The sequence below is a fragment of the Nicotiana sylvestris genome, chromosome 1, assembly GCF_000393655.2.
Source record: "Nicotiana sylvestris chromosome 1, ASM39365v2, whole genome shotgun sequence".
In the NCBI taxonomy this organism is placed as follows: Eukaryota; Viridiplantae; Streptophyta; class Magnoliopsida; order Solanales; family Solanaceae; genus Nicotiana; species Nicotiana sylvestris.
In genome coordinates this window covers 127,421,038-127,493,126 of record NC_091057.1, presented here as the reverse complement: position 1 = coordinate 127,493,126, position 72,089 = coordinate 127,421,038, and the positions used below count along the sequence as shown (strand labels likewise).

Genomic DNA, 72,089 nt, shown 5'->3' with positions numbered 1-72,089 from the left:
GTGGTTGTAAGTTTCTCTACCTACCCTCTTTCTTCCCTCGATTGTCGGAATGGTCTGGCGACTGTATATAGGTTGCTACCATCATTGTGTATGATTACTTCCGGGTGATTCTATTCGAACTTTACTGCCTGGTGCAGCGTTGATGCTATAGACCTAGCAGCATGAATCCATGGCCGTCCCAGCAGCAAGTTGTAAGACGCTGGTACATCTATTACCAGGAAATCGACCTCGAACCAGGTTGGTCCCATCTACAGGCATAGACTAATTTCACCAATGGCGAACCTCTAAGAACCATCGAAGGCTTTCACATTGATTTCTCCATCCTATATCTCATGCAGCCCTTTACCCAACTTCTTGAGTGTTACCAGCAGACAAATGTTAAGATTGGATCGTCCGTCAATCAGGACTCTGGTGATGAAATAATCTTTGCATTGCACGGTGATGTCCAGTGCCTTGTTGTGGCCTAGCCCTTCAGGTGGCAGCTCGTCCTCATAAAAGGTGATCTTATGGCTTTCCAACACTTGTACTACTATATTAGCCACTTCCCCGCTAGTGATGTTACTTGGTACGTACGCTTCATTTAACACCTTTAATAGAGCATTCTTGTGCGTCTCAGAATTTTGCAACAAAGAGAGAATGGATATTTGTGCTGACATCTTGTTTGACTAGTCGATGACCGAATATTCCTTGGACTGTATTTTCCTCTAAAGATTGTCTAGACCTGTCTCAATGAGCGGCGGCCGGTTGGTGGCCTACTTGCTTGATTCATCCAGATGTTCAGGGGTATAGACTTTACCAGTTCTTGTCATACCCTGTGATGCGACAGTTTCTTCACCTGACCTTGCCCTTCCTTCTCGCCTTGGCTGTATAGTCCCAGGGTACATCATTTGTATAGAATGGTGGCATGGTAGACATCACCACTGGGACCGGCATGGCTATACTTACTTTGAATGGAACATGTGCCAAGGGTGACAAGACTGCAATCTCAAATGGTGCAGGTGCATTTGCCGGAGACACGAATTCAACCTCAATTAGTATCGGTGCCTTTGTGGATGTCGCTGCTTCAAACTTAAGAGGTATAGACATATTTACATCAACGTCCTTAGATGGTTGGATCTGGACTTTGATTTGGTTGAGAGTAATTGTTGGTTTCTTTGGGTCATCACCTTTTGCGATCAACCCGATTGATCCCTCAGGATCCCAGCCATCTTCTATTTCAATCATGTGGATACCTCCATCCTTATGGTCTGGTAGAGCATTATTGTAGACATTTTGAGCGGGTTCATTTGCCACAATGATCTTATTATCAATCAAAGATTGTATCTTGTCTTTCAAGGAGCGGCATTCATTGATGGTGTACCCTTTCATGCCAGAGTGGTATGCATAGGACTTGTTTGGGTTAACCCACTGAGAAGGACTCTTAGGGGTTGCATCAGGGATGAGGGTGACATAACCAGCAGATTTGAGCTTCTTATATAGCTGGTCTATGGGTTCAGCGATGGCGGTATATTTTTTTGGAGGTCTGCGATCAAAATTAGGTTGAGGTTTAGGGAAGTTTTGGCATGCATGGGGGATTGCTAATGGGATAGTTGAGCATTATAAGTTTGGTAGACATGAGTAGGTTGGGAGTATCTGGGTGAAGTAGGTGATATGTAGGAGGTGGAGGTGACTAATAAGTTGGTGGCGGAGCTTGGTATAGGGGTGAGAGTGCTTAGTAATTTGAAGTTGGCTGGTATGTGAGTGGAGGTGTTGGGTAGGTTTGTTATTTGAGGGGAGATTTGGTACTTTGTGCAACCATCACGACCCATACGTTCCTTTTCTTGGACACACCACCGGACTATAAAGCCTTATTTGTAGCTTGCAAGGCTTCGAAATTCGTAACCATACCACTTTTGATACCTTCTTCAATCCTTTCACCTAATTTGATAATGTCGGAGAACTTATGGTTCTCAATCGTCGTCAGCCACTCATAGTACTGCGGGTCCTGAGCCCGGACAAAGAACTTGTTCATTTGCTCATCTTCTAAGGCAGGTCTGACCTTAGCAGCTTCGGACCTCCAGCGAGTAGCATACTCGCGAACGTCTTTGTGTGCTTCTTCTTCAAGTTCTGGATATAAAACACGTCTGGTGCATTCTTGGTATTAAACTTGAATCTGTCCATAAAGTCATATGTCATGCCTACCCAGCTTGACCAATTCTTAGGATCTTGGCTAATGTACCAAGATAATGCATCTCCTTTCATACTCCTCATGAACAACTTCATGCGGATTCTTTCATCCTTCCTTACTCCAACTAGCTTGTCATAATATATCCTCAGATGGACCCTTGGATTGCTCGTACCATCAAACATTTCAAACTTAGGAGGTTTGTACCCAATGAGGCAGTTCGACATCACGCTGTATACAAAGGTCCTCATAGTTCATACCCTCGATTCCTTTGCTTCCCTCAATGCCCTAAATTCAGCCGGTCACTTTCTTAATTTCATCAGCCAAGTTCCTGATACGTAGATCCTTTTCATCAGACTCAGGTGTACATGAGATAGGTTGGGTGGAGTGTGGCATGTTCTCCACGTAGATAGGGTTGTTATGGTGGCCTGGTGTATGGGTATGAAAATGGTTGTTTGTGGAGTTCTGAGGTTCTAGGATGAGTAGTGGAGTGTTGTTTGGGGTATGACAGGTGTTGCATTGGTTCTTTCGTGGAGCAGCGTGATGATGAGGTGTAGGATGATTCTGCTATTTTGGGATATTTTGAGGAGGTGTAAGGTTTTGAGCGTTGGGGAAGTTGATATCTGGGGTGCTAAGGGAAAATGACAGGTCTGCCAGATTTTGAACCTGATCGAGCTCTTCCTGGAATTTCATCAGTTTCTGTTCAAGTTGTGACACATTCTCGTTAGGAACCCGAATACCCTGGCCATCAGTGGCCTCTACCCGTTCAACTGTGTTCTCCATCCTGATGTTGTTCAAATCTTTCATTTTGCCTTTGTTATTGCCTTTAATGGGACTAAGAGAAGGAGTGGGTGGAGGGTCCCTGGATCTTTTGAAATATGATGATGATGCCAGAGTGCACGAACTAACCTTTGGGCAGGGTAATAATAAAAACAAAACAAAACAAAAGGTAATCAAGTCAGTGAGGGTTATAAAAGTATTGCAATATTTAAACATGTAGTGAGAGAATGTAAAATGCGTCCTAGTTTGGGAATCTCTTTGTGCCCGAAGTAGGCCTAGCGACAAATTGATTTGGAGAACTTAGAATGCTAAATGCCTCATTTTATTGATAAAAAATAGACGAATCCCAAAACAACACTACATAAGCAAGAAATAAAAGTCATTAATGGTTATTGGCCTTATTACATTCATAAAGCAAAAAAGTAAATTCCTATCTTTTTGGTCCCAGAAGGACCTTCCTCAGGTAAATTCTCTCTTTGATCAGATCCTCCAGTTCGCGTAGGTTCACCAGTCAAAATGCCTTTGCTAGGTGTTCTCCTTTATTTCCCTCAGCGTTCTGGCAGTCAGTGACTATCTTCCTCACTTTTCCTTCCAATTCCAGCAGACTATATTCCACGTGTTCCAACTTTTCGCTAACTTTGGCGGTCCTCTCTTTCCACTCATTGATTTGGTCATTTGATGGAAGACTCCTCCATTAGTCTAGCAAGAGTGAATCATATCGAAATTGGGGACCCTGCGCCTCATATTTCTGCAAGGTAAACAAGGTTAGGCCCTTACCCCCACCAGACTCGACTATTTATCATCAATAATTAGTATGAAGCATTTTTAGTTCTCCAAATAAATTTACAGAATGTGATGATGTTCGTTTGGGTTTAGGGAAACCCAGTGGACTTTTGGGCAAGGCTATCTTAAATGATCATTATATAGACAACATAAATGACCCAACTAGGTTTGACCATGATGCATGCACAACTTAAACAGAGTAAGGTTTCTATGGGGTTTTAGACTGGTACCCTTGAGCGGACAATTCAAGGGGGAAGGCACGGAACTATCGACTACACTGCTGATCGACTAGTTTTACTGCAAATATGCCTTTTTGAATTTAGGGGTAATGATATAGGAAGGGCACAATCACTCATCAAGCATTGCTATAGTATTTGTTTGGCACGAGTGTAGTATGATGTTGAGCATGATTATGCAATAATTAAAAGCATTTTGACATGTATTTGCACACTGAGAAAGAGATAAATACAATAATTTTATAATTTAAAGCGGCAGTAAAGGAAGGAAACACGAAAGATATGTCAGTTTTGCTTTTGAAGAAGAAATTAAATGCTTAAAGAAATTAAACAAATAATTGCACATAGGGAGGTACAACTTCATAAAAACAATCTAAAATGGTAAAAGCCTAAAAAAATCCCCAGCAGAGTCGCCATGCTGTCGCGTCCCCCCTTTTTCCTTCGCGAAAATCGGGGTTCATGACATTTTGGTTGGGACAACTCTTTCCTTTTGGGAAAGGGGTTTGCATTTTTTGAAGAGTCGCCACGTAATGATTTAAGGTACATTAGGACATCTATAGGGTTCATTTATAACTACGTTTGATAACCAGAGACAGGGTGAGGGCTTAAAATTATCCCGAGGGGAAGGTGTTAGGCACCCCTCAAGATCCACTAGTGTGGTTCCCGGCCAGACAGTTTTTTGTGAATTTCTACAATTGGCATATGGATAAGTAGGGCTCAAATAATAGGGGATTTAAGTTTAAGAAAAGAAATTAAAGAAAAGAATTACAATTTAAACATACTTGGGAATGTAAAGGGGAAGGGGGTCCTAGGTTTGCTTATAATATGGATCACATCAATGCAATACCCGGTATGACACTCCTCAAAGAGGGGCTACACGTGGTATTAATGCACCGGTCATCATATCCATATCTACCCTTTCCCACCACATGAAGGTAATTAAATCGAGGGTTGGTCTCGATCCTTATTGCATGCTATTACCCGTCCCTTCTTATTAGTCCCGGAGGAATTTAACACTCATATCCTATAAGAGGGGGGTTCTAGGTAGACCCTCAAGTTTAAAGATAAAATACTAAGGCGACAAATAAGAGCCCATAGGACTTCATTTAGGGGAAAAGACAAAAGCAAGTATAAGGCTCAGGTATACCTCCACAAATAATGCACATAAACAGCATGACTTATACACAATTAAGGTCTAAATTTAAAATCCTAAAGCAGGGTATCTAACTGATAACATCAGAACCAGATTTATTACATGACTCAGAAAAGAAGTCCAAATCAGGCTCCCCTATTGATTTTAACAGGTTGATAGTTAAATAAGGACAATTCTGTTTTTGTTCAAGCAATTACCTAAGGCTTGCCTAGGCGTAAAGTAATGTAGTAGTTATTTAGAATTATTAAAAGACAGTTTGGGAATAATTTTTACCCTAAGAGCATGTTGTTCTAGTTGATACGAATGCAGAGATTATTACCAGTTATTTTAAACGGGATGATCAAGTGTGAAACTATTTTTACCTCTTTTATAATCAGCAACTTACTCTAAGTGTGAATGCAGGTACGAATAAGATCCTAAAACATGGTATCTAAGATGTATGTATAAAACTTATGATGCAGAATTCCTAGAACAGGATTTTTAAATGCATATAGCAGGATTGCAGAAATTCCTATGAGCAGATTTCTAAATGCATATGGCAGGATTGCAGAAATTCTTAAGAGCATGATTTCTGAATGCACATGGCAGCGTAGAACATAATAGTAAAGTGTTAATTATTAGTAGATTTTAACACATGATTTTGTTAATGTGCAGATGATGAAACAATAAACATGAGGCTTAAGAGCATGATTTCTAATGCATGCGTGAACCCTAAGCATGGTTTCTATTGCACAATTAGGAACATAAACCTAATAACATGTTTCTACCCCTTAGCAATTACAACATGCATATTTACCCTATCCCTTTTCACTAGTCAACCCCAATACTTGTTTACAACAAGTTATTACAGACCAACATTGAAACGAATTACATAAGTAGTAATGAAAATAAGAAGTTACACTATAGGAAACCTGATTAGGACTTCCTCTCTCAGTTATATAATCAATCACCTCAAGTGCCAATATTGTTCCATGGCCTTTCTCATATCTAGGTGTGTCAGAGTTCCCTAAGACCCTCAAGGGATTCCGGGCAGTGCTCACACCCATGTTTCGTAGCCAAGATAGAGCAAGTGCAGTTTGGAAGGGCCAGCTCTCATGTGTCCAAGTTCAGATATAGCTCAAGGGTCCCAAGGCAAGGCTCACACAAAAAGGGCAGAACCTATTAGTTTAAGAGCATATGTGAGAGTGCTTGACATAGATTTAAATGAGTTATGTTTGAAAATAGTTTTTTGAAAATGATTAGTTTGGAATAAGTTTGCAACAACAACAACAGAGAGCTGCATGGAAAAACAATTTTGAAAGGAGAAAGGGACAGGAGTAGGAGCAGCACACACAGAGCAAGTTCAAATAATAGCACAGTTTCAGAAGTTACAAACAGGGAAGTAGGGGTTGGGGACATAGAAGGCCCAAATCAGAAACATATAGTCATGGCTGAGAAGAGATGTATATAGACCAGCAAATACAAATAACAAGTAGGGACTGATTTGTCTTCAGAACACAAACAACTACCTCAAAAAGTTAACAAGGGAATCATGCTTGACATTAGAATAGTAATAAGACACAGGGACAGGGTTATGATTTTGCACTTTGACATATAAATAGAGAAGAATGAACAGGCGTATCAGACATGCAAGGTCAGCCATATCGATAAAAGGAAACAAGAGAGGAATAAACTAGATGAACACAATCATACTGAAGTGACACGAGTAGGCTGAGGATTACGTAGAAAAAGAATCCACTCGAAGCATGGTAATCAGCAAAGTCAAGTAGTCATGGCTAACACATAGAACCAAAATGAAGAAACCAATCTAACACACAGCAACATGTAAAGAAGATCAGACCAACACACAGAGTTTAAACAGAGTTGAGTTAAAAAGCGGTAAGAACTCAGAATCAGTCAAGATAAACAAAGAAAAGGATCTAACCATAAAGAACTCAATCGAAACAGGTATACGTACAAAAATAAACAAAGATAGTTTCAGAACCCCGGATAAACCAAAAATACTTAGGGTTTTCAACACAATGAATCAGGTAGAAGAGAAACATAAACAAACCGATTAGATATAGTAAAATCATATGACAATACTGAAAATTAGAGGAAGAGTCTTTTAAAAGAGGTTAAGAAAACCCTAATCTTGAAGATAGAGAGTCATTTTGAAAAACAAATCGGGAAAAACCTTTGAGGAAAACAACAAAAGGTTTATAATATACATAGATCTAAGACAGATCTGAAAGAAAAATAGGAAAATCTTTAAATTTAGGGTTTCAAAGAACCCAGAGAAAGTGAGAAAACCTTGAAAAGTTACTGATTTAGCCGAAAAAGTCCTAGATCTTACTCGAATGGCCATGGATGGCCGAAAAATGGCATGGGAAACCATGGGAGGCAAGTGAACCACCTCTGGTTCACTTGAAGGCCTCAAAATTATGACACACGTTCAAGAGGGAGCCATAAGGCTGGTAGGTGGTGAGACCGCCATGGATTCAGGTAAGGAAATGGCCGGAGAAGGTTGTTGAGGTTCATCGGAGAGGAGGGGAGGGGAGAAGGTTCTAAAGAGAACCATATATAGATAGAGAGAGAGATGAAAGTCGGTTGAGTGAAGAATGAGAGGGTTAGGGGGGGTCATTTGGGTTTAATTTAGGAAGGGGGAATGGGGACCGTTGATCTAAATGATCAACAATCAAGATTGGATAGGGTAGGCTGGTCGGGTATGGCTTGGGTTTGAGCCTGGGTCCGGTGGGTTTTTAATTGGGTTGGGGGGCTGGTGTGTTTAGGTTAGATTTGAAAGCCAATTTTGGCTATAAGTTAAATTGCCATTTTCCCCCCCATTTAATTTATAAATAATGGTAGATAATTTATAAAAATAATTTTAAAATGCTAAATTGATTTATAAAACATAATTAGCAATTTAAAAATACAGGATCCAATTTTATGCCCATAAAATCTAATTAAACCTTAAAAGGGCTAATATTGCAATTATGTGCAATTTAGCTTTAAAAATACTAAATAAAATTATAAAAATCACGTTAGCCATATTTTGGCATAAATATAGAAATTAAATGGATGAATTATCAAAATAATAATTTCGAAAATAATTGTTGGGCATTTTATAGGTAAAAAGGGAGAAAATAAATCAATTCAAACCTTTAAAATTATGAAAAAGGTAATAAAACACTTGGACATGCTCATATATGCATATGTATGCTATTTTGAAGGTATTTTGCACATTGAAAGTATATAGGGAAAAATTGGGTATCAACAGCAGGAGAGGTTGCAATGTCCTGAACTACGTCACAATCGGTTCATCTAAGAAGCTATTTTTAACTATACATTTATGTCATACTTTTACAAAATAATGCATGATTATTATTGAAACTGCTTTGTTTAGCAACGCTACCCTAATAATACAGACTGTATCACCAGATAAAAGTCAAACGAGTCAAGAAAATCTAGCGGGGATACGAACTAACCTTCCCTTTTACAAAACTCACGATTTTTCTTTGGATGCAGACACTAGGATTGTGAAATCATTAAACATACTGTACGCCCATGGAACAAACATTCTTCAAGAATACGACTCTCTGAACCATTGCACTTGCCAACATTTGCTATTAGCACACACCAGTGATGTCCTGTATGTCACAGTGCTCCCAGTAATCACAACACCGCAATCTGCTATTAGCTAAGAAAACTCTACTGTCATTTGTTATTTTATTTCTTGCATAAGGCTACCATTCTTCCTTCTGAGACTAAATGTTGTCTCCCTCTGCATCTGCATTGCATAAGGCTACTATTCTGCCTTCCAATTTGCATAAGGCTACCATTCTGCCTTCAGAGATTAAGCTCTACCTTTATCTGCATCTGCATTGCATAAGGCTACTATTCTGCCTTCCAATTTGCATAAGACTACCATTCTACCTTACGAGGTTAAACTCTACCTCCATCTGCATCTGAATCGCATAAGGCTAATATTCTGCATTCCAATTTGCATATGGCTACCATTTTGCCTTCCGAGGTTAAGCTCTACCTTCATCTGCATCTGCATTGCATAAGGTTACTATTTTGCCTTCCAATTTGTATAAGGCTACCATTCTGCCTTCCGAGGTTAAGCTCTACCTCTATCTGAATCTGCATTGCATAAGGATACTATTTTGCCTTCCACTCTGCATAAGGCTACCATTCTGCCTTCCGAAGTTAAGCTCTACCTCCACCTGCATTTGCATATTTGCATAAGGCTACTCTCCTGCCTTTCGAGGCTAAGCTCTGCCTCCATTTTTCTTCAAAACTAAGCGCTATCCCAAGCACTATTTATCTCGCTTCTCTTACGGGCTAAGCTCTGCCCTTCAATTCGCAAGACTGAGCTCAGTCTTGTTTGCATCATACTACTGCATACTTCATGGGCTGAAATATCGCCAACTCATCCAAAGGCGCCATCGTTCGGAGGCACCATCTTCAGAGCCCAAGAACACCATGTCATGGCATGAGGATCTCTATCAATCTTTTGGATATCATTATTCAAAGGCGCCATCATTCGGAGGCAACATCCTCATAGCCCGAGAACATCATTTCATGGCCTGCGAATCCTGCGTCAAACAACCCATGTCCCAGGACATCATGGTCTGAGGACGCCATTCCTAACCGTCCAAAGGCAACATTCATGGTCCAACGGGAATTTGCATCATGTTTAAATTTATGCATAGTATACGCTTGTGTTTCTTCTATTTACAGGTAAGATAGCGAGCAATGGCTATCCCAGCAGTAACAATCCTGCTCCAATTCCCTCAAGCCATATCAAACCTAACCATTCTCGTAAACCGTTCACTCACCCAGCCCTAGATGTTATGTTCGTTCTTGAAATGGCTTCATTGGTATACTCCACTGACAGATCCGTAATTACATACGGCCTAATTCCTATGAAACCAGGGATATATAGGCAGCTTAGAAGCCATGGTGCGGCCAAACCACTTCAAACTGTTTCGCTCGGTCAAAATTGGTCATCATATCCTTACCCGACAACTCTTTCATCCTTCCTGGGTAAAGAGGGGCAGCTATTGATACCCAGTTTTTTCCTCAAACAATATTTAAATTTTCATATATACCTTCAAAATCACTTTTTATAAAGGTATTTTTCCATAATTTCCCATATTATTAACAATTTATTTTCTAATTTATTCAGTATTTTATATCCAATAATTATTCATAAATTACATTACAAGTAATTTCAAAGTATTTCTTAGCTCAATATATCATTTTTAATCCTATTAGGATTTAATTATTTCACAAATTAGCCAACCTGGCATTGTTTGGCTATAATTACAATAATTTTGCAATTATAGCCTAATTATATATTTTATGATATTTTAATTCAATAATCCGTCATTTTATATTTTAAATATTAGTTAATTACCTTAATTTCACCTATCTAGCTTTAATTTCATTTTATCTAATTATTAGCTATTTTTATTTATTATTTATTTATTTTAATGGGTATTTAACAATTAGCCATTCTTATTTAAATTATAACTCAATTAAACTAGCCCCCAAACCCCTTTTTAATTTGGCCCAATCTTCTTAGGCCCAAGTCTTCTATGCTCGACCCAATACCCCCGTCCAATCCTGACTGTTGATCATTTTGATCAACGATCCACAACCCACCTTCCTAAATTAAACCTAAACGACCCCCCTTAAACCCTCTCATTCTCTCATTAACTCTCTGTCGTTACATCTCTCAAATCTCCCATCTCTCTCTCTCTGAAATGCTCCACCTGCTAGGCCTATTTCTTCCCTTCTCCGGCCGTCTCCCTGCTGGAATCCATGGTGGTCTCGCCACCTACCAGCCTTATGGCTCCCTCTTGAACGTGTGTCATCGTTTTGAGGCCTTCAAGTGAACCAGAGGCGGTTCACTCACCTCCCATGGTTTCTCATGGTTTCTCATGCCATTCTCCGGCCTTCCATGGTTATTCGAGTAAGATCTATGACTTTTCCGGCTAAAACCAATAACGTTTTAAGGTTTTCTCATATTCTCTGGGTTCTTCGAAACCCTAACTCTTAAGATTTTCCGATTTTCTTTTAGATCTGTCTTGAATCTGTGTATATTATGAGCTTTTGTTGATTTTCTCAAAGGTTTTTTCCGATTTTTTCTAAAGTAACTCTTCGTCTTCAAGACTAGGGTTTCTTAACCCCTTTTTAAATGACTTCACCTCTGATTTTCAGTATTATCATATGATTATCACTATGTTTAAACGGTTTATTTATGTTTTTCTTTTACCTGATTCATCATGTTGAAAACCCTAATTATTTTGGTTTTATCCAGGGTTCTAGAATTATCTTTGCTTATCTGATTTGTATGTATACCTGCTTCGATTGATCTCTTTATGATTCAACCTTTTTCTTTCTTTATCTTGACCGATTCTAAGTTCTTACTACTTTTTAACTCAACTCTATTAAAAGCCCTAATTTCTTAAAGATTTTCTTCACTTGTTACTGTGAGTCTTAAAGATTTTCTTTACTTGTTTCTATGTGTTGGTCTGATCTTCTTTACCTATTTTTGTGTGTTACATTGGTTTCTTCACTCTGGTTATGTTTGTTAGCCATGACTACTTGACTTTGTTAAATTTCTGTTGGTTACCATGCTTCGAATGGGTTTTTTCTACTGAGTCCTTAGCCTACTCGTGTCACTTCTCTATGATTGTGTCCATCTGGTTTGTTCATCTCTTACTTCTTTTTGTCGATATGGCTGACCTTGCATGTCTGCTACGCCTGTTCATTTTTCTCTATTTATATATTGCAGTACAGAATCATGACTCCCTCTTGATTGATCCTGATTTCCTTAAATTATGGTTTGATTTCAAGATTTTCTTATAAAACCCTAAAAATTTTACTCGGTTGTTTAAGTTGATTGATTCCATTTCCTTATTTGTTGTGGTGCTTCATTCTTGCTGAATCCTTTCCTCAAATTAGTGTATTCTATACTTAGACTCAATCATATGCTCTATACATTTACTACGAGTTTTTCTCAACTGATTTTCTTTTCTTGGCTATCCCGATTGGTATCCGTTTAAGCTGTAATTCCCTGATTAAAGGGGAGTACTTGTCTTAATTGGATTCTAATTGTGATTACTTCCATAATTGTGTTAAACCTTTACTCGTTACCCTATTTTCAAAGCAATAAATACCCTAAGTCCTTCATTAACAAGACACGAGACCCGGATTTCAAAAAAACCCTTCTCTTACTTGAAAACTATGTGTTATTCTACTACTATTAGCCGTCTGCAAGCCAAGGCTAATCATCTGTAAACCTTGGTTCTTTCATTTTGCTTACCTTCATCTTTACTGGTATGTCCTAGTTTAATTTTAAGCCTCAACAACAACATGTTTCTGTTCCTGCTTCAGTTTCTTTTATTTCTGGCCTGCTTTTACTTGTGGTTTTGTTGTGAAGTTTGTATCTATGCATGTTGATATGATTCCCCTCCATTTAAATTCATGTGATTCAAGAATGCCTGGACGATTGTATTCTTTTACCTACTATGCACTTACCACTTTGTGAATCCCAAATCCCCTATCCCTCCTCTTTGTGTTCGTGACTGGTTTGTGATTATGGCAACATCCAACTATCTCTGAGCATGTCCCTACCAGTCCTAATACTCCTACTAGGGTCATGTGTCTGTATTCAATATATATATATATCCCCAAACCCCATTTTTACCCCATGTGTGATTACTGAATTCATTTACTTGCTGTGTGTGGTCTTACCCTAAAGTGTTTGAATTCTGTCTTACTAATCCAACTTATTTCAACAATCTCTGTTACTAATTGCTTTCAAAATGGACCTTTTAGTCCAGTTTTTAAACAAAACTACTTTCAAACATATGTCCTGCACTTTCACTATACTCTTAGACCACTAGGTTCTTCCCCTTTTGTGTGAGCCTTGCCCTAGGGACCCTTGAGCTCCCTCCAAACTTGTACACATAAAAGTTGGCCTTTCCACACTGCACTTACTCTGTCTTGGCTATGAAATCTGGGTGTGAGAACTGCCTGGGACCCCTTGAGGTCCTTAGGGAACTTTGACACACCCGGATATGAGAAGGGCTATGAAACAATCTTGGCAGTTGAGGTGATTTATCACATAACTCAGGGAGGAGGTCCTAATTAGACTCTCTATAGTGTAACTTCTTATTTCTGCTTAGGTAATTCATTTCAACGTTGGTCTGTAATAACCTACTGTAAACAAGTATTGGGGTTGGCTAGTGAAAATGGGAGGGTAGTTATACATGCTATCAACATCAATGGGTAGAAACCATGTCTTAGGTTTACATTTCCTATGTGTGCATTAGAATCCATTTGTAAGATCAACCCATTCAAAGCATGTCATGCATTAGATACAATGTTCTTAGGTTTACTGTTTCAGTATCTCGATTGACATCACTTTACCACTTAGAAATCCTGCTTTAGGCTAAATAACAACATTAATATAAAATGTTGCTCCTGCACATCTTGAAATCATACTGTAACTGTTAGGCCATTTAGAAATCATGCTTTAGGAATTCTGCATGTCCTGAAATTATTCTGCATTTTTCATATGTGCATGTTAGATACCATGTTTTAGGATCTTGTTCACACTCGCTCAGTCACATCTAGTTAAACTATAGATGCATGAAAAGAACAAAAAATAGTCTCACGTTTGACTATCTTGTTTAAATAAAACTGGTCACAATCCCTGCATGTCTTTGCAATATTTAGAACAACATAATTTAGGTAAAATAATTTCCAAACTGTTTTAAGAATTTTGGTAACTGTTGCATATTATTTTACGCCTAGGCAATCCTTAGGAAATTAATTTTTAAATAAAAACCAGAATCGTCTTTATAGTGTTTAATTCTCAACGTGTTAAAATCAGTAGGCAATCCTGATTCAGACTTCTTTTCTGAGTCATGTAATAAATCTGGTTCTGCTGTTATCACTTAGATACCATGCTTAGGATCTGAATTCAAACCTTAATTGTGTATGAGTCATGTTGTTTATGTATATTATGCGTGGAGGCATATCTGAGCCTTTCATTTGTCTTCCATGCTCCCTTTTATTGAAGTCCTACTTGTTTATTGTATGTCGCCTTATTATTTTACCTTTAAACTTAAGGGTCTGCCTAGAACCCCCCCTTTTTTATAGGATAGGAGTCCTAAATTCATCCGGGACTGATAGGAAGGGACGAGTAACAACATGCAATAGCGGTCGAGACCAACCCTCATTTTAATTACCTTCATGGGGCAGGAAAGGGTAGATATGGATATGATGCTCGGTGCATTAATATCACATGTATCCCCTCTTTGAGGAGTGTCATACCGGGTACTGCATTGATGTGATCCATATTATAAACAAACCTAAGACACCCCCTTTACATTCACAACTATGCTTAGACTATAATTCTTTTCAAAAATCTTGCTTTTCATTAATTGTTTTTCAAACACTTGTGTATCTTAACTTAAATACCCTACCATTTGAGCCGTAATTGTTTATTTGCTAAATGCACAAATTCACAAAAATTATTTGGTCGGGAACCACACTAGTGGATCCTGAGGGGCGCCTAACACCTTCCCTTTAGGAAATTTCAAGCCCTTACCCTATCTCTAGTTACCAAATATAGTTATAAATGAACCCTATAGGTTCCCTAACGCACCTTAAATCATTAGGTGGTGACTCTTCAAAAATGCAAACCCCTTTACCAAAAGGAACGAGTTGTCCTAACCAGAATGTCATAAACCCCAGACTCTGCAAGGAAAAAGGGGGGAGCGACAACAACTTATCATTCAATCATTAGAATAATCAATTTGTGACTTTAGAGCCTCGACCATATTGACAAAATGCTATTCACACTGAAGCGTATTTGTGTTCTACTTTAGGAACCTATCTTTTGCCAAGTCTTGCAATTCATGCGCACTCACAACAAAGAAAATCCCCACTCACATATATATACATGGGATGCAATTAAAACACTCTAACACTCGGAACAAAAGCTACATGCTACATGTATCAGTCCATATGCTTGCCTTTATTTTAACTTTGTCGCTATCTCAGGAATGATTGATCGTAGATCACTAAGGACTCTTCACGAGTAATAATGTACGCTTCGAGATGGGTTGGATAACTATTTAGGAAAGTAGTAGTTATACCCTCCTTGAACTCTACATATATTATGCTCTTTTACTACATAGCCTTTATTTACCTTGGGTTAGCGACCTAGAACCACCTCAAAGTATTTCTTCAAGGTTTGATAAGACTCCTCTCTTTTTCTCTTCTTTTTTTCCTCTTTTTTCTTTTATTTTGGAGCTTGCATTTCATTGTATACACAACTTTGAGGTTATTTCTTCTTTTTTTAAAATTTATATATATACACACAGTAGCAAACCTTGCCAATTTTCACTTTATAACAACACCCCAACTTAGGCTTTAAGCCTAAATCTCATACGTTCAAGGAGGGATGGGTTCAAAAGAAGGAATTACTTCACAGAAAGGGTAAAGGTTTGTAATGTGGTGGCCAATGAAAGGCTAAAGGCTCAAAGGGGGTAACTAGGGTAATTAATGTACCAAGGAGGTCAATTTGGGAAAAACTGGCTAGTAATCACAAGGAGAAGCTAAGATCATTTCAACATCCAATCATTAACCTGAGAGTCGCATTAAGAAACCAACTGGGCAAGTTCTAGACATCACAAGTTAGACATGTGCATTTTTCATACAACTCCTCACTCACTCACAACGCATGAATTGTTCAACTTAACACAGTTTCAGCCCTTAAGTGACACAAAGCAACTCAACACTTTCATCTCAACATATGTAGGATTTTGAATACGTATAAAGTCAAAGAGCGAGCCTCAAATTCACAAGAATGACTAACTACCATATTTTTTTTATTCAAAAGGAGGAAGGGAATAATATATTTACAACACTTGGCACATGCTTGGAGCTACATAGTCAACACCAATTAAGTTAAAACATTTCATGCTACTATTGTGGTTATACTATTACACCTTTGGAAAAGAACCCGGAAAAAAAACCGAAAGGGAATTCATTGCTAAACTACAATTATTGTATATACAAACATGGGTACAACAAAATGTTTCTACAAAACATGGGTACAAGATTATGACCATAACTACCCCACCCCCAACCAAAGATCATGCATTATCCACAATGCATATATAAATCAAAAGAAAACTCAGGGACTCCCTAGGATGCACTAGCTGCTCGAGGAAGTTGAAGGATATGGGACATCTATAGGAGCAGTTGTTGGTCGTGAAACTGCATCTGGTGGGGCATCGTACTGAGCAGTATTCGACATGGCTGGAGCAAGAGCTTTAGAGGTCTCAACATGTTGTGCCTCTAGGGTTTTCATCAATGTAGTGAAATCAATATCTAAGCCTGGGACGGAAGTGTCAGCACCCTGCTCTCCATCAATCATGAGGAAGGATGTAAAATCAAACTCTAAACTTTGCATCTTTTACAGCTTGATGTGCCGGAGAATTTCGGCACATTTAATACAAATTGCTTAGATTTTAGCTTGCTTTAAAAGCAATAATCTTTTATACTTATGTAATTTTAGTGTATTTGCGGTGTATGAGGTTCAAGGACCTAAGAGCATGGAAATGAAATTAAAAAGCCATAAAAGGACAAGAAAAGAGCAAAATGCGATCTCGGATGTGGAAATGCGCACCGCAAATCCAACATGCGGACCGTATAATGCTCAAAGGAATCGCAAACCCCAACAGTTTGTTGGCCAAAGTCCAGTGCAAGAAATGTTGTCTAGTATACGATTGCATAACAGGTTTGCGGTCTATATAATGGACCGCAAACTCGTTGAGAGAACTACTGATGGTGGAAAATGTGATAAGAAATGCGTTCTCATATCAATAATGCAGACCGCAGAACTTGAATGCAATGAAGGCCTGGAAACTAGGGTTTGAAGATGCAATGGACATGAAGAGAAGGCGGACCACATGTCTGTTATGCAACAGATAAGCGGTCGCATAATTGACCTGGAAGGGTATTTTTGTCCGATTTTGGTCCCAAGTTTTGACCCACTATAAATAGATTTTTTGGGGTTTTGTGGGAGAATCTGTTCTGTTTTTTGAGTTATATTCCTTGTCTTTAATATTCCTCTCTTTTGGAAGCTTTTGAAGGAAGAATCTTGCACTTTATAATCTTTATGGAATTGAATATTCTCATCTTTTTGTATTTTAGTATGTGTAGCTAACTTTAAATACTAAGGTTGTGGACCCTAAATGGGTGTTATGTTAATGGGTGTTTAATATTGAATATACATATAATGGTTGGTTGATATATATTTATTTATCATTCTTCATTTATTGTTGGTGGTTGCAAACATTAACAAGTGCCATTAAATTCATTCTTTACTTGGAAAGTGAGTTAGAATTTGGTAGAAGTAAATATCAAAGACTCAAAGCTTTAAACCTTGTTTAATAGAATCACTTAGGAATAAGTAGGTTTTATTTGGCATCTATTGATTGGTCTTAATTGCAACTATTTTATATTTGGAAAAATCATAAAGAGGAAATACTACCTAACTATTGGAAAATATTGGGTAGTCGTTTAGAAATCATTTGCATATCTAAAGAACCTTCCATTAGAAATATATTATATTAACACCGATAGCATTACTCTTCATTGAAGGGGACACAACCTTGGTTTCCTTAATCAAACTATTTACATTCTCAACGTTACAATTAGTTTTTCTCCAAATCACAATTACATCATACTCTTGTTAAAATAACCCTAATAGAATTACGACTTACCTCAAGTAACACACTACTCGAGTAACCTTTTCATGCATATTCCCTGTGGGATGCGACCCCAACCTTGTTGGGTTATTATATTTGACATTGACCGCCTTACACTATTTAATTGTTGTGTAATTTAAGCGTATTAAATTTTGGCGTCGTTGACGGAGAATACAATTTTGAAATTACTAATTAGTGTGTGCTTTACTTTATGTATTATTCTATTCCATCACACTTTGCTTGTTTTGCTTGGTGTTGATAGGAGAACATGTCTGAATATGGAGAAGAAATGGAAGAAAATCCTTTTGCGGACATAGATGAGTACATTGAGGATACAAATGCTATTGTACCTCCGGTTGGTGGTGCTGCAACTTTCAAGGTGGAGAATGGTTTAATCCTTATGCTCAAAGTGGAGGGATTATTCCGGAATTCCACTGATGATGATCCAACACAACATCTTAGAAACTTCTTGGGTGTGTGTGCGATATATAAGAAGAACAACGTCTATAATGATGCCCTAAGGTTGAGGGTGTTCAAGTACTCACTAGTTGGGGACGCAAGGAAATGTCTTCAAAATATGTCACCAAACTCCATTCATTCTTGGCCTGAATTTGTCCAAGCATTCTTAGCCAAGTGGATCCCGCAAAGTAAGAAGTCTGAGCTCTAGGATAAAATTTTCTATTTCAAGCAACTACCAGGAGAACACCTACATGAGTCATGGGATCGATTCAAGTTATATTGCTGAGGTCTTCCAATCATAGTTTTCTGGATTCTATCTTGTTGGAAAAATTCTACATGGGTTTAGATCCTATGAACCAATCTGTATCCAAGAATGTAGCCGATAGATCTTTTATGGACAAATCATTCGCAAGGGTCACACAAATACTTGACAAAAAGGCAAAACATAATCAAGCTTGGCACTCAGAGGACACCACAGGTGGAATTGCATATGGTTATCCTACCTTGACCACCATGATCAAGGAGAATCAAGTGAGAGATCAAGTGATCGCAGGGCTTGCCACCAATGTCAATGTGTTGTTAAAATGTTCACTGAAAGCCAAACGAAGAAGGTAAATGTGGTGGAAGATGTTCAACCTTCATCACATGAAGATTATGAGGAAGCCAACTATGTCATCAACTCCCAAGGAGGCTATCAAATACAACAATACCAAGGTCAAGGACAACAAAATCAATAGAGGCCTAACCCGCAAGGGCAAGGCAACCAATAGTGGCGAAATGAACAAGGTGGCTCAAATCAAGAAAATTGGAATAAAAACAACAACAACAACTTCTCAAATCAGAGTTCAAACCCTTGCGTTCCTCCAAAGGGTCTATATTCTAATCAAGGTTCCTCAAGTGATTTCAAGCTGGAAAGTATGCTTGAACGGGTATTGCAAAATCAAGAGAAGCCTAACACTTCTATGAGGAATATGACCGAGATTTTTTGCTCTCATACCGCATCCATTAAAAAATTGGAGATGTAAATGAGAGACCTCTCTAGGGAACAAAATCCGAAGCAAAAAGGGACACATCCCAAGTGACACAATTGTGAATCCAAAGGGTAGTGAGAGTGGTCCAATTTCTCATGTCATGGCAATTACTACTTTGAGTGGGAAGGTACTAGAAGGAGGGAGTGAACAAATGGTTGAAGTTGAAGAGTCTGAACATGAAATTGAGGTTGAAGAGCCAAGTGTTGTTGAAGTTGAAAAGGTTCCGGAAGAGTTGAAAGTGCAAGAAGAAAATCGGAAAGGGGTAAAGGAAAAGGTAAAAGAGACACCAAAAACTCTACCACCTATTACTAGACCTCCTCATCCATTCCCTAAAAGATTTTCTAGAAAGTTTGATGATAGCAAACTCAAAAAGTTCTATGACATTTTCAAGCAATTAATGGTAAATATCCCATTTGTAGAAGCATTTCAAGAGATGCCGGGTTTTGCTAAATACTTGAAAGACTTGATTACCAAGAAGAGAACCACCAAGAATGAAGTGGTGAATGTGACTCACCGTGTTAGTTCCATCATTGCAATATCCACCGTTCAAAAGAAAGAAGAACCGAGAGCTTTCACTATTCCTTATACTATTGGGGCACATGATTTTGCAAGAGCCCTTTGTGATAATGGGGCTAGCATTAACTTAATTACTCTTGCCATTTACAAGAAAGTAGGGTTAGGTATGCCAAGGCCCACAAGTACGAGATTGCAAATGGTCGATCATTCCATAAAGAGTCCGGTGGGAATTATTTATGATGTGCTTGTTAAAGTGGGAAAGTTTCATTTACCTGCCGATTTTGTAATCCTTGATTGTGCGGTTGACAAAAAGATCCCTATCATTTTGGGGAGACCATTCCTAGCCACAAGAAGAGCACTAATGGATTCAGAACGGAATAAGATCAAATTCCATGTGAATGATGACGAGGTCACATTCCAAGCAAGAAAGGGTATGAAACTACCACATGAATATGAAAGCATATTGGTGATTGATGTTGTTGATGAAGTGGAAGATGATGTTGAAATAAATATGGAAGAAAAATGCCTCGGTGAGGCATTGATGGCTATTTTGGTGAACTTTGATGGTAAATATATGGAAGGGTATATGGAATCGGTAAATGCATTGGAGGGGATTGGGTCCTAAACTTATGATCCGGCAAATCTCTCTCTCGACTTGGAGAATAGAGCCACTCCTCTTGCAAAACCTTCTATTATTGAGCCACCGCAACTAGAGCTCAAAACACTTCCACTACACTTGAGGTATAAATTTTTTGGCTCAAATGATACTTTACAGGTAATCATTTCTTCTTTGTTGAATGATGTGTAGGTAGAACAATTTTTGGATGTCTTCAAGGTGTATAGGCAAGCTATTGGATGGACAATTGTGGACATCTGAGGGATTCCCATCGGAATTTGCGAACACAAGATCCAATTGGAGAATGAGACTAAACCAAGTGTGGAGAACCAAAGAAGGCTGAACCCGTCCATGTAAGAGGTGGTAAAAAAAGAAATCATCATGTGGTTGGATGTCGGGGTAGTCTACCCCATTTCTGATAGTTTTTGGGTGAGCCCGATGCAATGTGTGCTGAAAAAGGGAGGCATGACCGTGATTGAAAATGATAAGCACGAGCTCATCCCAACAAGAACGGTGACCAGATGGAGAATGTGTATGGATTATCGGAAACTCAATAGTGTCGCGTACAAAGACCATGTCCCTATGCCTTTTATTGATCAAATGCTTGATCGACTAGCAGGAAGGTCATTCTATTGCTTTCTTGATGGATATTCTGGTTAAAACCAAATTAATATAGCATTGGAGGACCAAGAAAAGATAACATTCACTTGCCCTTATAAAACTTTTGCCTTTAGCCGGATGCCGTTTTGGTTTGTGCAACGCTCTGACAACCTTTCAAAGATGAATTGTGTCCATCTTCTCCGACATGGTGGAGGATTTTCTAGAGGTTTCCATGGATGAATTTTCGATGGTAGGTAACTCTTTTGAGCATTGTCTCAACAATCTTAGACAAGTGCTTAAGAGATGTGAGGAGACCAACCTTGTGCTCAACTGGGGGAAATGTCATTTCATAGTGGATGAAGGCATTGTATTGGGGCATAAAATTTCAAAACATGGCATAGAGGTTGACCGGGTGAAGATCGAGATCATTTCTAATCCTCCTCCACCTACTTCAGTTAAAGTTGTACGAAGTTTCTTAGGGTATGCCAAATTTTATAGGCGTTTCATCAAGTATTTTTCCAAGATTGCAAATCCTATGTGCAAACTCCTTGAGAAAGATGCAAAAATTGTTATTGACGAGAAATGCCTCAAAGCCTTTGAGGAATTGAAACAAAAGTTCACCACAACACCCATTATTGTCACATCAGATTGGTCTCTTCCATTCGAACTCATGTGTGATGCCAGTGGTGTAGCTATTGGAGCATAGCTTGGCCAACGTCACAACAAGGTTCTTCATTCGGTCTATTATGAAAGCAAGACACTCAATGGAGCGCAAATGAATTATACGGTGACTGAGCAGGAACTTTTTGCCATTGTCTATGCCTTTGAGAAATTTTGTGCTTACTTGTTGGGATCCAAGGTGATAGTGTACACATATCATGCTGCTCTTCGCTATCTTATGGCAAATAAGGATGTAATGCCTAGGTTGATTCGGTGGGTCTTGTTGTTGCAAGAGTTTGACTTCGAAGTCAAAGATAGAAAAGGGACGGAAAATCAAGTGGCAGATAATTTATCAAGGCTTGAAGAGGCAGGGAGACCAAAAGGAGATCTTGAACTCAACGATGCTTTCCCGGATGAACACATATTAGCATTATCTATAACTTTTGCTCCTTGGTATGCCGATATTGCTAACTACTTGGTTAGTGACCTTATTCCGGATGGACTGGAATCCTATCAAAAGAAGAAATTTTTGAGAGATTGTTGGCAATACTATTGGGAAGAACCATTCTTGTTCCGTGTTTGTGCTGACAACATCATCAGAAGGTGTGTTCCAGAAGAAGAGATTATGTCAATTCTAAAGCCATGCCACGACTCACCGGTTGAGGGTCGCCATGGGGGAATAGAACGGCGGATAAGGTACTTGAATGTTGTTATTATTGGCCATCAATTTATCATGATGCCAATCAAATGGTCAAGGCTTGTGACCAATGCCAAAGGCAATGATCAAGCTCCAAGAGGCATGAAATACCAATGCACTTTGTGATGGAGATACAAGTTTTCGACATGTGGGGAATTGATTTTATGGGTCCCTTTGTAAGCTCTTGTAGGATGAAATATATCTTGGTGGTTGTGGACTATGTGTCCAAATGGGTTAAAGCAATTGCCTTACCAAACAACGATGCAAGGAGTGTGACCACATTCTTAAAGAAAAACATATTCACTCGGTTTGGCACTCCTAGAGCCATTCTTAGTTATGGTGGGCCTCATTTCTGTAACAAGGCTTTCACGGGGCTACTAGAGAAATATGGTGTCAAGCATAATGTGGCTAAACCTTATCTTCCCCAATCAAGTGTCCAAGTTGAAGTTTCCAACCAGGAGATAAAGAGCATTCTAGCAAAGACTGTTAATGCAAACAGGACCGATTGGTCAAGGAAGCTAGATGACGCATTGTGGGCGTACCGCACGACGTACAAAACTCCTATTGGCACTTCTCCTTATCGGTTAGTCTTCGGAAAAGCTTGTCATCTACCTGTAGAACTAGAGCACAAAGCCATGTGGGCTCTAAAGATGTTGAACTTGGACTAGGCTGAAGCTGCAAATTTGAGGTTAACACAACTCAATGAAATGGAGGAATTCCGTTTCCATGCATATGAAAGTGCAGCTGTGTATAAAGAAAGGATGAAGTTCGTCCACGACAAAAAGATCTTGAAAAGGGAGATCAAGTCAGGTGACTTGGTTTTGCTATTCAACTCAAGGCTCAATTTGTTTTCGGGCAAGCTCAAATCGAAATGGTCCGATCCGTTTAAGGTGGTCAATATTTCTCCTTTTGGAGTTGTGGAACTAGAATCGGAGGATGGGCTCCGAACCTTCAAAGTAAATGGCTAGCGAGTCAAGCACTACTTGGGCACAGATGGTGAAAATCACTTGGTGGAGCAGTTGGCTCTCAAAGATTGTTCATTCCCGACCAATGAGTGAACCCAAAGAAATGCCAACTTTGTCGTATCGCGACAGTAAATCAAGCACTTCATGGGAGGTAACCCATGTGTGGTAACACCCTTTTTGTCCTTTAAAATTTTAATTTTTGTTAGATAGATTTAATTGAGAAATTTAAAGTGTGTGTTAGAGTGCAGAGGATTCAAAAGATCATAACACTGGGCAAAATTGCATGTGAAAGGGAAGAAAAGTCACTATGGGAAGTTTGCTACACATATGCGGTCACATTTCAACTATGCGGACCGTATTGTGGTCACAAACCCAGACAGTGTGTTGGGAAAAAATTGGTGGTAATAATTCGGCAAGGAGGTGCAGTATGCAGACCGTATTTCCATTATGCGATCGCATAGTGTACCGCATTTTGGCCCTCAAGAAAATCAAAATTTAATCCACCGCATAAAACTTATGCCATCGCATAACATGTTATGTGGTGACATACCCATCGCAAATCTCCCGGGTAAGTACCCTCTCATCTCTTGAGCATTCAAACACTTTCAAAACAAAAGAAAATAAATTTTGTTCTTTTATCAGAAAGAAAACTAAACGAAACGAAAAAAAAAAAGAAAGGAGAAGGCAAAATGGCTAGTGACTCAAAAACGTAAGACAACCTGTGAAATCATCTCCCAAGTGTGCTCATTAATCCGTCACTGCTATGTTTTTCTTTTCCCGATTTCATCCTTGCAAACTCTAGTTTAAATTTGTTTTATTTCTTCTATTTTTAGTTTCCTATCATTTTTGTTTTTACTCTTTGTAGTTGGGTGTCTGTTCATAATTTTCTCCATTTTTGGATAGTAATTAGGTTTGGGGTGTTTAGTAGTGAAACTAGGTCCGCCATTGTTTAGGGTTGAGGTCAAAAGTTGAGAACAACGACTTCTGCGGGACCGCATAATCAATTTGCGGTCCATATTGTTGCCGCAAAAATGAACCCTGGGTGGCTGAAGAAGATGACCAAATGCGGCGACTTCGTGATCGCATAAATGATATGCAGACCGCAAAGTCACCATATACTAAGACGGTTTCAAAGGTTGTGAAGCATGTTGTTTGCGGCCATTTTGCGATCGCAAATCCATCTTTGTGGTGGACTTTGCGATCGCATAATGTTTTTATGTTTTCCAACCATTTAAGTATGTGATGGTTATGCAAACCGCGTAATGGATATGCTATCGCATAACCCATCGCATACCTAGATCATCTCAAGAAGCAAAAAGTTTGTGAAATGTTTGCGGTCCGCATAGTGGTTATGCGACCGCATAACCTGTTGCATACTTGAACTTTTTTGTATATATCTTTTTTCTGTTCAATTGGTGCCTACTATGTTTCTCACAATTCATTTCTGTGCAGATATGGCTCCCAAGAAACATACATCTTCTTCCAAGAAAAGGGCCTCCACCAGTCTTCAAGCAGAACAAACTAAACGTTCACGGCCGGACCCTAGTGTTACACTTCCCTTCCAGTCTGATAAGGATGAGACTTTTCCCTCAGTTGACCTACAAGCTGAGGCAAGAAGGAAACGAGGAGATGATTTCAAGCTCAGGTTTGAGGTGAAAGGGTCCAGGGAGCTATACAGAGAAGGGCTAACAAAACATAAAATCCTGGTTGAAAAGCAACTCAGTCTGAATGGGCTATAGGAGCAGTACCCCCACATATAGGAGAACATCAAAGCAAAAAAATGGGAGTGCTTCACTGACTTGCTGGATGACTACAATGAATCACTTGTCCATGAGTTTTATGCCTTATATGGAGCCTCTAGGACTGCTCACCACAAGTGCAACAGGATTTTTCGTGACACTATATTGGTTAGGGGGAAGCAAGTGTTCTGCAGCAGTGAGACCATCAATGAATTCTACTTCCCTGACTGGAGCCCGGGCATAGCTGAGTATGCCACCAAATGGGCAAACTGGGATAATGAGCGTAGTTAGATAGCGTCAGTAATACCCAAGGGAACCCCTGCTTGGATTAACCCTTTGCACAAAATATTCAAGGAGGATCTCACACGAGAGGGCAGATTCTGGCTTAGCTTTGTCACCTCTCGATTGATACCGTCCAGAAATGAGACTGACATAAGCATTGGGAAAGATCTTCTCATTGCATGAATTATGGTGGGAATCAAAATTGATGTGGGTGATGTTATCTTCCGCGAGATAGGGATCTGAGCAAATCAAACAGCCACGTCACTTCCATTCCCATGCTTGATCACAACTCTCTGTAAGGCTGTGAAAGTCCCTACCATGCCACGCACTGATAAGACAGGGAAGGCGCTAAAGGATAATGATATCACGCGCATTAGTAATGTAGTAGATAATGCTCCTCCAGAGGTTCAGATTCAGATTCCTGCTAATGTAGATCCCTCAGATTCCCAGACTCCTATGTCTCCTCAGGCTACAGTTGCATCCACTTCCACTCCATAGCCCACCTCTGAGTCAACCATTGCTCAGCCTTCTGCCACACTGCCAGCAGTTTCAAGGCTTGGTCTCTTAGCTCAACATGTCAATGCTAAGGTAGACCAGCTTCTGAAGAACCTCCCCACCCTTATCAAGCAGGCATTGACGCCTATTCAGTTCTCAGTGACGGCCCTCCAAAAGCAACAAACATCTTATGAGGATCGCCTGACGCAGCTTGAGGTGCGGGTTGAGAGGATAGAGCGGGGTGAGGTTAGTGAGTTGCCAAAGCTCCAGGAGGATGTTGCCACCATGAAGACTGAAGTACACAAAATGCAAGCTCTGGAGTTCGATCTATCATCCTTCCTGCCAAAGGAAGGTGAGTAGGGAGCAGACACAATAATAGTTGGATTGGATCTTGACTTCTACACACTGATGACCGATACTGCACCTCAGACTTTCGGGGCTTCCAAGGCTCCAGCTCCCCCTACACGTGTTGAAATTCCTTCTGAGGAGGTTTCCGGACACTCTACAGAGTCTGGAGATGGGGAGGCAGATGAGGGAGAGACTGAGGAGGATTCATGGTCCGAGGAGGATGAAGGCCCTCAGGAGAAGGGTAATCAGATTGATGTCCCTACAGTTGAGGATGAAGAACAAGCAACAATTCAAAAGGCAATAGCATATTCGCTAGCAGAGATGGTTACCCTAGCAGATCCATCGACCACTCAGCCATCAGCGGGCAAGGCTAGCAGCTCACAGGCCCCAGCTCCAGTGTTGGGCCAGCCAGAGATCGCTCCTTCATTAGTGGAGGTCACTCCTCAGACCGAGATCTCATCGGTCCCAGCTACAATATCAGAGGGTGACCCCACCATCATTCAACCAGCTTTTGACTCCAATAGCGCTTAGTGCGCCTCAGGGAGCCCCTAAACTCTGTTTTACATTCTTATGCATTGGGGACAATGCATGCTTTTTAGTTGGGGGTGGATAGCCTTGTAAGAAATTTTGTGAATCCAACTGTTGTACATGTTTTTGTGTTATATAAGCGAACTTCTATATATATTTGTGTTGTGATTCTGTATATATTTGTGTTCTGTGGTTTTAGTACATAGATTATCTTTGTATATAAAAAAACCAAAACAAGTAGATAGTTGTATGTTCATCTTTAATAATTAGCAATGAATTTTCATTGTTTTTTTCGCTGGGTTCTTTTCCAAGGGTGTAATAGTAGAACCAGGGTAGTAGAATGAATCATTTTGACCGGTTTGGTGTAATTGTCTAGTTTCAAGTATGTGTGCCTGTAAATAGCCCATACCCTTTCATTAATATAAAAAATGATATCAACTGTGTGAACTTGAGGCTCGCTCTTTGACTCTATGCTTACCTAGAGCTATACATGTAAATATTATGGAAGCTACAAGTTTCCAAGTGTTGACTCGAGGGCTAAAACTATGTTGAGCCAAACAGTTCATGTGCCATGTGTGAGAGCCTTCGTATAGAACTTGCTCGTTTGGTCTTTCGATGCTAATGATAATTACATTTGGTTGGAGAAATGACCTTAGGAATTCTTTGTGATTTTGGAAAACTAGTTATCCTTTCAAGCTACCCAGTGTATAAATATTATCACTAGTTACCCCATTTGAGCCTTTAACCTTTTCTTTGGCCACCTCGCTACAAACCTTTCCCCTTTTGTAAAATAATACCTCTTTTGAACATGTCCCTCCTTGAACATTGAGAATGAGGCTAAAAGCCTAAGTTGGGGGTGTGGTGTCAAGCCGGAAATTGGCAAGGTTGTACTGTAAGTGTGGGAAAGTATACCTCGAGATAGGAAACTATTCAAGCTCCAAAATCAAAGTAAAAAAAAAAAGAAAAATAAGAAGATAAAAGAGAGAGAGATGTATGTATATATATAAATATGGAGTCTTGATGAAAATTAGAGAGATATGGAAGGCGTTTCAATGTGGGAAATTAGGAGCTAAGGAGGGTTATTTGGTTTGAAAAGAAGCAAAGAGCAACAAGAAAGAAAAATGTGAGTAATGTTCAAGGAGGGTGTAGTCACTAGTACCCAAATGCTTATCCGGCCCTTCCCTAAACCTACATTACAATCTTAAAAAGTCCTTATGGGATCTCAAACCAAACATTCTTGGAATAAAGCGATAAATTAAAATAAGGGCAAGCCTATGGTATGGTATGTTGTAACACTTGAATCTCTTTTTGGGAGTAAGTGTATTTGTGAATTCGTCCCTTTTGTTGTAATTGTAAATATTGTGAATTTGGGACTTCCTTTCTAGTGAGGGCACATGAATTGTGTGGTTGAATAGAAGTTGTGTTTTTAAGTCAAATGCAAGTGCACTCAGCTGAGGGTAACATTTTGTCAAATTGGTCGAGGCTCAAAGTTTCACAAGTTGATTATTTTCCTTGTAAATAATGATGGTTCATGAAGGTTAAATAAACGAAAGTGCATGCTTGTAGTACTGACAACTAACACTGTCCGCGGTAAGTATTGTTTCATATCATTTAGATGGAGTCTAGAATAGGATAGTGTCATTTTAGTGCTTGAGAAGCAAGAGTTTAAGTTGGGGGTGTTGATGTGCCAGAGAATTTAGGCACGTTTAATACAAATTGCTTAGATTTTAACTTGTTTTAAATGCAATAATCTTTTATACTTATGTAATTTTAGTGTTTTTGCAGTGTATGAGGTTTAAGGACCTAAGAGCATGGAAATGAAATTAAAAAGCCACAAAAGGACAAGAAAAGAGCAAAATGCGATTGCGAATGTGGAAATGAGGATCGCAAATCCAACATGCGGACCGCATAATACTCAAAGGAATTGCAAACCCCAACAATTTTTTGGACAAAGTCCAGTGCAAGAAATGCGGTCCAGTATGAGATCGCATAACAGGTTTGCGGTCCGCATAATGGACCGCAAACTCGTTGAGAGAACTGTTGATGGTGGAAAATGCGATGAGAAATGCGATCGCATATCTACAATGCGGACTGAAAAACTTGAAAGTGAAGAAGGCCTAGAAACTAGGGTTTGAAGATGTGATGGCCATGAAGAAAATGCGGACCACATGGCTGTTATGCGACAGATATGCGGTCGCATAATTGACCTGGAAGGGTATTTTTCTCCGATTTTGGTCCCGAGTTTTGGCCCACTATAAATAGATTTATTGAGGTTTTGTGGGGCATATGTTTTGGTTTTTGAGCAATATTCCAAATCTTTAATATTCCTCTCTTTTGGAAGCTTTTGAAGGAAGAATCTTGCACTTTGTAAGCTTTATGGCATTAAATATTCTCATCCTTTTGTATTTTAGTATGTGTAGCTAACTTTAAATACTAAGATTGTGGACCCTGAATGAGTGTTATGTTAATGGGTGTTTAACATTGAATATATGTATAATGGTTGGTTCATATATATTTATTTCTCATTCTTCATTTATTGTTGGTGGTTGCAAACATTAACAAGTTCCATTAAATTCTTTCGTTACTTGGAAAAGTGAGTTAGAATTTGGTAGAAGTAGATATCAAAGACTCAAGGCTTTAAACCTTATTTAATAGAATCGCTAAGGAATAAGTGGGTTTTATTTGGCATCTATTGATTGTTCTTAATTGCAACTCTTTTATATTTGGAAAAATCATAAAGAGAAAATACTACCCAACTATTGAAAAATATTGGGTAGTCATTTAGAAATTGTTTGCATATCTAAAGAACCTTCCATTAGAAATATATCATATTAACACCGATAGCATTAAACTTCATTGAAGGGGACACAACCTTGGTTTCCTTAATCAAACTATTTACATTATCAACATTACAATTAGTTATTTATCCAAATCACAATTACATCATACTCTTGTTACAATTACACGAATTTAATTATGACTTAAGTCAAGTAACACACTACTCGCATAACCTTTCCACGCCTATTCCCTGCGGGATTCGACCCCATCCTTGTTGGTTTATTATATTTGACGCCGACTGCCTTACACTATTTAATTAAAGTGTAATTTTAGCGTATCACAGCTCAGCCTTGAGGTCACTCACATCTTTCCGGAGCTGTGGTATACCTCCAACTTCACCCCGCTAAACCTTCTCAAGACGTGCTTCAATTCTCTTGAGGCGGTCCTCATAAGTCAGATGTTGTTGCTGACAAATAGCAACGGAGGATTGGATAGGGGACAGTGCCGTCCGTATGAGGTTGGGAAGTTCCTTGATAAGCCGGTCTACCATAGCATTGGCATGCTAAGCAAGTAGACCCATCTTGGACAGAGCTGGTAAAGGAACCTGGGGCTGTGCAGTAGAGGGTGGTGGAGTAGCTGTGGAGGAGCTGGGGCTTGAGAGGTGTCTGGCAATGGTGGACCCTCTGATAATGCTATATCTACTAGAGGATGAATGGGAGTCTTAGCCTGAGCTACAGTTTCCTTTGCTACTGCATCACTGATTCGTATGATGCCGATGTTTTTTTATAGCATTCTCCATTTTTTTATGCCTAGGCAGAGGAGACACTTTTGCAGCTTGGAAAATAGCAGTGATCGGGTAGGGGAAAGGCGGTGATGTCTGTTTCCGATTGGCTCTAATTCCTATCTCTTAGAAAATTATCTCCCCCACATCAATCTTTATCACTGTCATAATGCACATAATGAGAAGTTCTTTGTCAATGTTTATGTCGGCTTCATTTTTGGATGGCATCAGACGGGATGTAACAAAGCTAAGCTAGTACTGACCCTCCCTTGTGAGATCCTCCTTGAAAATTTTGTGTTTTGGGTCAATCCAGGACAGTGTCCCCTTTTCTATTACTGTGGAAACCCATGCATGCTCATTGTGCTTATTGGCTACCTTGGCATCATATTAAGCTGTTCCTGGCCACCAATCCTCAAAATACTGTTCATTTATCGTTTCACGACCACAACCAACTTCAACCCCTCATACTTGGACATACTTGGAAAAGATCCGGTTGAGCTTCTGTGAAGCACTCCTCGAGGCACCATATGAAGTATAAAACTCCCTCACAAATTGTCTAATTGTATTTATCCGGGACCTTAGTAAATAACTCCCACTTCCTCTGTTTGATATTTTCAAGTATGTAAGGGTAGTGCTCCAATAGCCCATTTAAGCTCAATTGCTTCTCCTCTAGAATGTTCCTCTTTGAAAGCCCTACTTTGTATAAATCTATGGAGCCCTTGACCCCAAACCGGAGGTTAAGGACCTCCCCTAGTTCCTACGTGCCTCAGCCTGTAGATTAACATGAGGTCTGAGGTCACTTTGTGACTCCTCCTCTTCAGACAGGGAGGAGTGCTCAGTAGTAATACGGAGTGCCTGAGATGGCTACCTTTTTGCTTGTTGTGCTTGTTGGCTAGGATTAGCAGCCGTTTCTGTCGACTACCGAGTGATGTTTGTGTTGGATTAAACCTCTTTGGTGTCATGCTTGTTAATGAAACATTATAGGAGTTAGTTAAAGAGCTTAGGAAAAGACATCCAATATAAAAGAAGAAAAAACAAAATGAAAAATAATTTAAAAAAAATGTTACGCGATGGGTTATGCGGTCGCATATGAAGTATGTGAACCGTAGAACCATCGCATATGTGCAGAAGCAAAAAAGTATTAATAGCTATGCGATCACAAAATCATCGCATAAGTGATTATGCCATTGCAAAGAGGCCGCTGAATATACATTGGAAATCTTGAAGGACTACCTTAGTATGCGGCACCTACGCGGACCGCATAACAGGTATGCGATTGCAGAAGCACTCGCATAACATGTCTATCTTAGAGCGAGATTGAGGGGTACTATGTGATGATTATGTGGACCGCAAAGCGATTATGCGTCCCGCAGAAGTCATCTTCCTCAGGAAAATTTATACCATCCCCCAATTCATTTCCATTTATTCAAAAACCAAAACCCACTGCGATTAGTTTAACAAGATGGAGAGAGAGGGGTAATCAGACATCCCCTTCTTTGGTTCGTGGCCAAAGACACACAACAAGCCCTCGATTCACTCCTTACCAAATAAAATCAAAAGTCTGCTTTCTACTATCATACCATTCACCTCTTTAACCCAGAATCAATTCATAATGATGACCCAATTTGGCCAGTCACAAGCACAAAGAGTTCATGGCAGTGTAATTAAAGACAAATGAGAGTGAAGAACAGAGAAAGAAAAATTAGAGTGAAGAAAAAAAACAGGGAACCAGAAGTTATAACTGAAGCTTGACTATTCTACAATGGAAATGAGGAAGCTGGTGAATGGGTTTGAATCCGATCTTTCATCCTTAGCAGAATTGATCGTTATGCTTTGCTTCCCCTTTTTTTTCTCTCTTTTTTTACTTGTTTTTTTATTTTGTTCAAATGTGGGTGTGTGCAGAGAGTTGGGTACTTTTATACCTGGCAAGTATGTGGTATGTTAGTTCATCGCATAACATCCTATGCGATCACATAGGTGTTATGTGGTGGGCTGATGACTGGGTCGCTTATGTGCAATGTGCGATGCAAGATGTGATCGCACACTTGACATGTGGTCCGCATAAATGAGAAAAGACTACAAAGTTGACAATGAAATTAACCAAACACTCTTCTTGGGTCTGCAATGACTATGCGGTTTGCATAGTTATTATGCGACCGCATATGCGACTGCATAGCTATCACTTAATTTGGCCCTTTTTTATTTCAGTTTCTTCAGCATTAAGACCCTGTTCATGATATTTTACCTGCACTCTAGCACACATGTCAACTTGCTCAATCTAATATACATAAATAATATTAAGAAAATACAAAATAGTGTTACCACACATGGGTTTCCTCCCAAGAAGCGCTTGATTTAACGTCGCGGCACGACGCAGTTTACTCATTTTGGATTATTCCTTGGTGGCAGCTGCTGGAGGACTATCCCTTAGAGCAAATTGTTCTATCAAAAATGCCTTTCTCTTGCAGTACCAAGGTAATGCTTGACGCATTGTCCATTCACCTTGAAAGTTCGAGTCTCATCCTCCGACTCCTGTTCAATAGCACCATAAGAAGACACACTGACAACTTTGAACGGTCTAGACCATTTGGATTTGAGTTTACTCGAAAATAACTTAAGTCTTGAATTGAAGAGTAAGACCAAGTCACCAGAATTGAACTCTCGCTTCAAGATCTTCTTGTCATGGACAAACTTCATCCTCTCTTTGTACATGGACGCACTCTCATAGGCATAGAGATGGAATTCTTCCATCAAATGGAGTTGTGTCATCCTTAGGTTAGCAGCCTCAGCCCAACCAAGATTTATCTTCTTTAAAGCCCACATAGCTTTGTGCTCAAGTTCTACTAGCAAGTGACAAGCCTTTCCAAAAACCAACATGTATGGTGAAGTGCTAATGGGGGTCTTGAATGTTGTGTGATAGGACCACAATGCATCATCTAGCTTCTTTGACCAGTCGGTCCTGTTTGCATTAACAGTTTTCGCTAGGATATTCTTGATTTCTCTATTAGAAACTTCAACTTGACCACTCGACTGAGGATAATAAGGTGTGGCCACCTTGGGCTTTACACCATATTTTTCAAGAAGCCTAGCGAAAGCTTTGTTACAGAAATGAGGACCACCGTCTCTCAGGATGGCCCTTGGCGTACCAAACCGTATGAAGATGTTTTTCCTCAAAAATGCAGTAACAGCCTTGCTTTATTGTTCGGTAAGGTGATTGCTTCAACACATTTAGAGACAGAGTCCACAGCCACCAAGATGTAGGTCATGCCATGCGAGCTCACGAAGGGGCCCATAAAGTCTATTCCCCATACATCAATGATCTCAACCTCAAGTACAAAGTTCATTGGCAACTCATGTCTCTTAGATATTGACCTTTATATTTGACATTGGTCACATGCCTTGACCATTTGGTTTGCATCTTGGTAGATTTTTGGTCAATAATAGCCACATTCAAACACTTTTGTTGCAGTCTGATTCCTTCCATGATGACCCCCAACCGACGAATCACGGCATGCCTTAAGAATTGGCATTACCTCATCTTCTAGAACACATCGCCGGATGATGTTGTCGGCATAATTACAGAACAAGAAGGGTTCTTCCCAATAGTAATGCCTACACTCCCGCAAAAATGTTTTCTTTTGATAAGCTTCCAAGCCTTCGGGAACATGGTCACTAACCAAGAAGTTAGCGATGTTGGCATACCAAGGAGCAAAAGTGTTAGATAATGCCATTATGTGTTCATCTGGGAAAGCATCGTTGATTTCAAGATCTTCCTTTTGTCTCCCTGCATCTTTAAGCCTTGATAGGTGATCTGCCACTTGATTTTCGTCCCTTTTCGATCTTTGACTTCAAAGTCAAACTTTTGCAACAACAGGACCCATTGAATCAACCTAGGTTTTGCATCCTTATTTTCCATAAGATAGCGAAGAGAAGCATGGTTTGTGTACACTATCACCTTGGATCCCAACAAATAAGCCCGAAATTTCTCAAAGGCATAGACAATGGAAAGAAGTTCTTGCTCAATCACCGTATAATTCATTTGAGTGCAATTGAGTGTCTTGCTTGCATAATAGAGAGGGTGAAGAACCTTGTGATGACGTTGGCCAAGCACTGCCCCAATAAATACACCACTGGCATAACATATGAGTTCGAATGGAAGAGACCAATCGGGTGTGACGATAATAGGTGTCGTGGTGAAGCTTTTATTTGAATTCCTCAAAGGCTTTGAGGCACTTCTCGTCAAATACAAATTTTGCATCTTTCTCAAGGAGTTTGCACATGGGATTTGCAATTTTAGAAAAGTCCTTGATGAAATGCCTATAGAAGCCGGCATGCCCCAAAAAACTTCGGACACCTTTACCTGAAGTAGGAGGAGGAATCTTGGAAATGATCTCGATCTTTGCCTGGTCAACCTTTATGCCTTCTTTGGAAATTTTGTGGCCCAAAACAATGCCCTTGTCCACCATGAAGTGTTATTTCTCCCAATTTATCACAAGGTTCGTTTCTTCACATCTCTTAAGCATTTGTCTAAGGTTGTATAGACAATGCTCAAAAGAATCACCTACGACCGAGAAATTGTCCATGAATACCTCTAAGAAATCCTCCACCATATCAGAGAATATTAACATCATACACCTTTGGAAAGTAGCCGGAGCATTGAATATCCCAAATGTCATTTGGATAAATACAAACGTCCCATATGGACAAGTGAATGTTGTTTTTTCCTGATCTTCCAATGCAATATTGATTTGGTTGTAGCCGGAGTATCCATCCAAGAAGTAGTAGAATGACCTTCCCGCATGCCTATCAAGCATTTGATCAATAAAAGGCATAGGGAAATGGTCCTTGCATGTAGCACTATTTAGCTTTGGATAATCCATACACACCCTCCATCCGGTAACCATTCTTGTTGGGATGACCTCATTTTTATCATTTTCAATCACGGTCATGCCTCCCTTTTTCCGCACACATTGTACCTGACTCAACCAAGTACTATCGGCAATAGGGTAGACTGCCTCGACATCCAACCGCTTAATGATCTCCTTCTTTACCACATCCCACATGGAAGGGTTCAAACTTTATTAATGCTCCACACATGGTTTACTCTCATTCTCCAATTGGATCTTGTGTTCACAAATTCCGGCGGGAATCCCTCGGATGTCCGCAATTGTCCACCCAATAGCTTGCCTATGCTCCTTCAAGGAATTCAACAATTGTTCTACCTGCACATCATTCAACAAAGAAGAAACGATTACCGGTAGAGTATCATTTGAGCAAGAAATTTATACCTCAAGTGTGGTGGAAGTGGTTTGAGCTCTAGTTGTAGTGGCTCAATAATTGAAGGCTTTGCGGGAGGAGTGGCTTTATTCTCGAAGTCGAGAGAGAGCCTCTTTGGCGCATAAGTGTAGGACCCAAGCCCTTCCAATGCATTCATTGATTCCATATACCCCTCCCTATCTTCACCTTCGAAGTTTACCAATATAGTCGTCAATGCTTCACCGAGGAATTGTTCTTCCATCTTCATTTCAACTGCATCTTCCACTTCATCAACAACATCAATCACCAAGATGCTTTCATATTCATGTGGTAATTTCATACCCTTTCTCGCTTGGAATGTAACCTCTTCATCATTAATACAGAATTTGATCTCATTCCGTTCCGAATCCATTAGTGCTCTTCCTGTAGCAAGGAATGGACTACCCAAGATGATAGGGATATCTTTGTCAATAGCACAATCAAAGATTACGAAGTCGACGGGTAGATGGTTCTCTCCCACTTTCACAAGCACGTCATCGACAATTCCCACCGGTCTCTTTATAGAATGATCGGCTATTTGCAACCTCATACTTTTAGTCCATGGCATACCTAACCCCGCTTGCTTGTAAATAACAAGAGGCATTAAGTTGATGCTAGCCCCATTTTCACAAAGAGCTCTTGAAAAATCATGTTCCCCAATAGTGCATGGAATGGTGAAAGCTCCTGGGTCTTCTTTCTTTTGAACGGTGGTTGTCGCAATGATAGAACTAACCCGGTGAGTTACATTCACCACTTCATTCTTGGTGTTTCTCTTCTTGGTAATCAAGTCTTTCAAATACTTAGCAAAACCCGACATATCTTGAAATGCTTCCACAAGTGGAATATTTACCGATAACTACTTGAGAATGTCATAAAACTTTTCGAGTTTGCTATCATCAACCTTCCTAGCAAGTCTTTAAGGAAAAAGAGGAGGTGGTCTAGGAATAGGTGGTAGAGTTTTCGGTGTATCTTTTAACTTTTCCTTTACCTCTTCCCGGTTCACTTCTTGAACTTTCAACTCTTCCGGAACCTTTTTAGATTCAACAACAATTGACTCCTCAACTTGTGCCTCAACCTCTTGTTCGGACTCTTCCACTTCAACCACTTGTTCATTCTCTCTTTGAAATACCTTCCCACTCCGAGTAGTAATTGCTATGCAATTAGAAGTTGGACCACTCCCACTACCCTTTAGGTTTGGAATTATGTCACTTGGAAGTGTCCCTTTTTGCTTCGTATTTTGTTCCCTAGAAAAATCTCTCATTTGCATCTCCAATTTTTGAATGGATGCTATATGAGAACCAACATGCTCGGTCATATTCCTCATAGAAGTGTCGTACCTCTTTTGGTTTTGCAATATCCGTTCAAGCATGCTTTCAAACTTGGAATCACTTGAGGAGCCTTGATTTGAATATTAACACTTTGGTGTAACATATGGTTTGAACTCTGATTTCAGAAGTTGTTGTTGTTGTTGTTGTTGTTATTCCAATTTCCTTGATTTGAGCTACCTTGGTCATTTGGCCACTGCTGGTTGCCTTGCCCTTGCGGGTTAGGCCTCCATTGATTTTGTTGTTCTTGACCTTGGTATTGTTGCCTTTGATAGCCTCCTTGAGAGTTGTTGACATAGTTGGCTTCCTAATAATCTTCAGTTGATGATGGTTGAACATCTTCCACCACATTTACCTTCTTCGTTTGGCTTTCAGTGAACATTTTTGTCAACACATTGACAATGGTGGCAAGCCCTGCAATTACTTTATCTCTTTCTTGGTTCTCCTTAATCATGTTGGTCAAGGAGGGAGTACCATATGCAATTCCACATGTGGTGTTCTCTGAGTGCCAAGCTGGGTTATGTTTTGCCATTTTGTCAAGGATTTGAGTGATCTGTGCAAATGTCTTATCTATAAAAGATCAACCAGTTGCGTTCTTAGCGATAGATTGGTTCATAGCATCTAAACCCAAGTAGAATTTCTCCAACAAGATAGACTCCGAAAAACCATGATTAGGCAACCTCACCAAATATAACTTGAATCGCTCTCATGCCTTATATAGGTGTTCAACCGGTAGTTGCTTGAAAAAGAAAATTTTATCCCGGATCTCAGATTTCTTGCTTTGCGGGAACCATTTAGCTAAGAATGCTTAGACAGGTTCAAACCAAGAATGAATGGAATTTTGTGGCACATTTTGAAGCCATTTCCTTGCGTCCCTTGCTAGTGAGTACTTGAACACCCTCAACCTTAGGGCATCATCTGAGGCGTTGTTCTTCTTGTGCATAGCACACACACCTAAAAAGGTTCTAAGATGTTTTGTCGGATTATCATTAGTGGAATTACTGAAAAACCCATCCGCTTTTAGCATTAGGATTAAACCATATTCCACCCTGAAAGTTGTAGCACCAACAACTGGAGGTACAATAGTATTTGCATCCGCAATGTACTCATCTATGTCCACAAAAGGATTTTCTTCCATTTCTTCCTCATATTCGGCCATGTCTTCCTACCAACACCAAGCAAAACAAGCAAAGTGTGATAGAATAGAATAAGACACAAAGTAAAGCACACACTAATTAGTAATTTCAAAAATGTATTCCTCAGCAACGGCACCATAATTTGATACGCTCAAATTACAATTTAATTAAGTAGTGTAAGGCAGTCAGTGTGAAATATAATAACCCAACAAGGTTGGGATCGAATCCCCATGGAATATGGTGTGAAAAGCTTACTTTAGTAGTGTGGAACTTGACTTAAATCGCAATTCTATTTCGTTAACGTAACAAGGGAATGATATGATTGTGAATTTAAGAGATAACTAATCGTAATGTTGAGAATGTAAATGATTTGATTAAGGAAACTAAGGTTGTGAACCCTAGATGGGTGTAATGTTAATGGGTGTTTAACATTGAATATATATATAGTGGTTGGTTGATATTTATTCAATTCGTGTTCTTTGTTTATGGATGGTGGTTGCAAACATTAATTTATTCTATTTTACTCTTTCTTTACTTGGAAAAGTGGATTAGGGTTTGGTAGAATTGAATATCAAGAACTCAAGACTTTAAATCTTGTTTAATAGAATCACTTAGGAATAAGTGGGTTTTACTTTGCATAAATTGGTTGTTCTTAAATTGCAACTCTTTTATATTTGGAAAAATCAAAAAAGAAAAATACTACTCAACTATTGGAAAATATTGGGTAGTCATTTAGAGATCATTTGCATATCAAAGGACCTTCCATTAGAAATATATCATATTAACACTGATAGCATTACATTCCATTGATGGTGATGCAACCTTGGTTTCCTTAATCAAATCATTTACATTCTCAACATTGCGATTAGTTATCTCTTAAATTCACAATCATACCATTCTCTTGTCATATTAACGAAATAGAATTACGATTTAACTCAAGTTCCACACTACTAAAGTAAGCTTTTCACACCATATTCCCTGTGGGATTCGACCCCAACCTTGTTGGGTTATTATATATGACACTGACCGCCCTACACTACTTAATTAAAGTGTAATTTGAGCGTATCAGATCCTAGGTGGGACAATTGCACTTGCGTACCCTTCATTTTGAAGCACCGGAGGAGCAACTCGCGAAGGAGGTGGGGGAGGGTCTGGAATATTTTCATTGGTATGGCGGCCTCTCCTTTGAGCTTGAGGTACAAGAGGCACCTTATCTTCACCATTATCATCAACCTCCTCCCTTAGGAGAACATTTCCAAGAGGATCATTGTTAGCTTCCATTTTATACCTGTATTGATTAACTCACACAAATTAGTAAAATAGAAGGAAAGAAAAACAAAACACATAACTAGTCAAATAGATAGCCGAAAACTGTTTAATTCCCCGGCAACAGCGCCAAAAAGTGATCTATTATAACCCTACACCATTATAGAGTGGCAAGAGCGGTTGATGCAGCTTTTAACCAAAAAGGTCGAGATTGAATCCACATGGAGACAATATTGGAGTTGAGTATCTACCTAATCTAGGTGTGCGGAATTGCTCTGAATTACGCTTCTAATCATTCTTTGTTTGTTCACTATTCTACTTTTAATACTACAAATGCAGGAAAATAAACTAAGTATGATGTTTTTATGAGTGTTTTGTTAATGGATAAAAAAGCATTAGGGAAGTTACCTACACCTAGGTGAGTATCTAATGGGATTTAAAAATTATGGCAAAATTGTTATAATTGGGATCAAGATATAGCTATTGCACGTAACTACTCACTCTATACCTCTCGGTAGTTTGAGTGACTTTGCCCTAATTGACTTTTTCAAGCTCAATTGGGTGTTCAAACAAAGCGAGCAAAATTGGCTCAAGTCGGTTATTACTATCTCTAGGTTTAACTCTTTAATTGGGGCTATCAATCTCTTGAATGCACCCCAATTCCTTGCTGGCCTAAATTTCCTAGACTTGGTCTCTCTTTATCAAGAAGAGAATAAGTCAAAAAGGCACAAATAAATATTTGCAACAACCAATTCAATATTTAAAGCATAAATCAGGTCAAATATCAATCACCCATAAACATTAAAGCCCTAAAATAGAAGACCCATTAAATACCCACACTAGGGTTGAACCACAACCCTAGCTAATAGGTTTAGCTACTCCTTATCAAAGAAGAAATCATAAATTGAGATAAAATATAACCCATAAAAAGTAATTACAAGATAATAATCTAAGATTAATTGTTAAACAAGCTCTAAGATTACTCAAAAAAGTAAAAACAACGGTTCACGTGCTCAGCTGAACAAAAGATTACCTAAAAATCTGAAAAAGAAATATTGATACACAGCTAAATTTTCTTAAAAAATGCCCCTACGGAGGTACCGTTGATAGCGGAAAATGGACCGCTGCAGTGGTGAGACTACCGTTGCCACATAAAATCAAGTGCGGACCGCGCTCTTCAACTTTCAGCTCAACTTCTATGTCTCTGATTCTAACTATCGTTGAGAGCGGTAAACGCACTGCCACCGCGGTAAAGCTACCGTTGCCGCATAAAATCACTGCGGTCAGCGGTGACTAGCTAATACCAACATTATAGCTCTCTAAACCTTGCCACCACAGACCGTGAGATCAAGACAGCCTCAGTGGTGGACCCTCCGCGTCCACGGTTGATTATCCGCTGTCAGCGCTTATTTGGCCCAACTTTGACTTGTGAAGGTTTCACTCCTTTTTGAGTTGGTTATGACATCCTTGTCTCTTTTTTACCAGACACTGCAAATAAGCACAGCAAGTTAGCTTTCAGGAAGACTTGTACACACTTTTAATCAAAAACTTAAGCAAAAAGGGGCATAAAATATGCTAGAATCCCTAGTTATCAACTCCCCCAAACTTAAGATTTTGCTTGTCCTCAAGAAAACAAAGTAATTCTCACCTCCCCAAAATAAAAGAAAGGAAAATTTTATATGTCCTAAAGTAACCTCATGAAGAATCAATTGGGACTAACAATTACCCTCTACTCAAATGTGTTATTAACAACACATAACCTTTTTAGCTCCATGGTTATAGAGCGACACAAAAGCATCAAGGGTTGACTCAACTCATCAAGGAAACTCTTTCTATTTCATTGGTCATTGTTGAACCCAAACTCATACTCCTCAACTCTCCATAAGCAAACCTTACTTTTAGATTGTAGCACTCAGAATGAAGATTGTGGAAAACACACTTTTCTCTCTCAAAGGAAGGTCACAAGTCCGGCTCTAAGTACCATAAGCTTGCCCCTTATGTGAGTCACCACTAATATAAGCTCATTTAACTCAAGATCATATAGGGCTTTTGCGGGAATATAATGAAGGCTTTTTGGTTCAGGGGTTTTATCTTTCCTTAAGCACTTCATTTGCTTCATTTTGACACACATTTTCTTGACTCTTTGAGTCGTTTACTTCTTCCTTAGGGAATAGAGAGACACAATGTCACTCTTTCTTGTTCATTTTAAATTTTTTTCTCTTTTATAATCTTTCCTCGCCTTTCATCTTTTGCTTTTATTGAATCCCTTCATTTCCTTTCGCATTGTTCATTTTCTTTTTGTCTTTTGGCTTTCCTTTCTTTTTCTTTTTACCTTCCCTTTTATTAATTTTGTACCTTTTATCACTTTTTCATTCCTCGTCTCTCCCCCCAAACTTATGCTTTTGCCTTGTGCTAAGGAAGGATTAGGTGCCAAGAGAGGATCATTTTAAAACGGATAAAGGCTTGTATCATGGTTATTGAAGGAATAAAGGCTATGGCTCAATGGGGTTGACTAGGGATATCATCATTGGTAGGCTATAGATGTTTTCAACTCTTAATAAGGTTCAAGTAGATCCTATAATCACTTCTCAAGTCGAGCTACACTTAGGATTTCTCCTAGACAAACATTCAGGGCAAGTTCTAGACCTATTGGCAAAGGACTTGGACTTACGAATCAATACCTCACCACACAAGCTATAGGATTGTTAAACAAACAGAGTCGGGGCACACAAAAACCTTAGCTAAGATTTGAGCAACACAAATGGTTTCAAGAAGCCACTCGATGAATGTTTAGCCAACACAAGAGTCTCAAGGTCACAACTATCACCATCCTATACACACCAATTTGTTTTTAACCATAAGGTCAAAGGTAAATGTGTTAGGCCCAAGTGAAGCTTTGCCTGAGGCACTATTGTTTACTAGCTACTATTCACACAAAAATAAAAAGAAAACAAACTCAAACCCTTAAGAAGGTTGTCATGCCATCCATCATCGGGAAGAGCCACCTGGTTCACACAAACTTCACCTTTGGAAAGAACCGCAGAATTAAAAAAACCAAAGGCTTATTGATCACAAAAACTTGTAAATAAGAAGTTACGAACCAAAAAGGAAACTAAGGAATAAAATAAGAAGCTATGCTATTAAGGAAAATTGCAAAAAAAGTTATGAAATAAAATATAGAGAGTAAACTGAATATGTACAATAAGGGATTTTAGACGAATATACATAGCGGGGAATGAATATATACATAAGAGAATAACTTTATATACAGACCAAGATTGAAAAATAACAAAAAGTGAAATAAATGATAAAGTTATATATATACAAAAAGTGAAAAATAAGCATAAAGAAAGAAAGAAAAAATATTGTCATAATTACAAACCATCAATCAAATTAGGACCACCCCCTCAAATGAAAGCTAACATTGTCCTCAATGTTATATAACCAAAAACAAGATCAAAGAGAAGGGTAGAGAGTAAAGAAAACCTTGTATTGGTCCTCGATCTGCATGGAGTCCTGTGGCTGAGTCCCGGGATCATCTGGCTCGGAGGCCTGTGGTTGGCCAGAGGTACCTCCCTCAGGGTCCTCCAGCTCTATATCTACATCATCGACCCGGGCATCACTCTCCTCCTCCTGGGATCCCTCTCAACCTCCTGCTCCAGTATCTGTTCTGCCTGAACTGGTGGAAGTTAGTCCTGTAGTAATAACATCAGTGGTAGGCCGCCAACTGACTTCATCTTCTCCACCTCTCCCCTCAACTACTTCACAGACTCCTTCGAGGCCCCGAGTCTTCTTCAGCTTCATTGTCTTTTTTCTCATCTCCATAAATGTGTTTCCTTGAGCTGCAAGCACCTCCATGATAATCTTTTGGTTCTCCAGGAGCTTCTTCTGGTTGTCCAGAAGCTTCTTGAGAGTATCCTCTACTGAAGCTGGAAATTGAGGCTGTTGGAGAACTGACTGGGCCGCCACTGAACTAGATAGCACAGATAGCTTAGAAGTTGCTGCCTACATCCAGTTGTTGATGCTGGAGAGTATTTGATTCAACTGGTGAGTAGTCAATGGGTATGAGGAGGAGGATGATACTAAAGACAACATAGAGGCATATGGTACTAAGAGAAGATCCTACATTGTAGTGGGAGGCTGTGAAGTAGTGACTACTATTACCGGCTATTTAGACTGGCCAGTAGAAATAACAGCTTTGCCCTTAATTCCCTTGGATTTGGGGTTGCTCGGACCCTAGAGGCTATACCATGAAAAGGGTTTCTTGGGTTTTACCATCATATCAAAATTTCTTTTCTCCACCTCCAGATCTTCCAAGTATATTGTGAGGAAGTTTCGGAAGGGGTAAGATCTATCGCCCTCATTGACCACTCTGGTGATCACCCTAGACAGGATATTCCCGATATTGATCGAGAATCCCACTATGATAGCCGCCACTAAAATTGCCCTGGAAACCGGCATTGTGTTTTCATGAGTACTGGGGTCCAACCTACTACACACAACGGTCTCCCATCCTTTTGCCTCAAAGTTTAGGGTGTTCTTCATGATATGAACACCTACTGTCAACCACGCTGGAGTAGTATCTGGCAGAGCCAGCAGTCATCCCAACCATGGTCGGGTCGCCTCATCCATTTCCACCTTTTCTAAGTACAATGCCTCATTCTCATCATTGAATCCCAGGTAACCATTAATTGTTTTCCCATCAAACTTCACTTTTAGGTTCCGCACCTTAGTCACTTTTTGCACTTTTTATATGGGAGGTGTTTGCGTAGAACTCTTTGACTAGGTGCTCATTAGCATCCGGCACCTTTCTATTGAAGTACTCACATCCCACTCTGTTAGTGAAGTGCTACTTCACATTGGGGTTGTCCGGCGGAACGTCTCGCTCTATGAACTAGTTCTCCACAATGAGTGATTTCTGAGTCCACCATTCCCTGAACTTATGATATGCCAGCTCACTGACAAACCTTTGTTGCAACAGCTTTGGGTTTTTGGTCATTTCCACACCTCCGATCTGGGGAGCACCCTTGGCATCAACATCTATGGGTTCCGGTCCATGTGAAGAGACTAAAGAAGAATTAAAAGTTGAGGACTCACTACTCTCGGCTAAGCCATCAGACGACTCGGAAGAAGCGGAAGAAGTAGGAGCATCAGGAGAGGCTGGGGGTATAGGCAGGTCCCGCTGTCTGAACTCACTCTGAAAATCATCAGGACTGTGAGTTGGGACCGAAGCTCCCTCTAACACCTCCCTGGAAGGGATATACTCACTCCCTTCCGAATGTTCTGCGGATTTATCCGCAACTTTCATCTCCTTCCGAAGGCTCCTTATGGATTGTTGAACGACAAGGGGTAGTTTTCTTCCATTCCCCTTGTCCCGGGAAGGTTTTGCCCTCCCTTTACTTTTATTACCACCATCTATCGATTAAACCATAGTCTGCAGACACATTCAGTAGAAGATATTAGTATTGTGCAAGAAGAAGTAGTGAAGAAAAATAGAAGAATCAGTTGTAGTGCTTGAACAAAATTGCACACCGCGTAAAAAGGACCGCGGTCGCGAAGGCTACATCGCGAACCGCAAAAAAAGTATCGCGGCCGCGGAGGAATGGGGATAAGACTACCTATCCTCTGAACTTAAGCACCGCTGAACGCGGCAAAAGGAGTGCGGCTGCGGTATTTGCACCACTATCTGCGGAAAACCAACTGCGGTCGCGGACCCTTATTTAGGCCTCTCTGAACTTGAACACCACGAAACACAGTAAAACCATCGCGATCGCAGAGATTGGAGTGTTGTCTATGGTAATTCTCATCGCTGATCGCGGGCATCAACATTTCCATCTCATACTCATCATCGCTGACCGCGAAACAACAACCGCGGCCACGGAAGACTAAAACGGGCTCAACAAACCTAGGGTTTCTAGTTTTCTTGCATTTTATCAATATCATCAACATTATCAATCCCCCTAGGTATTCATTAACCAATTCTAAATATTTCAAGCCTAATCTAATTAATAGTACGCAACCCTAAGTCAAAACTAAAAGAAAAAGAAGAAGAAGTAAAACTATCAATTAAAAGACAATAAGTACAAAATTAAAGACTAAAGAAAGAGTGAAATTACCAGTTGTGGAATGTACGGTGAAAATAACTCCTAATATTTGTGTTTGTACAGGCTCGGGCATGGGTGAACAATGATTTTAGTGCTTGAGAATCAAATGGGCGAAAAGTCTAAAAAGTCATGTGACCTTCTATTTATAGAAGACAAACCGAGCCCACTAAAACATACCTAGCGCGACCGCGGTAAATCATCGCGGTCCGCTCTTGTGAGGAACTGAAAGGCTACTTTACTGAAACCACCACAGACCGCAAGAATGCACCGCGGTCGCAGTTAAAACTTCAGAGAACCCCCATTTTGGACTTTTTAACACCACTGACAGCCATCAAATCTCTCATCTGCGATAAGGCCATCGTGTCCCACGATAAAAGCACCGCGGATGAGGTGGAAACTTTAGAGAGTGCCAAAGTTTTCCATCTTAGTCTTGCACTGCATCAACATTCCTATACACATCTTACACCTAGTTAGTTCAAAAACAAATCCTACACTAAGAAGAAAATCAAAAAGAAGTAAAACACATAGGTTGCCTCCCAAGAAGTGCCTGATTTAACGTCGCGGCACGACGCAAGTTACCATCAATTACTTAAGATGGATCATTGCCACCACGTGGCTATCATCAAACTTGCCAAGATAGTGTTTCACTCTGTGCCCATTAACCCTGAAGATTTCACCATTTTTGTTTTTCAAATCAAGAGCACCAAACGGAGTCACAAGCACCACCTCAAAAGGTCCACTCCATTTTAACTTAAGCTTTCCCAAAAACAGACGTAACCGGGAGTTGAATAGTAGAACCAAGTCACCTTCCTTGAATTCCATTCCATGAGCGTACTTGTCATGTAGGTACTTCATTTTGTCCTTATACAGGGATGAGCTGGAATACGTTTGAAACTGGAACTCATCAAGCTCGTTGAGTTGCTCCACCCGGAGATTTGCTGCAACATCCCATTCAAGATTCAACTTTCTCAAGCCCGCATGGCCTTATGCTCTAACTCAACCAGGAGATGACAAGCTTTTTCAAACACTAACCGATATAGAGACATACCAATTGTAGTCTTGTAAGCAGTCATATAAGCCCACAAAGCATCATCCAATTTCTTTGACCAGTCTGTCCTATTTGCATTGACAATCTTTGACAATATTGTATATGGTAAAACCGGAGGGTCCAATTTTCCGTTGTTGTGATGCCTCGTAAGCATATTTCATAGGTTCGAGACTATGGTTGAGGTTCACCCTCGAGGGTAATCAATGCCCGACCTCGGGGCAGTACAGAGCAATGGCTATGATGGAAAAGTGGGGAGATCCCTAGGTGCATCACTAGAGCTGACAAAGTTTAGTGTGCTAAGTTCAGGCCTGAATCATGACATCAATTAGCCGTCCCATCTCTATATCTTTATAATAAATGTATTTGTACTATATTGGGATTTTCCCCTCTTATATAAAGGGGATCCTTGTCATTTTGTAGGGGGGTCTATTGCTCAATACTAAATACACAAGAACATGTTCTCAGCTCTCTAACATATTCCCTTGATCACGTTACTTCATCTATTGCTTATATTTGTAGTGTTCTATTTATTGTTCATAATTTACTGCATATTATTGATCATAAAGAGCCATCATTGATTGTATTATAACTGTTAGTTTCCACCTACTACCCTTGGTGGGACATTAGGCTCGACCTTGAGGCCCTGAATAAGCAAGCTCGAGGCCCCCGATCAACAGTCATTCGGTATGATTAACATCTTGTTTCAAGATCTTATCTTGATTCCAAATATCTCACTCAGCATCCATTACTCTAACAACTAGCATAAAAATAGATCGCGTATTGTTAGAACCACAAACTCAAATTTAATTGTAATTACCATTTTTACGGTAAACAGTTTGGCGCCCACTGTGGGGATAAATATAATAGTAATTATTTTCTTGCAGGTTTAACTATATAACGCAAGTTACCTTTCCCACATTTTCTTGTCCAAGATCTTTGATTTCAGGTCAAGATGCCTAAACCAGTAAAAGTACCTGAAAATAACAGCCCCAAAAACCATGGAGACGGCGGTATGGTTATTCTAGGTATGGGTGTGCCACTGCAAAACCCCGAGAGTACACCGGAACCAATTCCCAAGGGTACAATCTCGTGCAATGCTCAATATGTTAACGTCGGTCTTCACATTAATAAGGGAGCGCGCCGAGAGATTCAACGAGAAACTGTGAAAAATCCAACCTAGGCAGAAAGAGAGATTCCTCGGCATGCCTTTCATATGATTATTGGGGGGACCGACATTCCCTAAGGACCCGTGCCAAACGGGTAAAAGTATCTGCTGCAATAAAAGGACTAATCCGAGACTGCATGACCGAAGACACCCTTGAATTCACCGAGGAGGAACTTGAGACCTTGACAGAACCACACAACGACGCACTGGTAATTTCATTTCTTTTAAGTAACATTCATATCAAATGTGTGCTCGTGGATCCAAGCAGCGCAACCAACATAATCAGATCAAAGGTAGTAGAATAGCTTGGAATGCTCGATCAGATCGTACCCACCTCCTAAGTCCTCCATGGCTTCAACATGGCCGGCAAAGTAAAGAGAGAGGAGATCGCCCTCGCGGTTGACATGTCTGGTTCAGTTCAGAACACCAAGTTCCCCGTCATCGGCAGTGACATGAGGTACAACGCATTACTTGGCAAGCCGTGGATACAAAGAATAAGGGCAGTACCGTCAACTCTACACTAGATGATGAAGTTTCCGACAAAGGATGGTATAACAACCGTATATGGAGAACAGTATGCAGTAAATTAAATGTTCACGGTTTACCAGGAGGCGCTGAATCCTATACACTCTACCTCGGATGAGTCTGGGAGTGTACAAACCCCCGAAGATGATGAAGAAGACTTCCTTGTTCCTCAAACTTTCGTTGCCCCCGAATAGTCGAATGTAACAAAATCGGCAACTGAAGAACTGGAGCTAGTTGTTCTGGCAGGGCATCTCCCAGATCGAAAGATATAACAGGCATCCTGTCGGAAATAACCACCCACCGATTGAGTGTCGACCCCAAGTTTAAACTGGTGAAGCAAAAAAGAAGACCCCAGTCCGAAGCAAAACATGACTTCATCAAGGACAAGGTAACGAAACTTCTTAAAATAGGGTCCATTAGAGAGGTAAAGTACCCCGAATGGCTGGACAAAGTTGTGGTAATGCCCAAAAAGGGAAATAAGTTAAGAATGTATGTAGATTATAAAGACTTAAATAAGGTGTGCCCCAAGGATACGTTCCCATTTCCTAACATAAATTGTTTGATCGATGCCACGGCTGGACACGAGACCCTAACCTTTCTCGACACATACTCGGGATATAATCAAATTCGGATAAACCCCGAAGATAGGGAAAAGACTTCGTTCATCACGAAGTAAGGTACCTATTGTTACAATGTAATGCCCTTCGGGCTGAAAACGCAGGGGTTACGTACTAGCGTCTAGTCAATAAAATGTTCGAGCATCACATAGGAAAATCCATGGAAGTTTATATTGATGACATTCTAGTTAAGTCCCTGTGAGCATAGGACCATTTGACTCATTTGCAAGAAACATTCGACATCCTCTGAAGCTACAACATGAAGCTTAACCCCGAGAAGTGTGCCTTCGGAGTGGGTTCGGGCAAATTGTTAGGCTTCATGGTATTGAACAGGGGGATTAAGATCAACCCCAGCAAAATCAAGGCCATCGAAGAAATCACGATGATAAATAATGTAAAGGTCGTGCAACGGCTGACAGGGCAGATAGCGGCTCTGGGAAAATTCATATCAAGATCATCAGACATGAGTCATCATTTCTTCTCTTTGCTATAAAGAAAAACGACTTCGAATGGACTCCAGAATGTCAACGCGCCTTAGAGGAATTGAAGCGATATATGACTAGTCTGCCTTTGCTCCACATGCTAAAAAAAGATACAACAACCCAGTGTAATCCCACAAGTGGGGTCTGGGGAGGGTAATGTTAAAAAAAAGATGAAATGTTTTATCTATACCTGGCCGTATCCGAGATAACGGTAAGCGGTGTGCTAGTTCGAGAAGAGAAAGGTATGTAATTCCCTGTTTATTAGTGAGCAGGACCTTAGGGGATGTCGAAACCAGGTATCCGCACCTAGAAAAATTATCTCTTGCGTTAATAAGCGCATCGCAAAAATTGAAACCCTATTTTCAATGCTACCGTATTTTTGTTTTAACAACGTACCCTCTCCGAAACATATTGCATAAGCCCGAACTATCGGCCAATTGGCCAAATGGGCCATCAAACTCGGGGGGTATGATATTGAGTATCATCCTCAAACAACTATCAAGTCCCAAATTCTGGCGTACTTCGCGGCCTACTTCTCGCCCTCCCTCGTGCCTGAGGTAAAAAGGGAACTTTTACTAAAAATAGGCACATCTTTCAGGGTGTGGACCCTGTTCACTGACAGTGCCTCGAACGTGAGAGGATCCGGGCTCGGTATATTCCTGAAACTGCCTACAGGTGGCATAATCAGGCAATCTATAAAATTTGCAAGATTGACTAATAACAAAGCTGAGTATGAGGCTATGATTGCAGTTCTATAATTGGCCAAAGGCATGGGAGCTGAAATCGTTGAGGCAAAACGCGATTCGCTCTTGGTAGTAAATCAGGTAAATAGGAGCTTTGAGGTCCGAGAAAACAGGATGCAAAGATACTTGGACAAAATCCAAGTCACGTTACGTCACTTCAAAGAATAGACCATGGTCCTCCTACCAGTAAAAGTAGAAGAATAGCGAGGCTGATGCCCTCAAAAATCTAGGATCATCTTTTGAAGAGGATGACCTACTCCTTGGGGCTGTTGTTCAGTTATCCAAATCAGTGGTCGAGGAAGGTCATGCCGAGATTAATTCCACCAGCCTAACATGGGACTGGAGAAATAAATATATTGACTATTTAAAAGACGGGAAACTACCCACAGATCCAAAGGAATCGAGGGCCCTGTAAACCAAAGCAGCCCAGTTCTCGCTCAACGAAAATGGGACTCTATACAGAAGAACCTTCGATGGTCCAATAGTAGTATGTCTGGAGCCGGGAGACACAGATTATGTACTCCAAGAAATTCATGAGGGTACCTGCGAAAACCACTTCGGCACCGATTCCTTAGTCTGAAATGTGATCAGGGCAGGCTACTACTGGGACAACATGGAAAAAGACACCAAGAAATTCGTCTGAAAGTGCGACAAATGCCAAAGATTTGCCCCTATGATTCACTAACCCGATGAACAACTACATTCAGTCTTATCGCCATGGTTGTTCATGAAACGGGTGATGGACATCGTCGGACCTCTACCAACAGCACCAGGTAAAGCTAAATTTATTTTATTTATGACTGACAATTTCTCAAAATGGGTGGAAGCGTAGGCCTTCAAAAATATAACAGAAAAGGAAGTCATTAACTTCATCTGGAACTACATCATGTGCCGATTCGGGATTCCTTCCGAGATAACATGCGATAATGGGAAGCAATCCATCGGAAGCAACGTGACACAGTTCCTCGAGGATCACAAAATCAAAAGAATCCATTCAACGCCCTACCACCCATGTGCAAACGGCCAGGCCGAGTCCACAAACAAAATCATCATTCAAAACTTAAAGAAGAAGTTGGAAAGCGCTAAGGTAAAATGGAGAGAAATATTGCCCGAAGTACTATGGGCATACCGAACAACTCCAAAATCGAGCACGGGGTAACACCTTTCTCTCTAGTATATGGTGTCGAGGCTTTGATACCAGTGGAGGTCGGGGAGCCAAGCGCCAGATTCCGACACACCACTGAGAGGCCTACCGCCCTTGAATTATTGGATAAAAAGCGAGAAGCCTCGCTGGTCCGAATGGACATCCAAAAGCAAAGGATCTAAAGGTATTATAACAGGAGAACAATCCTCCAACATCTCGAAGTCGGGGACTTGGTCCTAAGAAAAGTCACCCTAAATACCCGAAACCCCAACAAAGGAAAGCTAGGCCAAAATTGGGAAGGACCGTACTGCGTCCTCGGAGTAATCGGTAAAGGGTCCTACAAGCTCGGTACCATGGAAGGCGAGCAGCTTCCAAACAATTGGAACATTTCAATGCTGAAACGATACTACTGCTGAGGTGTCCAATGAAAAATTCTAAAACACCCTCGATCTCGAGGACCTCGGGCTCTTAAAAGCATGTGTTGCGCAATTTTCCTTTGTCCAGATTTTGTCCTTACAAGGGTTTTACCGGCGACATTTTTAACGAGGCAACATCTATATGTCACATAAGGAACACCCAACAAGTATTCAAGGTTTCATTTGCAATCAACCTCGAATACTGGAGGGCATCCCCCCGGAAGGTCAGCTACTCAGAGAAGCTAAGATACGCCAAATGGGGTCTCAAGAGAAAAATAATGTACTGGGCCAAACGGTCAAACGAACCATGTCTGTATAGAACAACGGAGCCCATAACAGTAAAAGACATGTATACTTGTACCAATTAATCAAAGGATACTTTCCAAAAGCATTTTGCGTTATAAAGAAACTCGGTATTTTTGCAAAAATGGCTCCTCTGTCAAAAACTTCCCGAACACTCGGGGACCGACGTCAACAACTCGAAACAATACGAGCCCCGGGTTGGAGCTTCAAACTCGTAAGCCCTCAATAAGGCAACAACAATATCACAAAATAGCTCCAGAGCCAAAAACATCCCGAACACTCGGGGACTGGCATCGAAAACGCAAGGCCACATGACCTCCGGGTCGGAAACTCTGAAATTGTAAGAACTCAATGAGGCAATACCGAGTTTACAAGTAATGTCTCTTGAGCCGAGAAATCATTGATGACTTAGGGACTGCCGACAATCGCCATGTCCATCGACTTATCAAAGCTTAAGGCCATAAGACTACATACGGGAAGCTTCGATCTCGCAAGACCTATATAAGGCAAGAACAATATCTGTAAGACCTCAAGCAAGGCATGAACCATACTTGTACCAAGTATCCAAAACTGTAAGACCTCAAAGGCATGTAAAACTTGTAAGTCCTTACTAAAGGCATAAACCCCATCTCAAAGTTAAGGCTATATATCGAACTTGTAAGACCCCTAAAAAGGCATACCCTCAATATAAATGTCAAAACTACTTCACTCGGGACTAAAAGTCTCCAGCCAAACACAAATGACTACAGTTACAAGGTTGTACAATCCAAACTAACGCAACTCGGGGACGCCCGATCGTCACTATAAAATCACAGGCCTTCAATTACTTCGAATATACTTTGAAAAGTACCAGTTAAATAAGCTACCCTCGACATAGGTAAAAGAGCTTCGACAATGTCAGCTCCTAAATACAGGCTTCGAGATACTCAGCCACCTAGCCAAACCTCCCGAGGTGCTCGATCATCGCCATATAACAACTCACAATCGAGGTTTTTACTGAACCATCGAAGAGTCAGGTAAAAATTATTTCAAAGATCCTTATCGAGGGAAAAATAAAGCCTATATAAAATGTCGCATCGACCCAAAGCGTAAGAGCCACTGTCGCTAGCTCACATAAAAGGTCGCATCAACCAAAAGCATAAGAGCCACTGTAGTCAGCTCACACAAAAGGTCGCACTAACCCAACGCATAAGAGCCTGAGGGCCAACTTGAAATTCAAAAACTTGAGGGTTGATTGAGCTCGAGTTGAAACCCGATTCGAAAACTGAACACAAAATCGCTAACCAAATATGCCTAAGAGAAAAAGCGTTAGAGCCACTATTGCCAGCCCTTACAAGAGGCCGTACCGACCCCACGTGTAAAAGCCTAAGGGACAGCCTTAAAATTTTGAAAACTTGAGGGTCAAATGAGCTAGAGTCAAAACCCAATTCGGAGACCGAACCCAAAACAGTTAACCAAATATGCCTAAGAGCAAACGCATAAGAGCCATTGTCACTGGCGCTAAAATCGAAGGTCACATCAACCTAGTATATAAAAGCTAAGTCTAACTCGAGAACACTCGGGGACTGATTTTCAACCGTTACAAGTCGCTCAGCAATAGCAAAAACCCGAGGGTCTAACCCAAGGTCTAAAATCTCGGATCGATTAACAAAAACATCATACAAGGCAAAGGAGAAAATAAGTGATTAAAACGAAAAGCCTTTCTACTCACAGAGGTATGTTTACAAAGCCTTTAAAAATTCCTACAAGAAAGAAGACAAATAGAAGCCTAATCTATCATTGAGCCTACATATTTGATGGCTCCGCCAAAGGTTGTGCCCCAACGGTTCTGGCTATAGCCCCGGGACCTTCAACGGACTTTTCCCTCCGGGGATTCCACCTTCATTCTCATCATGTCCTAAGCTACTACCCGATGCACCTCCAGAAGAAAACAAGGCAGCAGCTTTGTTTTCTAGGGTTTTCACCCTCTCAAGCTCGGCAGACACATCGATATCCCCCGCGTGTATATCCTCGAGAGTAAGCCTCCGAGATTCTAACCGAGCATGCTCCACGACTCGAGTCAATTTCAATTCGGCCTCCTCAGACACACTCTTGGTTTGAGCATTTATTACAACTACACCCTCTTTGTGCACAAATATAAGTGCCTCAGCTTCGGTTTTGATCCCGGATAGTGCAGCAACTAACTCAAAGTGGAGACATCTATATTTTTCACTATCCGCCCTCGTATCATGAAGTTGGTGCCCGACTAAGGCCATTTTTTCCTTGAGGGTATCCTTCTCGTAGGTTATCTCTCTCACGTGCCATTTGAGTTCGAGGACTTCGGAGTCTCTAGCTTGGAGCTCCTCCCTCAACAGAGCACCTTCCTTCTCAAACTACACAAATCAGATCCAAGATGTCAATACACTGGGATCTGGCAAATGTTCAGACAATGGCAAACAGAAACTAGATAACCTGTTCAACAAGATGAGCCTTCTCATGCTCATGACGAGTCACCTCAGCCTAAAGCCGAGCGAAAGTCTGATTATAAAGCATAGTGGATTTAAGCCATGAAAAATACAAGTTAGAAAGACAAAGATCAGGACGACGGGCAGGAATTGCAAAAACTACCTGCTCACAAATCCTACTCACCTCGATGAAGACGACCAAAGCATCAAATTTGAGAACTCCCTTAGGAGCGGCTAAAGGCCTTTCAAACACATGTCTATCTCCGATAGGCACCCCCATATTGGAAGGTTCTTTATTTGGGGCATCTTACGTTCCCTTAGGAGGTAAGTTCGTCCCCTGAAGAGAATCACTCACGAAAACAATACCAGCAGGGTCTATCGAGGCCACCCCTTGTCCTCACAAGGCTCCACAACTGGGTTCCTCCGAACCACCTACCGAATGCATCCCAACTCAAGGGATATTTTGGCCATTGGTCAACTTGGGGACATCACCTGATACTCCCTTAGTGGCCTCTTCATCCTAAAGTTGGACTGCAATGAATGCAATAGGTAAGCACAGGGAGTGAGGATGCTATCAGTAGCAATTCAGATTAAAAGGTACGACTGCAATAGGGGTGAAGACTCACCATGGTCCTTGGCTTCCCATCTAGCTTGGGACAGATCACACCACACACTCTCAGTGTATGGGCAAATCGAGTCCTGCCATCCGACCCATCTTGAGAGGTCTGTGACCCCACCAGGGTAAATTATTAAGGCTGCATTAGCAGACGAAATTAAGCGCATGGAAAGATGTACCTAAAAAGAAGCAAGGAAATGCTAGATAATGTATCTACTTACGCTCTATGTTCCACCTCTCGGGGAATGACATCTTTTCCATTAAGATCAGGTCCAAAGTCCTAACACGGACAAAGCGGCTCATCCACCCTCCATTCCTAACTTCTTCGATGCAAGCAAAAAGGGCCCTTGAAGATCGGTAGTGGAGCTTAATCAGACACCCACAGAAGAGATGAGGGTTGTACATCCTAATCAGGTGATCTAGGGTGAAGGGCATCTACTCGATCATGTTCACATAGTACCTGATCATGTAGACAATGCGCCAAAATAAAGGGTGAATTTGTCCGAGGGTCACTTGATACCATTGGTAGAAGCCAAGAATCTGGGGTCTATCGGAGCTAAAGATGGCCCCACCGACCCAAGGGTAAATGGGTAAGTATACACCCTGAGAAAACAAACATTGTATGTTGTTATATCCTCCTCCCGAGAAGGGATCTCCACAAGTACTGCATCCTCCCAGTTGCAATCAATCCTCACCCTTTCGACATTTGTTAATGAGCTAATATACTGAGACACAGGATCATGACTCCCCGTCTTTGAAGAAGGTCTCTCGACCTTGAAATCGAAATTCATTGCAAAAGATTCTAGAACGCACTCCTCAACACGAGGGGCCACTACCGCTTTGCCTTTAGATGGAAGCGAAGAGGAGGAGGTCACATTTTCCTGAGAAGTAGAGGCTGATGTTTTTGCCATTCCTAAAAGAATTCAGAGGAGAAAGGGAAATTATGTTTCGAAGAAAGAACAAAAGTGAAGGTAGAATGAACCTTTTCGGGGGCTTGGTGGTGTAGTGAGTTATAAAGAACGAGAGGAGAAGTATTTATAGAGGCCCCACACACGCGTGGAAGGAGACCAAGGGACAGCCAACCGCTATAATCAATACGAAGGCTTTCAAAGGTTATGGGTACGCCATCTTTTGGCACCTTATGACTGCCGTCATTATAGAAGTACTAGAGGGTAGGAATTCAAGGTTGTTTCTTATCACTTTTACTCAAAGAAACCCGGGGACTATTTATATATGGTAAAATCGAAGGGTCCAATTTTTCGTCATTGTGAGACCTCGGGGCAATACAAACCAACGGCTATGATGGAAAAGTGGGGAGTTCCCAAGGCGCATCACTAGAGCTGACAAAGTTTAGTGAGCTAAGTTCAGGCCCGAATCATGACATCAACTAGCCGTCCCATCTCCATATCTTTGTAATAAATATATTGGTACTATGTTGGGATTTTCCCCTCTTATATAAAGGGGATCCTTGTCATTTTATAGGGGGGGTCTGTTGCTCAATATTAAATACACAAGAACATGCTCTTTGTTCTCTAACATATTTCCTTGATCTCATTACTTTAGCTATTGCTTATATTTGTAGTGTTCTATTTATTGTTCATCATTTACTGCCTATCATTAATCATAAAGAGACATCATTGATTGTATTATAATTGTTAATCTCCACCGACTACCCTCGGTAGGACATTAGGCTCTACCCCGAGGCCCCGAATAAGCAAGCTCGAGGCCTCCGATCGACAGTCATTCGGTTTGATTAACATTTTGTTTCAAGCTCTTATCTTGACTCCAAATATTTCACTCAGCATCCATTGCTATAACAACTAGCATAAAAATATATTGCATATTTTTAGAACCACAAACTCAAATTTAATTGTAATTGCCATTTTCACGGTATGCAAATAATGCTCTTAATCTCCCTGTTGGAGACCTCAACTTGCCCACTAGCCTGAGGATGGTACGGGGTTGAAACCTTGTGATTGAGACCATACTTTGCAAGTAAAGTGTCAAATGCCTTATTGCATAAATGAGGACCCCTATCACTGATGATTGCTATAGGAGTGCCAAACCGAGTAAATATATTCTTCTTGAGAAAAGCAACCACACTTTGGGCCTCATTGTTGGGTAAAACCACGGTCTCAACCCACTTGGAATCATAACCAACGACCACTAGAATGTATGTGTTGCCACTGAACTCACAAAAGTCCCCATGAAGTCTATGCCCCAAACATCAAAAATGTCGACCACCAGAATAGTAGTAAGAGGCATTTCATCCTTCTTTGAAATATCTGCAGTTCTTTGACACTCATAATATCTCTTTACAAGCTCGCTCGCATCCTTGTACAATGTATGCGAGTAAAAGCCACAGCTAAGCACCATTGAAGCTATCCCCGCCCCACCATGGTGACCATCGTAGGGGGAGGAATGACAAGCACCCAAAATATTCAACTGCTCCCCTTTTGGGACACAATGACGTATTACCCCATAATTACACATTTTAAACAAATAAGGCTCATCCCAGTAGTAGTCCGAGCTATCTATTTTAATCTTCTTCCTTTGGTTAGAATAGAGCTCACACGAAACAATATCGGTCACAAGAAAATTGGCAACATCTGCAAACCAAGGCATGCTATTCACAGACATGGAGAGGAATTGCTCATTAGGGAATGAATCATTAATTTCGAGGCCATCACGGGGCCCCCTCCTCTTCCACATGGAACAAGTGGTTTTCTACTTGGTTTTCACTTCCTTTCCGATCAACAATCTCAAGGTCAAACTCTTGAAGCAATATAACCCATCTCATCAACCTAGCCTTTGAATCCTTCTTCGTCAACAAGTAGCGGAGTGCTGCATGGTAAGTATGAACTATCACCTTGGCACCCATGAGATAAGGCTAAAACTTCTCCATGGAAAACACAATTTCTAACAACTCTTTTTCCATCACCGTGTAATTCATTTGAGCATCATTCATTGTTTTGTGTGCATAATACACCGGGTGAAACATCTTGTTAACTTTTTGACCTAAGACCGCTCCTATCTCAACATCACTTGCATCACACATGAGCTCAAAAGGTAAGTTCCAATTGAGTGCGATAATAATGGGAGTGGTAGTCAATTTGTACTAGAGAAGTTCAAAAGCTTTCATGCATTCATCATTAAACATGAACTTGGCATCCTTTTCCAACAACTTGCACAAAGGATTCACTACCTTAGAAAAGTCTTTGATAAATCTTCGGTAGAACCCCGCATGCCCAAAAAAACTCCTAACTCCCTTGGCAGAGGTGGGAGGAGGGAGTCTTGGAATCACATCAATATTTGATTTATCCACTTCTATACCATCTTTGGAGATCTTATGTCTAAGGACAATGCCTTCATCAACCATAAAGTGACATTTCTCCTAGTTAAGCATTAGATTTGTCTGTTCACAATGGGACAACGCCTTGTTTAGATTCTTCAAACACTAATAAAAGGAGTCACCCACAATACTGAAATCATCCATGAGCACTTCCAAAAAGTCCTCTGCCATGTTAGTAAATATAGCCATCATACACCGCTGAAAGATAGCTAGTGCATTGCACAAACCAAAAGGCATCCTAGAAAATGCAAAGGTGTCATACGGACATATGAAGGTGGTTTTATCCTGATATTTCGAAGCAATCAAAATCTGGTTGTAACCTGAGTACCCATCCAAGAAACAATAGAAGGCACGCCCAGCAAGTCTATATAGCATTTGGTCAAGAAAGGGCAATGGAAAATGATCTTTTCTGGTCACTTTATTCAGCTTGTGGTAGTCCATACACACCCTCCATCTAGTGACAGTTCGGGTGGGAATCAACTCATTTATCTCATTGGTAACCATAGTCATACCACCCTTTTTTGGCATACATTGCACCGGTGAAGTCCAAGAACTATCTGAGATGGGGTACACAACCCCTGCATCAAGCCACTTGATTACCTCTTTTTTTACAACTTCTTGTATAGCTTCATTCAAACTCCTTTGGTGTTCCACGGAGGGCTTGGCATCATCTTCAAGTATAATCTTATGCATGCAAAAACCTGGGCTTATTCCCCGAATATCAGCTAGATTCCATCCAATTGACTTCTTCCTTGTTTGGAGCACCTCCAGTGTTGCATCTACCTGCACGTTAGTAAGACAAACCAAAAGAATAACAGGTAAAGTTGAACTAGGGCCTAAAAATTCATACCTGAGGTGTGAGGGCAAAGGCTTCAACTCTAGAATAGGAGGTTCCTCAATTGAGGGCTTTGTTGGGGGAGACTTTCTGTTCTCTAGATCTAAAGAGAGCTTACGGGGCTCATAAGAATAAGACCCCATTCCGTGCAAAGCATTGACACACTACACCCGACCTTCATCCTCATTCACATCAAGGTTTAACAATACCGCTTCTAAAGGATCCTCCACTTGATCATGACATTAGTATCATCAACTATCACCTCTATGACAAGATCCACAAAAGAGCAAACTTCAATACTATTTGGTTGCTTCATTGATTTACACACATGAAAGACCACTTTTTCATTACCCACTTGGAAGGTGAGATCCCCTACTTCCATATCAACCAATGCTTTCCTAGTTGCTAAGAAGGGTCTTCCCAATATTATCGGCACCTCAAAATCGACCTCACAATCCAGAATCACAAAGTTAATAGGCAAAATAAACTTGTCCAGGCGAGAGTTCAAAGATTGCAAATTGGGCATCAGAATCGACGTTCTTTTTCATCATTTGTTCAAATATCATCTCGATCCTTCCCATCTCATTGCTTGACGAGCTAGGACCTTGGTATGGAAATGGAGGTGGGTTGTTTGATTGTTGATACATTGGACGTCTTTGAAAGCCTTGCCCTCGATTTCCTTGATTTTCATTATTCAAACCTCCTTGGTTGTTGTTTCCACCCCAATTGTTGTTGTTGCCACTCTAGTTGCCCCGGTTGTTCTGATTTCCCTAATTCTGATTATTGTTCCCCCAGTTGCTATTTCCCTGTTGGTTTTGATTTCCCCAGTTGTTATTCCCTTGTTTGTTTTGATTTCCCCAGTTTCCTTGTGGTCTCTACTGTTGTTGTTGTTGGTTAGGCTCTTTTGTCCTTGGTAATTGTTCATGTACTTGACTTTTTCACTTTGCTCATCATACCCATCATCTTGACTGAAACCACTATTACCCTGTTCATATCGATCGGGACTATCTTGACCTTGTTGACCTCTTTGTCGCCTCTTCTTGATTAACATGTTGATACCTTCCATAGCATTTACTTGTCTTGGTGGTTGAACTTGTTGCAATTGAGCCTTTGCCAACTGGTTCATTGTTGTAGTTAACTCTGTTATTGCCTGGCCATGGTCATGGAGGTGCAGGTGAATGATAGTAGGATCACCCTGTGGCACATTAGCTCGGCTTTGCCACGCTGAAGAAGTATCATCAATCTCATCCAAGATCTCACACGCCTCAGTATAAGGTGTGTTAATAAAATTTCCCCCTGTAGATGGTTCACTACACACTTATTGATTATGTTAATGACACGGTAGAGTATCTATTGGATTATTGCTTCAGTCATGTCATTGTTCGGATATTCTTTCACAATTGTCCGATATCTCTCCCATATCTCATGAAGTGGTTCATTAGATTCCTGTTTGAAAGCCAAAATCTCATCTTTCAAATTTTCCATATGCCCCGGCGAGAAAAACTTAGCTATAAACTTGTCCGCCAACTCATCCCACGTAGTAATGGAATGGTTGGGAAACCTCTCAAGTCAGTCTAATGCTTTCCCTCTAAGTGAGAAAGGGGATAATCTCAATCTCAATGCATCCTCCGACACATTATTCTGTTTGCTACCCCAGCAGGTATCCACAAATCCTTTAAGATATTTATATGCACTCTGATAGGGAGCGCCCGTGAAGTACCCTCGCTACTCCAATAAAGTCAACATCATGTTTGTAATTTGGAAATTGCCCGTCCGGATCCTAGTGAGATAATTGCACTTGCGTACCCTTCATTTTGAAGCACCCGAGGAGCAACTCGCGGAGGAGGTGGGGGAGGGTCTAGAATATTTTTATTGGCCTAGTGGACTCTTCTTTGAGCTTGAGGTACAAGAGGCACCTCATCTTCACCATTGTCATCTACCTCCTCCCCCGGGAGAATATTTCCAAGAGGATCATTGTTAGCTGCCATTTTATACTTGTATTTAGGGCTGTTCATTCGGATCGTATATCCAAAATCCGAACCGATCCATTCAATTTTGAATTTCGGATTTCGGATTGGATCGAATTTCGGATTATGTTTATTAAAATTTCGGATTTTGGATTAGTATATTTTAATCCAATCCAATCCGAAATCCAAAATTATTAGGACATGTATAAATACTACACTTTAATTTACATCAACCTCCAAGTTATTACCTTTACAATTGCTACATTTAGCTATATTGGCACCATAGTACTCTCATAATTGCATAAACATGCATTTTTCTTAATGTATTGCCTCTTTTACAAAGAAAATATACATATTAGTTTAATTTTGAGGCAAAATAATACGATCCGATATCCGATCCGATCCAAACTTTAAAATCCAATCTGTTCCGATATAATTCGGATCGGATTCGGATTGCATTTTCTAGAATCCGAAATCCGAAATTCGAATCCAAAATATGCTAAATCCGATCCAATCCGTGCACAGCCCTACTTGTATTGATTAACTCACACAAATTAGTAAAATAGAAGAAAAGAAAAACAAAACACATAACTAGTCAAATAGATAGCCAAAAATCGTTTAAATCCCCGCTAACGGCGCCAAAAAGTGATCCATGCCAACCTACACCACTACAAAGTGGAAAGAGCGGTCGATGCAGCTTTTACCCAAAAAGGTCGGGATCGAATCCATAGGGAGTCAATATTGGAGTTGAGTATCTATCTAATCTAGGGGTGCGGAATTGCTCTTAATTGCACTTTCAATCATTCTTTGTTTGTTCACTATTCTACTTTTAATACTACAGTTGCAGGAAAATAAACTAAGTATGAGGTTTTTATAAGGGTTTTATTAATAGATAAAAAAGGCACTAGGGAAGTGACCTACACCTAGGTGAGTATCTAATGGGATATAAAACTTAGGGCAAAATTGTTATAATTGGGATCAAGATATAGCCATTGCACGTAACTACTCACTTTATACCTCTCGGTAGTTTGAGTGACTTTGCCCTGATTGACTTTCTCAAGCTCAATTGGGTGTTCAAACAAAGTGAGCAAAATTGGCTCAAGTTGGGTATTACTATCTTTAGGTTTAACCCTTTAATTGGGGCTATCAATCTCTTGAATGCACCCCAATTCCTTGTTGGCCTGAATTTCCTAGACTTAGTCTCTCTTTCTCAAGAAGAGCCTAAGTCAAAAAGGCACAAATTAGTGTTTGCAACCACCAATTCAACAATTAAAACATAAATCAGGCCAAATATCAATCACCCATAAACATTAAAGCCCTAAAATAGAAGACCCAGAAAATACTGTGAGCACGTGATTTTTTCCCAACATGAATTACTCCCACAGTTCCTAAACAAAATAATTTCTTTTAATATTTGCCATTTTTGTAGTTTTTGTAGCATTTTTCGTTAGTTGTTTGCATTTTATTTGTGTATTTTAATTAGTGAAAAATACAAAATGTGTGTGCACATGCATATAGGAGTCAATTTTGCATGTTAGGAATTAATTAGTCATTAATTTTTATAAAATGGAAAAAGTCTCAAAAATAGTTTATTTTAGTTGTAATTTTGAATTTAGGGTAGTTTGACCTTTAATTTAGTTCAGTTAATAATAGTAATTAGAGTTAATTAATTTAATATGTTAGGATTGATTTAAGTTAGAATTTATTTTGGATTTTATTTGAGTTTTATTTCGAAAATTATTTTTAAAAAAAAAAGAAAGAGAGAGAAAAGAGTTTTGAGATAAAAATAAGAATTGGGAAATTTTGGGCCAAATCATTTGATCTTCCCAGGCCAAATGTAAATAACCCGTTAAAAACCAGCCCATACTCGTCCAATACCGACCCGTCTCCCGTTACAACCAAACGACGTCGTTTTGACCAAAATCAATTTGGACTGTCTATGTTTGGTTGATCTAACGACCCACAAATCACACCTCCCTGGTATTTAACTGTCCGAACGGACCCTACCCCCCCCCCAGAACACCCCAGCTTTGGTCTCTCTCAGCCCCCTCCGAGAAACCCTAGAAGCTGCCGGAATTTCCCACCACCATTGATGGCGGCGCCGGCGTCCAATCGCCATCAGATTTACACAAAATCACCTCCTCACCCTCCTCTTTCCAGACCTCCGCTCTATTTCCCTCAAAACCCCCTGGAGTCCCTCGAATACTCCTTCGAAGAGCGAAACCCTAGCGCCGCGACAACTTCTCCGGTGGCGGCGCCATCTTTGTTTGACCCCATATTTTACCCATGCAACCATCACCCTTCCTTCAACCCTAATCCACCACCATATTTCCCAGAACCTCACCAAATCCGTTTATTTTCGAGTCTGAGAGCAAAGAAGAAAGAAATTCGTCAAGTCTTCCAGTTTTCCTGAGCGATAAGGTTTCAAATGGGTATTGACTGTGTGTTTTCGTTGAGAACATACAGTTAATATTTGTCTCGAATCGAATCAGAGCTTTCAAAGAGTTATCAGCTCTGTATCAAGTGATGCTAAAGGTATCTCCTCCATCCTTCCTCGTCTTATTCAGTCGTTCTGCTATTAAATCATTCTTCTTTTGTTTCTCTTCCCCTTCAGTCCCTTCTTTTGCTTTTCTTTGTCTTTTCTTCTGTTTTTCTGTACTTAGTAGTTCTTTTTAAGCTACTTCGTGTTGATTAAAATAATTTCGTCAAGTTTGTTTAAGTTAGGGTCAAATTTGTTGTTTAGCCTGATTGGTGTTGGTTTTTAGAATTAAGTTCTTTGTTTCATGTTTGGCTCTTGGGCAATTCTGCTTTGTTTATCTTTATCTTTCTTTGTTTTATTTTTCGTAAGAGTTAGTAATCATCAAGGATCGAATTGGTTGCATTTTTTTACTATAATTAATTTGTGATAAGGCCTGGGTCCGAATTTGAATTTTGAATGTTCATTTGGATTGGTCTAATATACGCTTTGGGCTCTTTGAGTCATTTATGACCCAATCCAAAGAAGCACACTCTGTTTTGGATCAGGTTGGGAAGGGTAATTGATAGTGGTTTAAATGGTTGTTTAGGCAAATTGGTTGAGGGAATTGTTTGACAGTTTTCATGAAACGTCAAGTAGGGGGCTGTTAGTAAATTTTAGGTTTAACTTGGGTACCAAGTCACAAAGTGAAGGACTAAAATACAAAATTAAAACCTGGAAGGTGCCCTACCTTCCTTGCCTATAAAGGCATCCCAAACTTGCCTTTGAAGGCAGACTTCTAAGAGCTAAAAATTCCTAAAAATTCTAGATGGCTAAAACTTCAGAAAAATACTGTTTCATTGAGTTCTTCTGATAATTTCTGTAATTTTCCTAGTGATGCAACAAGTCCTGACTAGCTGACCTTAGAAATGAATTAAAATCAGCTTGGTTGAAGTTTTCCTGGTCCATTGTTTGGATTGAGCTGGTTTCTGGTCGTTTACTTCAATTTCTGGGTTTGAAATTTGATTTTGGAGCTGTTGGTTGGTTCTGTTGATTTGTTTTTGCTGCTGACCCTTGCTCTTGTTACTGCTCGTTGTTGATCTTCTTACCCCTCTCATATTTTTGCTCTCAGGTACATTTTCTTAAGCTTTACTTGATGTAAGTACTATAATGAAGATGGAAATAAAAGCTAAAAGCATGACAATCAACCTGGCGTTACTTCATTTGCATTTTTCTTCATGTTATTGTTGTACTTTGGTTATTTGAAGTGTCACGAATTCTGATACTGTTATTTGATGAGATTGATTCATATAGTTGTAATTATATTGGGACTATGGAACTTTTGTATGAGAAGATTCAGTCGTATTAAATGAACCCTCGACTTGTATGGCTTTAAGTGATTTAGATCTGTCATTATATCTGAATGTTAGCATTTAAAGGGAAGTTAATATGCAGTATATTTTGGTAATAAGCGTGATTATGTATTTAGTGTTCTGTTACAACGACTTTACAGTTCCTAATGTGTAAATGGGCATAGTATGAGTGTGGTTAGGCCTGACAGATGGTTTGAATTAGTTATTATTGTAATGTTAATTAATACTTTCAAAAACAAAAAAAGGGGAAAGCTAGTTTTGATAAATTGGATTCTCCAACTGTTAAGTGCCAATTCTCAGAAGTTGTTGATTTCTCTTTCCATGTGGTTTTGAAGATTAAAGTTGCATGTTATTTAGTTATCCAGAATTTAAAGTTATATGTTATTTAGTTATAGAGGCGTGGTCCTGTTTTGTGTTCCAAAATCAGTGGCATTAACGTTTGGATCTTTCATGATTAAATCAGTGTAATTCAGGGTGTCCCATGGATTTGATCCTGAGACTTTATTGCTCAACTGCAGGTCCCCTAACTTGGGCTCAATTATGAAGCCCAATCCTAAAGTCCCTTTTGAACGAAGTCTGGGTCGTTCCTTTTATCGGACTATCAGTCCTCTGGCTTGGCTCAAGCCTTTTTGGTGTGATTGGATTAGTTGTATCATGCAGCCCAGTTTAAATGGAACATTGGAATACATTTAGTTTTAATTGAGCCCATTAATTAGGTTGGAGATGAGCTATCCCCATAATATAAACAATTGTGGCCCTCCAAATGAGTTGAGTTAATCCTTTTAATTTAAGAATTGAGGTGAGCCATAATTAGATACTTCGTAATAAATGGCCCTCATGTTAATTTCATAATATAGATATAAAATAACCAATTATCGTAGTTGCTTTAGGCATATTTAATATATTATTGTGTTCATGAACACATTCGCGTGACATTATTATGATCTTAAAAACAAAACTGAAGTATGCGTTCGCGCAACTTTGGCCAAAAATTTCTTAATAAAGCGTTATTAATTGTGGACACATTTGCGTGGCATGATTTTTTTGACGCGCCAGACAAATGGGTACACGTACACGTGGCCCGTTTCCAAATAATTTCTTAATTAAAAGAGGCAAATGCACAAAGGTTCTAAAATGAGTAATTAGACAATTTAATAAGCCAAGTATGATCAAAGCGACCGTGCTAGAACCACGGAACTCGGGAGTGCCTAACACTTTCTTCCGGGTTAACAAAATTCCTTACTCGGATTTCTGGTTCGCGGACTATAATACAGAGTCAACTTTTCCTCGATTCAGGATTTTAACCGGTGACTTGGGATACCATAAATCTCCCAAGTGGCGACTCTGAATCTTTAAATAAACAAGTCCCGTTTCGATTGTCCTTTAATTGGAAAAACTCCCTTATATATATACCCTGTCCGGGGTGTAGTAAAAAGGAGGTGTGACAGCTCTGGCGACTCTACTGGGGATCGAACCCAAAATCTTTGGTTCAGGGTTCAAGAATTCGAGCTTGTTAATATGATTTTGTTTGGCTTTATTTATTGTTAATATTATTGTATTCTGTGAATCTTTTAAGCTAAATGCTATCTGTTTGCCGCTTTAATAGTATTTGAATTGTATATAACTGTCTTCTTACGCCACCCATTTGAGTCTTCTGGAAATGGTGCATACGTTCGCGTATCCCGCTTTTTCTGTAGAAATTATACCAAATAGAATGAGGTTGGGCAAGCGACAAAGCCAGGTAGACTTCAGTGCTCTCGGTACGTCGCCCCCTCTTCTGCCCCAGTTGTCCGCTCGAGTACCCAAGTCTAGACTAAAACCCCAGGATTCAAACCTAGAAAAATACAGCTTCATGCCGGATTCCTAGTAGGAACGTTTGTTTGCATCATGTACATTTGGCTTAGGGGACTCAACACAGGGGTTGGGTCTGTCTAGGACAGGTGTGTCCGAAACAACAAACCATCTTGATGCATTCTATGTGCTATGTGTACATTTATTTGTTTTGGCTTGCATCGATGTTTCCATCTCTCCTTGGGAACACTATAAGACCCAAAAAAGCTGTCATAAAAGCTACCAGCCTGTGTTCGTCCCACTTTTGTCGGTTACCTCTACTGCATAGTTTGAAGTCTGGCTTATTGAACCCGCCCACGTGGCCGTATCTAGCATATATGAGGTGGAGACTGCATAAACCTTTGGCAAGATCTGGATGGTGAAATGTTTGGGGTATTTTTAGGAAATCCAGAAACCGGTGTATCGTGACGGCCCTAGGTGCAATCAAGTAAATGAACCTTAACGGAGCTTCATCACTTCCGATGTATCCCGCTATTTCTTCCAATGTCGGGGTGAGATCAAAGTCCGAAAAATGAAATACATTGTGTGCTGAATCCCAGCAAGTGACCAATGATCTGATAATATCACCCCGAGGCTGAATGTCTAGTAAATCCGGGAGATCTTTCAGATACTTCTTTACTTTGTCTTGCCCCTCCTTGCCTAAGTCATTCTACCATAATCGCAAGTCAAAAGGGATCTTGGTCATTATTGAAAAGGGTTTGTTTTGTATCGTGCTCATCCTGCACATTTATTAAGGTGATTATGCCAATGAAAAACTTTCATTAGACTCAAAAAATAAAACTATCTATGTTTTCTTTTTTGTAAAATGATGGACTCGGTTTTCGAATGCGGCCTTTTAGCACTTCGGGGAAGAAGATTTCAAGGCTGCGAGGATCAACCGATCGAAAATCAAAAACGATGACCAAAGATGACCGTTTATGCAATGTCAGCCTTCCGCCGTCCCTTTCGGGAACATTCGGCTGTTTTTTACAACGAAAGCATCACTTGATTTTTTCTTATTTATTTTTTATTTATTTATTTATTAGAATGGTGACCCGATATTGGGAACATGGCTTCGCAGATCCTCGGGGACGAGGATCCTAAGGCCATTGGGCAACTAGGTCAAAATTTAAAATGACCAAAATGGCTGTTTTTGCAAAGATAGCCTTCCGGCGTCCCTTTCGGGAACATTTGGCTATTCTCGACAAAACGGCATCCCCCGACTCATAAATTAAAATTTTGATATTTTGGCTATTTTCGAAAACGGGGAGGTTGGACCCGATGAGGGTTGCCTACGTATCTCGCACCCTGCGAGAATCAAACCGGTGTAGTTCGGGCTTGATCAAGCGTAGAGTAAAACCCCTTTCTGAATACAATCTTTTAAAGAAAAGAAAAAATATTTTTCTGAGTTTTTATATTTTATTTTTTTTATTTTGAAAAGAGATAAAGACTGAAGAAAAAATCTTTTTAAGGAAGTATTTGGACTATTAGTCTGAATTTATAAAAGAGATACTACAAAAAAACAACATTTTTTGATTTTGAATTTTTCCCTCTTTTTTTTTTTACTTTTAAATAAATATATATTTTTTTTTTGGATTTTGAAAGTGATTAAAAGGAGTTTTTTTTTTATACATGTTTTTTTTTTTTAATAAATCAAACTAAAAGACAAATTTTGTTTTTTTTTCCTTTTAAGAAAATTCCGGCGAGGTTTTGACACTACTTGGACATTGGTTTTATTTTTCCAAAAATAAGTAATTGTCTCCCTACTCTGCTATATTCTTTTTTTAAGTTATTATTTTTTTATTTTTTTTAGAAACCGGTCAACATGCAGAACTGAAGCAAATAAATGCGCAAAACAAACGGGATGCAGTAGGATGGTCTTTTCATTCCAGGTTGCCTGTCCTAGACGGACCCAACCCCTATGTTGAGTCCCCTATGTCAAATGCAACATGATGCAAATAAGCGTTCCTACTAGGGATCCGGCATGAGGTCATGTTATTTTATGTTCAAATCATGAGTCGGTGTTCTAGACTGTGTACCCGAGCGGACAACTCGAGTCGAGGAGGGGGAAACTTACCGGGAACCAAAAGGCCATCCGGCTTCGTAACTTGTCCGAGTCTCTTTTTCATTTAAGGTTATTTGACACTAACAGAATAGGGAGTCTCAACCAGTAAGAAAATCCCCGGAGGTGAAGAGAGAAGGGTTTCGGTACAGTTTATATACAGTTCAGATAATATCAAAGCGGTAAAAGACAACATTTAGCACATTATGCCGAAACATGTAATAAAGATCAGATAATAAAGCCAAATATAACAATTATTCTAAGCTCGAATTCTTGAACCCTGAACCAGTGGTTCTGGGTTTAGTCCCCAGCAGAGTCGCCAGAGCTGTCACACCTCCTTTTTGCGCGCCCGCCCCGAAGGGTAAAATGCGCGAGGGAGTTTTTCCAATTTAAGTGACAATATTCGAAATGGGATTATTTATTTAATTCAGAGTCGCCACTTGGGAAAGGTTTGGCTTTTGGTGTCCCAAGTCACCGGTTTATCTTGAATCCCAAATCGAGGAAAATATTCGACTTTTCCAAATGAAGTCTGCGAACCAGAAATTCTAAGTAAGGAATTCTGTTGACCCGAGGGAAGGTGTTAGGCACCCTCGAATCCCGTGGTTCTAGCACGGTCGCTTAAATTGTTATAATGGCTAAATATCTGATTTAAATACATGTTGTGACTTATGTGCTTTTATTAAGTTTAAACCGCTTTTATTATTATCATTTATTTTTATAGAATTGCAACGTCGTGAAAATGCATCTCGAACCACGTCACAATCAATGCACCCGTAGTTGTTAACACATTTCGACTCCGTTGAGATTTGAATTTGGGTCACATAAATGCGCACCCGAATTTAAGAATGTAATTTAATTAAGTCGCGCCTAAAAAGTCTAACGCGTTATTATCTTTGGGGAAGGCAGTGGAATTCACTAAACAGTCCATCCCAAATTCTAAGTATTTATTATGACCAATTATTGAGGGCCCCGCAATTTGCCTTTTTATTCGGCGAGGCTCGTCTCATTATTTTAGAAGGGTACCCTACAATGACTACGTCTTCTATTATGTTTGTCTAAAAATAGAAGAAAGAAAATACATGCTAATCAAATTACATGCTTGGCCAATTCTGGCCTCTTATTAGCTATTGGATTAATTATCTACGAGGTAGGGAATTTTGTGCCTTATTGAACATGCTTTCAATTTGATAAAAGAAATTGCATACAAGGTAAATAGCATGCTAAGCTCACTCTAGACCTCTTTCAAGTTTAAATTTAAGTTAACTTTTAACTAGATTAATAGAATTGATTACTAGAAGCTACTACCAATGGGATTCGGACGTGGTCCTATAAACTGCCTAAACGAAACCCAATTTGATAGAGTTAGTTTAAATGACTCAAAATTATGATGCTTCTTTTGCCAAATTAGAAGCATCCTGCCTTACGTGTTTTAAAATAAAGATAGAAGCTGAGATTTAACTGCCAATATACTAAACGCATGCGCACTCTACGTCATACAGACAACTGAACAACTAAAATCAATAGTGTTAAACGAACTAAAGCTTCTATTAAGTACACACTGCACAATGTATTTTTCTATTGAGCTACAAACTAAAAATTACACAAATCTAAAACATTTAAAAAGCTGTAAGTGCAGCAGCCGATGATTAAAACTCCTTCATATCTTTCAATTCATGCTTTTCATTGTTACATCAGTGTGAAAGTCAAATGTGTACCTGGAAATTGGACAACAAGAAGGAAAAAGGAGTGATCAGTGCAGCAGCAGTGATAAATAACAAGCAACCCCAGTAACACAGCAACTTCAGCAAACAGATGCACCGGGAACAACTCAAACGAAGCCCGAAATGATTTGTAAAACCAAAACAGCCACCAACAGCATGCAAAAGACTCAAAATGGACTTGAACTCAAATCTAAGTTGGAGCAGTAGATTGCATAAGAAGTTCCAACAAATTGGAGTCAAACCAGAAGATCAATATCAACTACTGGGGCTTTGAACTGAACCAAAGCCAAATGGAATTGTCTTACAACCAAAACTCAACTCCTTCTTTTTTAGGACTGTTTTTTATGGCTGAAAAAACCTCCTCACTAATGGAGACCCTTCTGTTTTTTTATAGCCCCTCCTCAGCCCATTCGAACAGCCTGTTTAAACAAAATGAACCCCCCTCCTATGTTCTCCTACTGTTTTTTCCACTCAACATATTAAAATAAAGACCCTTCCCATGAGATTCTCCTGACATGCCCTTTCTTTACTGCTAAAGTGGCCTGTCTTTGTTAAATTAAACAAATATGGGCAGTGTGGGCATGTCCTGACAGCACATGCTGTCCATTTCTACTCTAACTTCCTAACACATGCTGCCTATGCCATTAACTTGAACTACAATCTGCAATCTATGCTAACACTAACAGCTATCCAATCTTTAGGTGATTTCTGGTTCAAATACACAGGCTAAACATAGTGCAATTACTTCTCAGAAACTTCAATAAGCAAATCAAACCTATGAGTCAGATAAATGCCATTCTGAATCGAAACTGATTGACGACATATATCGACTCGACTATACCAATTATAACACAAAACAAACAGTCGATCAAACAACACAAATAAGGCATAAACTGTTCTTGACAATTTTGCACGATACAGGGAAACTACAGGCATTATTGATTCGACGATATCAATCAAATTGAAATATGTATACTACTATACGGATTCAACATAACAGAATAAACAATCGACCAAATAAAAGGTCTTATGGAGATGGAGAACAACTGACAACAGAAATCCCAAAATAAACAAACAAACTAAATAAACATGTCGATAAACTAATCTAAACTAAAATAAACAACAAAAGGGAAAAGTGAACAAACCAGAAAAGCTTAAACACAGATGACCCAGGCCCGAGCTTGATTTGCCCATTTGAGGTCGAACAGATCTTAATCGAGGTGTTCTCGACCGAGAACACTTCGATTAGGGTCTATTAGACCCCAAACATCCGTTTAAATCTAAACAGACTCAACAAATTCTTGTGTTCTAGGGTTCGAATCTTCAGATTTGGGGTTTTAAGGTCAAGGGGATACCTGGTATGAATTTGGGGGGGTTTGGCATGGGTCGAGGTCTAGGCTCGAATCTTCAAACGAAGATTCGAGACGGTGGGGGAAGATTCGAACAAAATGGTTTGCGGGTTTGGATTC

The 72,089-nt window shown here is 40.0% G+C and overlaps 4 protein-coding genes across 4 annotated transcripts; 2 read left to right on the top strand and 2 right to left on the bottom strand.

Moving 5' to 3' along the window:
* Positions 1 to 19,491: 19,491 nt before the first annotated feature.
* LOC138874490 (uncharacterized) lies at positions 19,492 to 20,784 on the top strand. Its single transcript, XM_070152959.1, has 2 exons — positions 19,492 to 20,502; positions 20,716 to 20,784. The coding sequence occupies exons 1-2, from the start codon at positions 19,492 to 19,494 to the stop codon at positions 20,782 to 20,784; spliced, it is 1,080 nt and encodes a 359-aa protein (XP_070009060.1).
* A 1,114-nt stretch (positions 20,785 to 21,898) lies between these two features.
* Positions 21,899 to 23,148, top strand: LOC138874489 (uncharacterized). The gene is made up of 2 exons (XM_070152952.1): positions 21,899 to 22,479; positions 22,803 to 23,148. The coding sequence occupies exons 1-2, from the start codon at positions 21,899 to 21,901 to the stop codon at positions 23,146 to 23,148; spliced, it is 927 nt and encodes a 308-aa protein (XP_070009053.1).
* Positions 23,149 to 32,841: 9,693 nt separating this feature from the next.
* On the bottom strand, positions 32,842 to 34,862 carry LOC138874488 (uncharacterized). Its single transcript, XM_070152949.1, has 3 exons — positions 34,630 to 34,862; positions 33,853 to 34,242; positions 32,842 to 33,589 (listed from the first exon to the last, which is right to left on the bottom strand). Exons 1-3 carry the CDS (start codon positions 34,860 to 34,862, stop codon positions 32,842 to 32,844), a joined length of 1,371 nt encoding a protein of 456 aa, XP_070009050.1.
* Positions 34,863 to 35,477: 615 nt separating this feature from the next.
* On the bottom strand, positions 35,478 to 36,508 carry LOC138874483 (uncharacterized). The gene is made up of 2 exons (XM_070152942.1): positions 35,873 to 36,508; positions 35,478 to 35,618 (listed from the first exon to the last, which is right to left on the bottom strand). The coding sequence occupies exons 1-2, from the start codon at positions 36,506 to 36,508 to the stop codon at positions 35,478 to 35,480; spliced, it is 777 nt and encodes a 258-aa protein (XP_070009043.1).
* Positions 36,509 to 72,089: the final 35,581 nt, after the last annotated feature.

Coding starts and splice junctions, on each gene's coding strand:
- LOC138874489 (XM_070152952.1), top strand. CDS start 21,899: ATGAATTATACGGTGACTGAGCAGGAACTTTTTGCCATTGTCTATGCC. Junction 22,480..22,802: donor GGAATAGAACGGCGGATAAG/GTACTTGAATGT, acceptor TGGCACTCCTAG/AGCCATTCTTAGTTATGGTG.
- LOC138874483 (XM_070152942.1), bottom strand. CDS start 36,508: ATGTCGGGTTTTGCTAAGTATTTGAAAGACTTGATTACCAAGAAGAGA. Junction 35,619..35,872: donor AAGCATTGACGACTATATTG/GTAAACTTCGAA, acceptor AATGATGTGCAG/GTAGAACAATTGTTGAATTC.
- LOC138874490 (XM_070152959.1), top strand. CDS start 19,492: ATGGCAATTACTACTTTGAGTGGGAAGGTACTAGAAGGAGGGAGTGAA. Junction 20,503..20,715: donor TGGAAGGGTATATGGAATCG/GTAAATGCATTG, acceptor AATGATGTGTAG/GTAGAACAATTTTTGGATGT.
- LOC138874488 (XM_070152949.1), bottom strand. CDS start 34,862: ATGGTGGACAAGGGCATTGTTTTGGGCCACAAAATTTCCAAAGAAGGC. Junction 34,243..34,629: donor AAATTTGTATTTGACGAGAA/GTGCCTCAAAGC, acceptor TTGACTTTGAAG/TCAAAGATCGAAAAGGGACG. Junction 33,590..33,852: donor AATCAGACTGCAACAAAAGT/GTTTGAATGTGG, acceptor CGAACAATAAAG/CAAGGCTGTTACTGCATTTT.